The 71,510-nt window shown below is 40.7% G+C and overlaps 5 protein-coding genes and 1 long non-coding RNA gene across 6 annotated transcripts; 1 reads left to right on the forward strand and 5 right to left on the reverse strand.

Annotated features, from left to right (window-relative positions):
* Nucleotides 1–11,962: 11,962 nt before the first annotated feature.
* On the reverse strand, nucleotides 11,963–13,399 carry LOC143859518 (uncharacterized). Its single transcript, XM_077370198.1, has one exon. It carries the CDS (start codon nucleotides 13,397–13,399, stop codon nucleotides 11,963–11,965), a length of 1,437 nt encoding a protein of 478 aa, XP_077226313.1.
* A 28,089-nt stretch (nucleotides 13,400–41,488) lies between these two features.
* LOC143859519 (uncharacterized) lies at nucleotides 41,489–42,651 on the reverse strand. Its single transcript, XM_077370199.1, has 2 exons — nucleotides 42,131–42,651; nucleotides 41,489–41,888 (listed from the first exon to the last, which is right to left on the reverse strand). Exons 1-2 carry the CDS (start codon nucleotides 42,649–42,651, stop codon nucleotides 41,489–41,491), a joined length of 921 nt encoding a protein of 306 aa, XP_077226314.1.
* Nucleotides 42,652–53,908: 11,257 nt separating this feature from the next.
* Nucleotides 53,909–54,364, reverse strand: LOC143859520 (uncharacterized). The gene is made up of 2 exons (XM_077370201.1): nucleotides 54,159–54,364; nucleotides 53,909–54,080 (listed from the first exon to the last, which is right to left on the reverse strand). Exons 1-2 carry the CDS (start codon nucleotides 54,362–54,364, stop codon nucleotides 53,909–53,911), a joined length of 378 nt encoding a protein of 125 aa, XP_077226316.1.
* A 71-nt stretch (nucleotides 54,365–54,435) lies between these two features.
* LOC143859521 (uncharacterized) lies at nucleotides 54,436–55,005 on the reverse strand. The gene has a single exon (XM_077370202.1). The coding sequence runs from the start codon at nucleotides 55,003–55,005 to the stop codon at nucleotides 54,436–54,438; it is 570 nt and encodes a 189-aa protein (XP_077226317.1).
* A 549-nt stretch (nucleotides 55,006–55,554) lies between these two features.
* Nucleotides 55,555–56,800, forward strand: LOC143859522 (uncharacterized). The gene is made up of 4 exons (XM_077370203.1): nucleotides 55,555–55,897; nucleotides 55,976–56,169; nucleotides 56,325–56,393; nucleotides 56,513–56,800. Exons 1-4 carry the CDS (start codon nucleotides 55,555–55,557, stop codon nucleotides 56,798–56,800), a joined length of 894 nt encoding a protein of 297 aa, XP_077226318.1.
* A 10,764-nt stretch (nucleotides 56,801–67,564) lies between these two features.
* Nucleotides 67,565–68,454, reverse strand: LOC143859531 (uncharacterized). The gene is made up of 3 exons (XR_013239276.1): nucleotides 68,251–68,454; nucleotides 68,078–68,172; nucleotides 67,565–67,989 (listed from the first exon to the last, which is right to left on the reverse strand). It is a non-coding gene; the product is annotated as an uncharacterized LOC143859531 (long non-coding RNA).
* Nucleotides 68,455–71,510: the final 3,056 nt, after the last annotated feature.

The following is a 71,510-nucleotide window of genomic DNA, read 5'->3' on the forward strand; positions in this document are numbered from 1 at the left end:
CTATGGAAATGATTTTTGGGGCACAACCTATTTATGTTGTGTTCCATCACATGGACGGTTTAGATCAACCTATGATGTGGTCTATACAATTCTTTGTCGGCCCGTGCATCGCACGGGGTTTTTTGCTAGTATAACTAGTATATATATATATATATATATATATATATATATATATATATATATATTGGAGCTGGCTGTCCCAAATAAAAAAGGGGCAGATATATCACTTCCCTATGATAATATTATCTCAACCAATTGGAGCTGGCTGTCCCAAATAAAAAAGGGGCAAATATATCACTTCCCTATGATAATATTATCTCAACCAAAATTCTGAAAAGAAAAAGAATTTTTTCTTCCACCATGAATTTTTTTTCTCGCATCCAAACAGGCCATAAAGAGTTCAGAATCAGCATCCAAAAGCTCTACTCAGAACCATCAATTTTCTAACCATTCATTTAAGAACCAAAAAATTAACTCTCAAACTTGTGCCAAAATATAAAAGCACAGATGTATGATTTTGGTCAAGATAAAACCAAAAAACCAGTGAATTTTATCCAGATGACAACCCAAATATCTGAGTAAAAAAATACCCAATAAATCACATAACTTTAAACAACCCATAAATACAAAACTTTTAGAAAATCTATTTCCCTAAACCCAATAATTATTCAGAGAAGTCCATTAAGATCATGCACAACCCCTTATTATGTATTATGCAAAATCTGAAACACCAACCAATAAACAAATGAATAAGATGACCATTAATAATGAAACCAAATTCTCCCTACAACCTGGAGATCTAATAAATAAAACCCATTATACAAAATCAGAAGCACCAATCAGTATACAAAACATCTATAATGAACATTAATAATTACATTAGTTTGTTCTTTGAAGAGATAGTATTGCAGAGATAGCTGAATCCAATTGTTGACAGATAGTATGCTTGAATTTCATCCAAAGCTGCTATCTCCTCTCATTATCCAAATCCCAGAACAATTAAAAGACAAAGAATTCAGCCAAGAAAAGGGAAAATTCGTGAAAAAAACAGTTTTTTTCTAATATTTCCGAAATCACGAAAACTTTGAATTTTACTTTAACCCAGTAAAGAATCATAAATCCTAGTGTTTCCAAACACTTGAAATCACATAGTAAAGAGGGAGATATTGTCAAAAAATTGTACTGCAGAAAAATATATCAAATATATGTACAAAAAGAAAATCTCATAAGAAAGTGGAGGATTTTCAGCTCCCTGGTAAGGTTCTAGTTCACATCTCTATCAGATCATGGCTATAGTTTTATCAAAGAATTCATATAAAATATCTAAATTCTTACCTTGGAGGAGAATCACAATCACAACTGTATGTAAATAAGGAAAAGAGAGAGAGAGATGGTGATATGAAAGATCTGGGTGCTTTTTATGGACGTGAGGAAGGTTAGAAAAGCATCCCTTATTTGTTTGGAAACTAATAAGGGCATTAGGGTTGGGTTTCTTTATTTTGTTGAAAATATAGGCTACAATCCACGGGAAGGAAGGAAATTTCTAATCCGAAAATATAGGATTAGAAATTAGAGAGGAATTTGTTTTTGCATAGGATAGGATTAGAAATTAGAAGCGTTTAAGATGGGTATAGAGAGTGATTGTGTCGAGAAATTCTAATTTTCTTATAAGTTATAGGAGTAAATTTTTAAAAATTTTAATCCGTAAATATAGGATTAGAAAATGGAGAGGGGTTTGTTTTTGCATAGGAAACGATTAGAAATTAGAAACGTTTAAGATGGGTAGAGAGAGAGAGAGAGAGAGAGATTGTGTCGATTGAATGAGAAATAGGATTCTGATAAGTTATGGGTGTCTCACACATGATAGGAAAGAATCCTAAATTTTAGTTTTTTTCCTAAAATTTTAGTTTTTTCGCGGTTTAGGGTGCCACTTCCTAAAATTTCAGTTACTTCGTAAAATTTCAGTTTTTTTTGGTTTAGGGTGCCACGTAGATCTCACGCTGGATGGAGGGGCTGTCTACGTACGCATGAACAGTGAAACCCCCATCCTACTATATTATATAAGATTAGATTCAAAGAACTATTCATTACACTCGAGCCACCAATGCAATAGTGTCACGGACGAATCCAACCTGTTTATTTTCCAATATATTGATACAATTGTTTTCGTTGATGTGTGATGTCTAGTGAAATATAGTGTCCTTAAATTTATACACTTGATGATATAAATTTAGAGATTTTTGGTGTGAAGATTTGTCTTTTTTCTACAATCTTTAAAATTAGTCAACATCCAACCCTAAAAGATGAAAACACGACCCAACCCGACCCAACCGGATAAACTATCTTGGGCAGCATCGGGTTTATGAATCTTGGGTTTTTCTATAAAAAAGACCCAACCTGAGATTATTCTCGGGTAGGGTAGGGTAGGGTTTTGGAAAACCTGACCTGCCCGACCCGAGTTGCACACCTACCTTTACTGCCCCAAAAGGAGTTGAACTTTACTACACAACCTGTTCCCAAACTTCAATCAATCCAGCCAAAAAGTTAACAGTAAACCGTGAAAAATAAAAGATAATTTAACACACTTTTAAGACACTTTCTGGGTGGAACATTTAGAGACGGGTTGGGTTAGGGTCGACCCTCTCCTCAGGTTGGGTTGGGCTGGGGTTGGCCTCAACCCGATCCAATCTAACCTAGCCCGAGCTGCACCCCTAAAATTTGGGTTCATGCTCATGGAATATTGATCCAGTTTCATCTTTTACCTCTGTTATTGCAGTTCCCCTAACAGGATTTTGACAAAAAAAGATTTACAAGCATATCTAGTTAAATCATTCACAAAACCAATATCTCATTATCATGCTCAAGACAATCTAGCATCACATATTTTCAATATCCAAAACCCACCCTTTCGAATCCACATTGGGTACAAGCTAATGAAATGGTACAGGTGAAACGCTGATTAATAGGAGATACATTTTGCACATCACCAAAACATACCATGACACTGGGTCTGTTTCTCAGTTACAGCAATTTCAATGAAGTAACAATTACAAGATGCTTGCAGTTATCATAATATATCTGTGTGCGTGTGTGTGTTGTGGGGGGGTGGTGGGGAGAGATCAGTAAGAGAAGACTATAGCTAAATGTTTAGGGGGAAGAAAATGCAACAACCATATGTATCAGTCTGTTACTATGGACTGATAAGAAGTGTTCAGATGGTAGAATTTTACTGACAGAGAAATCGAGATGAACCAGTTCCTTTGTTCGTAGGAAGCATGACTTCCTTTAATAATATTGAGCTATAACATGAAATCTTAGATTCTTATTTCAGTAAAAGCATGTAATGACCGAGTAAAAGGCAAGACCATGTTGTGATACATAGTAGAAGATGGTAGGCAAGACCATGTTGTAATACATAGTAGAAGATGCTAGGCAAGACCAATTTGTAATACATAGTACAAGCTGCTATCATTTTGGTTTAACTGGGAATTCGGCCATTGTAAAAGGGCATGGATATGATTTACTTGATGATAAGTGAGAGACATTGATGGAGTCGTTCTAAAACTGGGAATTCTTGACAAACATGAGAAGAGGAATGATAGCAGAGTTCCAACATAACATAATCCTCTGCAAATAGGGGTGTAAACGAGCCGAGCTTGGCCAGGCTCAGCTCGGCTCGGGCTCGAACCAGGCTCGGGCTCGGGCTCGAACCAGGCTCGGGCTCGGCTCGGCTCGGTCAGGCTCGGCCAGGCTCGCGAGCCTTACCGAGCTCGGGTTATATTATGTCCACACCCCCTCATCTTCCCTGGACAGCCCTACTAGTGTAATTTGACTACTTTTTTTACACTATGGGGGGTGGTCTAGTAACAAATGGGATTCCAAAAATGAAGTGACATATTTTGCCCCCCGCTTTCACTCCCTGGACAACCCTTTTAATGTATAAATTAATATATAATATATATATTTAAATATATTAAATTCTTAACGAGCCTTAACGAGCCGAGCCGAGCCTGGCCTAAATTAGGCTCGGCTCATTAAGCTTAACGAGCCTGGTGAGCCGGCTCGGCTTGGCTCGTTAAGGATTCGAGCCGAGCTCGAGCGAGCCTCCGAGATAGAGGGAAAAAGAAGAAAAGAAATCCCATGGGTAGAGATAATGAACCAATAGAAATGTAGGCAAGCAATCCAGCAAAAACATGAAGTCAGTCTCAATAAATTTGGAAGGCAAAAGCGATTTATAAAAACAGAACAGTGATGACAAATTCACACCCCCTATAGGATGATTCACACCCCTTTGAAAGTGAAGTGCGGCAGACTTCAACGCTTTTTGATGTGTAAAAGGGGTGCGAATCACTGACAGGGGGTGCGAATTTATCATCTCCGAAACAAAAATACAGAAGATATTTTTGAAATAAAAATAGAAATACAGAAGTCCTAAAGTGCGAAACAGTTAGAAGTATCAATAGATTAGTGAAAGAAGCACTCTCATTCAACACTCTTGCACTTGCAGTGACTCATGAAAATTAAAAATAATGTTACATTTTGCAGATTTTTTTTAATGGTAATTTGCAGATTCATGCATCCGATTTATGGTGTTTCAGCATTATATTTTGAATTCAAATTGAGTTGCTTATCCAATTCCCAACATGCATGAAAGTAGCATATCCTATCGAGAATAAGCAGAAATAGGATGGGTTCATTTTTCTATCGTTGTCATCTTTTATCCGAAATCCTGATACTGGAAGTTTTCTTTTACGGTTGACCTGATAATGGGTGTGGCAATTACATCCCCAAGGACGTAAACACATGAAATTCAGTAGGATTACTTGAACCCCTGCTGGTGTAATGTTTGAAGATGGCTTATTTTTGCTGCAATTTAAATCCAAGTTTAGAATCTTATCCAATTTGTTCTCCTTACTAATGACTAAGTTGTTCCTGACAAAATTAAATAGACAATACCAATGAAATGGGGAAAAAAACTGAAGGAAAAAATAGTGGACACTTGAGAGATTCCAGCTCCTATCTGCATAATGGAAAATGGCTATTTTCTATCATCAAAGAGGGATACATGTATGGGATTTTATTCAGAAAATATGAAAAACCTCAGCATAATACAACAAATAAAATGGAACAAATTAAAATATAACAAAAAATCATAATAAAAACAAATAGAAACTTTAGAAGCAGTTATTCGCAAGCATTCAGACCTGAAACTTTTAGACAAAATTGTTGCGGGTCGCCCATGTGCCTGAGAAATATAACAGCACCTGTGAGCGCCTATGCAAATTGAGTGATAGGATCACCAGAGGAGTACATGTCAGTAAATAAAATACAAAAGTGACAATCATTTCTTCAACCAAGCGAATTTGGAGAACCCAAAACGCACCAATAGAAGGAGGTCAACCACAAAAATGGTTAAACACTTGAATTGCGAATCACCAATTCAAGAGCAAAAGAGAAGAAACCATCAACAATAGAATGCAAACAGAGACAACTCACAATTCAAGGTTTTTTGGTGTCTCAGCATATCCTAATCTTCTTGCTGAAATAAAAACTTAAATATTTTATATGTTGTAGAGTACTTCGATAATCAGATCCTTCACAAATCTCTGCTGTGTTGACCGTTTGAAGGGTTAGGATGATCCCATGGAGCTGATTTTTTGGGCACACCCTATCTATATGAGGGCCTATCAAATGAATGCTTTGGATCATCCAAATAATGTGGCACCCCTATGTTTGTGAGCTCTGCTCAGATAAGCTTATCTGAGAAGCTGCTCACAAACCATTTCCTCTAATTCAAAAGAATATTGAGAAACATCATAAAATTAAGCACGCAAAAATGGTAGAAAAAATTATTTCGGAAGCCCAAAGTGGTTGGGGCACTGCTGCACTGGGTAAGGTAAAAGCTACATTGTACCTATACTCACTAATGTTTATGGCAATAAAATCAAGCTCCTCCCTTTAGCAACTCCAAGTATCCCAAGACTTGTAACTTCTTTGTGACTCTCATAGAAAAACACATAAACATGAAGGGACCAAGTTAAATTCATTAGAAAATTACCTAAATTTTGTGGTATTAGAAGAACATCTTAATTGAACCAATTATACATGAAGTATGTTTCAATAAATCAAATCTTTTGAGAGTTTAATAGAAAAACCATACAGGAACGTATGTAAACATTTTGTGAAATGGCATGAGTCTGAAACACCAAAATATATACAAATCACTACCATGCGAGTTTTTTTACCTATTGGAAACTTGTAAAAAAAAAACAGAAATCAATTTAGAAAATGTGAAAAAAAAATCTGGAAAAACTGTAAAAACATACACAAAATGAAAAAAGTTGCTTATAACAACCACCAAATAGATTTAAATGAAAATAAAATGCGTGCAAATATTTATAAATACAGAATCCAATTGAACTAACCAATCTCCATTTAGTGGGAAACGAATGGTTAGTAAAAATGTGAGGAATAGGCCCACCCATAGGGCATTAGCATCGTGCTGACCCTGTTAGGATAGCATCTGTATTTAAAAGAAATGTATCCCAAAGCTTCCCAAGGAGGACTATCCAATCACATTAGCATTGTGCTGACCCTGTTAGGATAGCATCTGTATTTAAAAGAAATGTATACCAAAGCTTCCCAAGGAGGACTATCCAATCAAAATTCTGTCAGGATACATGTTGCTAAATTCTTCCAAAAGGATTTGATAATCATAAAAAGGATTTAGCAACATGTTTCCTATCCGGAAGAAGTAACAGCTACACAAAATAAAATACACCAATCAGAAATCCACATTCTTAGTTTATCAAAATATAAAACCCAAAAAGTTTAGCTAGACAAGTATTACAAAAAATCTTTCATTACCACATCAAAAATCAACCCTTTACTGAATGGATTGTTGGGCTTGCAAAATGTCATTTTCATTTTTTTTTTTCAAAAAAGTTTACTAAGTGGAGGTTTTACTTTTAGTGCTTCACATATGAGATTGGCCTGATCACTGACCAATTTGAGCTGCTTTGTATACACTTGCATATTCATCATATCAAATTCCTTCCACTGATCCTCCCACTCTTTGAGCTTTGAATCCTCGATCAAATTCAACCCTTGTTTAATCTGACTCTCATCCAAACGTGACATATCCATAATCTTAGTGAGACGTAAGTAGAGATATTCACGAGGCATGATGGCTATGGAAGGACTGCTCTTGCTCGGCATAGACACATCCTTTTTTGGCCTTAGAAGAGGAGCAATATTCTCTCCAGAAACATTACCTTGCCCATTATCATCTTTCTCGGCCCCCCATATAATTTTCCATAGCTTATAAACCTTTTGATCATGGGCTGTTGCAAAGAATGGGTCTTCCCCCTTATTTGCATCTCTCAACGTCTCATACTTGGTGTTGGTCTTGCGAATCTTATCACATAACTTCCTCTGGGTAAATTCAAATGGAATAGATTTCTTCATGAATTGATAAAAAGCCTCGATGTTACCTGACAATGGATGTTTTGAGCCATTCTCAGTGAATTTGATAATGCCTTCCAAGATGGCAATCTCATCTTCATAGCTCCAAAAACGTTTAGACTTCACAGTTTTGGACTTCTTCATCTTTTCTACCTTGTCAGCATTTTCCTTTGAAGCTTTGGTATCCTCCTTGTCATCCTCTTGGTCTGAAGCTTTGGTATCTTCCTTGTTTGGTTGGGACTGCTTATGCTTGGGTGTGGAATGCAACTTTTTTTTCTCCCCCTTGGAATGCTTTTGGGGGTCAGCAGGACGTTTTAATGGAGTTAATTTTGGATTTGGTGAGTTGGAATCAAGCTTCTGTGTTTGTTGTTTGTTGGGTTCCATTGGGAGTTCAGTTTCAAAAGGAGAGGTAGTGGTAGGTGGGGGCGACTTTTCAGAGGAAGATGAAGACTTAGAGGTAGACATGTTGCTTGGTCTGGTTCAGGAAAGGAAAAGGCAATGGAGAATTTGTTGAAAATGAAAGGGAGATATAAGAACCTATTCTCTGTTTTTTAACCCCAATAGAACCTCTTCCATGAAACCCCAAACTAAAGGTTGAAAGAACCCCAGAGTCTTCTTCTTCCTTGAGCTCTTCCTTACCAAAACCCTAAAGTTTCCAAACCCTTATCTCTTTGCTTCTCTCTCCTTTTTTATGCAAACCCTAATCTAGAGTGAGGAATAGGAGAAATCCAGTGCTGGTGGTAGAGCTAGGAGGTGGCTATTGGTGGTTGGGGTGAATTTGGAAAGAAGGCTGATGGAGCTAGGGCATAATGTCTGAGATGGTAGTGTTGATGAAGCTCGGATTTAATGGAGTTGAAGGGGAGTCGAGGATCGGATTCGGCGGGTGGCCCGAGGGTGGAACCCCACACCCTCTCTGCAATTTCGCTTCCTCTCTTCCTATTCCTGTTGGGGAAAAATTTAAGAAGAACCATTTTTTCCATTCGATCCCTTTTATGGAGGAGAGCTGGGTCAATTTTTTTTTTGATCGACTTTCTACTTCTTCTTTTTTTGGTTCGGTAATTTCGGGTTAGGCATACCCCCACCCGCTATTAGGGGTGGCCAGAACCGAACCGGAACCGAAGAACCGAACCGGAACCGAACTGTAAAAAAATATTTTTGGTCCGGTTCGGTTCCACTGATGAAGAACCGAACTTATTCGGTTTGGTTCCGGGTCTAATGTTCTCGGTTCGGTTCCGGAACCGAAGAACCGAACTTTGAATATATATAATATTTGAGGAAAGTGTTTCTAGTCTGGCCGACTAGAGATCATTCTCTAGTCCGCCACCCAAAAACACATGGGTCCCACATATTTGGGTGATACAAAGCATTCATTTGATGGGGCCTGACATAGAGACGGTATCCACAAGAAATTAGCTTCATAGGATCATCCCAACCCTATGATTTGTGGAGCTTAAAATGGACGGCTATAAACTGCCACAAATCTGTCCATTTTTTAACTCCACAAATCGAAGGGTTAAGAAGATCCTATGAAGCTGAATTTTTGTGGACATCCTATCTATGATGAGGCCTATCAAATGAATGCTTTAGATCACCACAAAATATGTGGGACCCATGTGTTTTTGGGTGGCGGACTAGAGAATGATCTCTAGTCGGCCGGACTAGAAACACTTTCCTCATAATATTTTTATATTTCTATTATACATATACTTAATAATATAAATTACTTATAATATTAATAAGTAATAGTTAATACTATTCTTATAATAAGAAAGTAACTTATATTATAACTTTAATTAAAAGTTTTTATAAATTATAATTAATAATTAATAATTAGCCATTAGAACCGAAGAACCGGACCGGACCGAACCGATTATGTTCGGTCCGGTTCGGTTCGGTCCTACTGTGTACTATGGTTCGGTTCGGTTCTTACAGTTCATGGAACCGAGAACCGAGAACCGAAAAAAAGGAACCGAGAACCGAGAACCGAACCAGTTGGCCACCCCTACCAGCTATATTAAAAAGGAAAAAAGATAATTTACAATCTAGGATAAATCATTCCCGATACATCATCAGAAACAATTTTTGCAAGTTCCTCTGGAACCAATTCAAGAGTAATTGAGTCTCCTTTACAGATACAGGTGGGTTTGGATAAGAAGTCAGCTGCTCTATTGCCTTCATGCCAAATGTGGGTCAGCTTCCAGCTCTCAAAAGAGTTGAGCATGGATCTAATTGATTCGAGCGTTGAGATTTTCCGCCATGGGCACTGCCAAAGCAGGTTTATGGCCATAACAGCAATGAGCGAATCAAATTCTATCCACAGCCTCTTAACTTGGTGCTTCGCGGCTAATTTGATTCCATGATGGATGGCTTCAATTTCTAATTCTTGGATAGGGTGAGGATTGCAGTTCAGAGAAGAGAGAAAGGATTGTACCCTTGTGGTCTCAGAGAAGGCCTCCAATCGAGGTGGTATCACTAGCCAGGGAGGCGTCCGGATTCAACTTGATCTCATAGGCAGCAGGAGGTTCCCAATGATAGAATTTTGGTTCGGTGGCTTTGCTGAACAGGGGAAGATTAAAGGAGTTGGAAATTCTTTGGTTTTCTTTAGAGTCTTCATCTTCCAGCTTGAGGGCCAAATACGAGATCTCGTTGCACTGATAATTCTACTTAGAAGGAACCTTTTATGGGTTTTTTTTTTTGAAATAGTCTCGAGTTCCTTTCCTGCCAGATCAAGTAGATTGAAGCAGTGAGAAGAGTTCGGACAAAGGTGTAGGTCTGCTCTTTTTTCTTGAATTTGCTCCTAATCCAGTTTTCCTCATCAGATAGGGATTTTTTTTGCTTTCTTCTATCTGAGATGCGACGGAGAATCAATCGCCATATCCATGCCGAGTAAGAGCAGTTGAAGAAGATGTGGTTGACACTTTCGGAGGCAGAATTGCAGAGAAGGCATGAGCGATCATGGTTGGGGCCGAGGAAGTGAAGGTTATCTCTGGTACTCATTTTGTCCTGAAGAGCTTGCCAAGCTGTGATACTGAACTTCGGAGTGTGACCGGCGAACCAAACTGATGATACCCAAGGAGGTTTAGGATTAGGAGATCTAACGGCGTTCCAAGCACTACATAGCCTGAAATTGCCATCAGATTCCGGCTTCCAAATCGGGTTAGAAATAGCAGCTTTTGTGTAAAGACCTGTATTGATGATCTGCTTAAGCTCTTGAAGATGAGGAAGCACTTGAATCAAATCCCACCCACCCTAAAATTTAGCCTCATCAATAGAAGCTTTCTGGGGAATGAAGGATGTCGTAATGGAAGACTGGGCAGAGAGGGGACCATTTGGATGCCAAGGATCTGTCCAAAAATGCAGAGGGGTCTGAGTTCCGACAATAAAGCAGACATGCTTGCTGGCCATGTCACGAGATTTTATAATGCTTCTAGCTACCCAGGATGGGGATGCAGGCATGGGGAGAGTCCATAAACTTCTTCCTCTGATGTATTTTCGATCAAAACAGGTAACCCAAGGAGAGTTTCTCTTGGTAAGGATGTGCCAAAGTTGTTTGATCTGGGCGGCCAGATTCAAATCTGATACCTTTCTGATCCCGAGGCCTCATCAGATTTGGGGCTACAGATTGTGTTCCAAGATACTGGGTGATGAGATTTCTCAAGATTTGAGCCTGCCCAGATAAAGTTTCGAAGGATTTTCTCAATATTATTGAGAGATGCTTTGGGGATATGAAACGCTGCAGACCAATAAATTTGATAAGTGCTGAGAACGGATTTAACCAAATCCACTCTACCAGCTCTAAAAAGGTGATGGTTTGATCACGAAGAGATCCTTTGTTTGATCTTGTCCATGATAGGTTGGCAATCTCTAGAGGTGAGCCTTGAAGTGATCAGGGGAAGACCCAAGTATTTTATTGGGAGCTTTCCTTCTTCGATCTTAAGAATGTTGCAAATAGCTCTCTTGCTGCTGCTTTGGATGCCTGCAAAGAAGACCTCACTTTTGGCAGGATTAAATTCAAGGCCCGAGCAAATCTTGAATGACTCTAAGCATTTTAGGATCCCTGTAGCTGAAGTGATGTTAGGCTCGGCATAGATCATAAGGGATAAGGGATAAGGGATCACCCTGCCTGAAGGGGGATAAGGGATCACCCTGCAGGGGGGATAAGGGATCACCCTGCCTGAGGCCATTTGAAGACCAAAAGAATCCACGGGGAGACCCATTGACTAGGACAGAAAAAGAGGGAGTAGAAATGCATTCAAGCACTCACCGGCACCAAATTTCTGGGAAGCCTATTTTTTGCATGAAGAAAATCAGGGTGGATCTGTTGACACTATCAAAAGCTTTTTTGAGGTCTAATTTAATACACATTGCTTTTTTTGGGTTTTTTCTGTGGAAATTATGACATAAATCATGAGCTAGGAGAATGTTATCATGGATACTCCTACCTTTAATGAATGCTAACTCGAAAGGGCTGATGAGGCTATGCATAATGGGTTTAAGTCTATTTGCAGAGAGATATGGGCCTGTATTTCTCTGGGGAGCTAGCATCAGAGGTTTTGGGCAAGAGAGCTAGAAAGGTGGCATTTAGTTGAGGTAAGATTTTACCTCTTTGGAAGAAGAATTGGATTGCTTTAACAATGTCAGGCCCAATTAAGTACCAGAATGCTTGGAAGAAGCACCCATTGAATCCACCAGGGCCTGGAGACTTGTTCCCATCGGAGCTTTTGATGACATCCCAGATTTCGTCAGCAGAAAATTTCCTGGTAAGCCACTGAGAGTCAGCTTCCGAAAGAGATCTGGTAGGTTCGGGAATGCTGTTGGGATGGACTGGCTGGGATGATTCCTCCTTGTTGAGAAGAGAAGAGAAGAACTCAACCATAGTTTCTGTTATCTCGTCGGGATTAGTTGAAATGGACCCTTCAGTAGTAACAGTGCCTTGTATGCAGTTTTGGTTTTTTCGGGCTTTCATGGCCGCATGGAAGAAAGCAGTGTTCGAGTCCCCAAGGTTAAGCCACTGGGATCGAGATTTCTGCCTGTAGAAAGCCTCCTCCTTTCTAGCCGTCCTAATGTATTCATCTTTGATCCAGACTTCTTCATCTCTCAACGCCTGATCCGTAAGGGAAGTTGCAATCTTTTCTTGAGTAGATTCAAGGAGCAGTCTCAACCGAGGAGCTTCAATGTCTATTCTGCCAAAAACCTCACGATTCCAGATTTTTAGACTACCTTTCACTTCTTTGAGCTTTTTGACTACAATGAATAGAGGCGATCCATCGATCTCTATGTTCCATGCTCTCTCCACGACTTCAAACACAGAGAGGTCTTCAAGCCACATGGAGAAGAATTTGAAAGGAGGTTTAGGGATTTGAGGGGATTGGTTTAACTGGATTGTAATAGGGGTGTGATCGGATAGCCCAGGGTGAAGGTAAGAGGCGAAGGAGGAGGGGTATTGGTAAAGCCATTCTTCGCTAACAAGGACTCTATCTAGCCTTCTAAACTTCCAATTATTCTCATTCGATTGGTTATTCCAAGAAAGAGTTTGCCCAAAGGATCGAAGATCAGAGACGGAGCATTCATCAATCCAGGAGTTGAAGTCTTCCATATCACGAGCCGAGGGACCAGTTCCCCCCAAGAATTCAGAGGCGAATCTTATGATATTGAAGTCTCCCATAATGATCCATGGGAGGGAGACACTTCTAGCAATGAGAGATAGATGATTCCACAGAACTCTCCTTTCGGTTCCTCTGTTTAGAGCATAGACAGAGGTAACTAGGAGGGTGATATTGGTTTGAAGAAATTTGACCTCACAGTGCATAAACTGATTTGCTTCCTGGAGGATTCTTACCTGCACCAAATTTGGGTTCCAAATGATCCATATTCTGCCTCTATCAAAGCTGTTATAATTAGTTGAAATATTCCAACCACTGCACATTTTTTTCATGTATTCTGGGATTTTGTGGATAGGAGCATGAGTTTCAAGGATGCTGAGAAATGGGAGATTTTCTTTACGGATAATATCTCTTATGTCCTTTCTCTTATTTTTGGTACCAAGCCCTCTTATGTTCCAGGTCCCAAGCTTAATCATGAGGATTTTGTAGAGGGGAGTTTTGGGTTGATCTTGTGTGATCAGCACGGGGGGAGGAAGGGAGATCAGAGGATTCAGGGAGGGTGTCCTTCAGATCAGAGTCAGAAGGTGGGAGGGAATTTTCGATTGGTTCAGTTAAGGGGCAGGGGAAGAAAGAAGGTCAGAGGAGTTGGGAATACTGGGACCATCTAGACCCAAGGACCTGTTATTCCCGAGGATTGCACAGGGGCCAGAGGTGGCACTAACATCTTCATCCTCTGAAATGAAATCAAAATTTTTTTCTTCAGTGTCAACTGAATTGAGGATGTCGAATGGGTTCTGGGTTGTTACAATGGAGAGATTAGACTCATTTCTTGGTTGGGATTGGAGTTTAGGGGAAGAGGCAGGGGTAGAAGAATCCTGGATAAGATCAGGATCAGAGGAAGGGGCAGAGGGAGCTTTAGGAGGCTCTTTTCGAGAAATGGGTCTCCATTCCTGGGCAGGTTTGGGACTGGACTTTGCTGAAGCAGGGCATTTATCGGTTGAGTGGTTGAAAATCTTGCAAAGATTGCAAGACTGAGGTTTCCATTCGTATTCAAATAACTGGGTTGCGACCCCAAAGGGAGAATGAATTTCTATAGAATCTGGTAGAGGGTCCCCAGCTTCGATTTCTACTCAAATCCTTGCAAAATTTAACCTGGTTTCATCCGCTGTTTTGGAATCCATGTAGAGGGGATTTCCTATCACGCTGCCAATTTTACTAATATCTTTATTGTTCCAGTACTGTAAGGGGAGGCCAGGCAGTTTTACCCAAATAGGAATGGTAGATAGCTCAGGTTGTTCGAGAGGTAGTCCTGGAGACCATCGACGGAGGATGAGGGGTCTACTGGCATAAGTGTGTCCTCCCATTTCGAGAATTTGATCGCAATCTTTCCATGACTGCCCCAACTAATGTATAGTGAATTAGTGATTAGTGACTATAGCGGGGGTCTGTGCAATAGCAAGGGTAAAATGATATCATTAAATATATGAGCTAGCTCATTAACCATTGAAGGTAATCAATCATGTTAAAATCCCAGGTCAAGGTTAAGGAAAATATATATATTTTTAGAATCTAAATCACCGTCGCATAATGTAGAAAAACTAAACAAGATGGTGAATAAGACAGGGCGTCACCCTTAGCTCATAAAATAAAAGTGCAAAATTTTACTCAATGAAATTTTATGATTCAAATTATTCAAAACAGACTTTAAGATAAAAAATTCCCATATAGTTCCTATTCGGGAGTCATACTATGAAAGTACCAAATATTTCTAGAAGATAGATATACAAAACAGTAAAAAATTAACTAGATTTGAAGTACCAACTTGTCATAATTTAAAACTAGGGTTATTGAGCTCCAATTGTCTTGAAACTGGATTCATTTGTAAGATAATGAAGTCTGCTTTCTAGAGATATAAATATATTCTCTATACAAAACAACGTGAGGGCCAATCAGAATCCAATTGTCAGAATGATCCTATGGAGTTGATTTTTTGGGCACACTCAATCTATGTGAGGGCACACTCAATCTATGTGAGGGCCAATCAAATGAATGGTTTGGATCAAACAAAACAATGTGATCCCCATTGTATTTTAAGGTAATGTGTAGATAACTTATCTACACTAGTGTGTAGAAAATGTTCTCTCTCTCTATATATATTTATATATATGTGTGTGTATATTATAATATAGCAGGATGGGGGTTTCACTGTTCACGCCCACGTGGACAGTCCCCCATCTGGCTTTCGATCTACGTGGTACCCTCATTCCTAGGACGAAAAAAAATTTGTAAAACACAAAAGGATCCCTTAAATCTCTCTCTCTCTCTCTCTCTCTCTCTCTCTCTCTCTCTCTCTCATTTCCGCAGAGTTTTTATTAACTGGGCAACTTCCTCTAGCAATCTCCATATCTTTAGAAACACATAATTACAATTTCCTAATGCTACGATTGGTTGCTTGGAGTTGCTCGGAGAGTAGTGGAATAGGAAGTCAAAGGGAGGAGACAAGCATTTTGATTTTCCTAGAATTACCTCGGAAAATTGTGTGGTAGTGTTTGGTTGCACGGCAAATACTCAGAGAGTAGGAGAAAAAGTAGGGGGTGTCATTACCAATATAGGGAGAGAGGAGAGAGAGGGAAGAGAGAGAGAGAGAGCATCATTCCCTAAAAAATTCAACCATAGTTCTTTGCTTTTGGAAGAAGGGGATAAGAAAGAGACAAGCAATTATTACATGAGAGAAATCCAAGGGAATCAATGGGAGTCCAACGCATTTTGGCAACCAAACGTGGAATGGCATGCCAGATCCAAATCAAATGCAGATGGCTGCCTAGCTTTTGTGCAACCAAACAAAGCTGGGAATCATATCCCCCCCTCTGACGGATAAAATCCCCCCCTTTAACATTATTCGTTAAGTTTTAAAGGCAAGGAAAGACATTAAAGGGGGTGAATTTATCCTCAATCAATGAACTATTCTCACAGAAACCGTTAAAGGGGGGGATTTTATCCGTTTAGGGGGGGGATATCATTTCCCTTTCCTAAACTCATGTAAATAACGCAATTCTAGGATTTTTTGAAAATTTTGGCATGCACGTATATGAGGCTAAAACATTAAGGGGCCATTTGGATACGAGGATTTTAGAATCTGAGATGTCTTTAAAATTGTAGCTAAGAGACAAGAGAAGAAGAGGACCAGCCGTCGTTTTTAACTTCTCGCCCTTCTTTCCGTCAGCCAGAGAGTAGCAGATCCTCCCATATTTCCAAGGTTTAGAAATCTTAGGATGCGGGAGCGATTTTTAAAACCTGAATTTTTCACTTAAAATTAAAGAAACGTTGTCAGGACAGCATACAATAGCTTGATCATGCACCCTCTTTTACACTGTTTTCAAACTAAAAACCTAGATTTTAAAATCCGCGTATCCAAATGGCCCCTAAATATTCCATGATTTTCGCTCAGTTCCTTAAAAAACTACTTCTGGCTTTTCGGGAAAGGGTTTCCTATTCCTTCCACCAAAATCGCCAATAGATTTCCTATTGCATGTCTATCGTCTAAATTTAAAGTTATTCACCGAATTGTAAGCCAAAATTAGAAGGATTGATGGAGTTTTGTTTCAGGTTTACTTGTTGGTGGGAATGTCGAGAAGATAGAATTCTGTAGAGTTGCTTCAAGGCGCGTAATTGCTTTCCTTAAGACAAATTTCGCTCCCATCAGTTGTTTGCAACGGGAATCCGTGAATTGCCTCCAAGATACAATGAAGCCTTGTAGGAAGATGCTACAAATGTTTGATGATGCTTTGCACAAGCGTAATCAAACCCAAAACGCCTTTTTTAAGAACTTCAAGCCTTAGAGAAATCACTAAAACTGTTTCTGCAGAAAACAGTATTTAGTGCACTGTTTTTATGAAAACTAAACTTTGAAAAACAAGACAGTAGGAGATTGCAAGAGAGGAAGAAAAATGCAGCATTAACTCTCTTTGAAAAGACAGATTTATGCTCTTTTTATAGAGCAATTAATGTCTTTTTATTGAGAGAAACATCCCTTCAAGACATCCCTTGGATTGGTTTGAATAATGACCGTTTGATAGGGAAGAAAAATACACCACTAACTCTCTTCGAAAAGCAAGATGTCCTCTTTTTATAGAGCAATTGATGTCTTTTCATTGAGAGAAACATCCCTTCAAGGCATCCCTCGGATTGGTTTGAATAATGACCGTTTGATCGCAACTCTTTGTGATTCAACCGTTTTGGATCATCCACAAAGTGTCCATTGTGTTTAAAAATCATCCATGACTATTGGGAAGCAAAAGGGCACGAAAAGGTTTGAAAACGGAAGTGAAAAGCCATGTCTATTTTGAATAGCCACAGTCGACAGGGCTACCCCGGTCGCCCACTGATAGGCTTCTGGACTTTTTTTTCGATCCAAAGAACCGCGGTCGACCGAGCTACACCTTTCTGGAAATTGTTTACATTTTCAGTAACCAATCTGCGGTCGACTGAGAACCCGTGGTCGACCGGCTCTGTTTGGAATTTGTTTTTCTATTTGTGGACCCCGATCCTAAGAACGAAGAGGAAACGAGTCCCTACATCCTCTGGATCATCCACATGAAAGAGAGCTCTACCAAGGAACTCTCGAAACGGTGCCACCCTCATAGCATAGCACGAGTGGCGATACAAACTAGATACCTCTTGATCGAAGGATAAATCCCCAAACCACGACATACCTAAAATAATTCAGAGTCGCCATCCATGGATAGGCCATGGAACCCCAAAATCAAATCCTCTGTGCAACGGATAACCAGAAATATATATGGGTCCATGCCTGGTTACGAATTTGGAAGGTCCGAAGAGCACCTCATCCGCTCAAGTGCAAACACCTGGTCTCTTATGCCATTTACTTAATGATTTTGAAGAGTTTTGGGCGAAAGTCATATAAAATGGGAACGAATATCTCAGAGAAGACGTCTATCTAATCATGCATGTCTCGGAGATGATTAATAAGCACACATAAAAGAAATGAAATAAGTGTCACCTGAGAATAACTAGGTTATGAATGTCATACCTAATTGGTGTCTAAGTTCTGGTGTGCAAACACATGCATGCTACAGCTAAAAGTATAGGATCTGTACATGAAAGTAAGAAAACACAGCAAAACATACAACACAATTCGATTATATACATGACTCGACAAGACAAATCCTAAAACTCCAAAGCAATACTTGACTCGGACCAGAATGGCCATCCACCCTGGCTGCTCTACGTATCCCGGCCTCGGGAAGAATCAGAATCAACGTAGTTCGATGACATATTCTAAACTACGATGCCTAACCATTTAGAACCGCTATCCTAGGCTCGATCCACTAGACTCAACTGCTTTTTAAAGCTTTTTGTATAATTGCTTAAGTTCATGTGAATTGTAATTTTTAGAACTCTCTATATGCCCTAACTAATGCAAGTTGATTAGCCTTAAGCTAATGCAGGTGGGCCCTATATCCTATGTGTATCTAGGCTGTGCAACCTAATGAAAACCATGGGCTGACTATATGCTTCCTAGTCTAGCCATCAGTTCGACTAAATGTCTAACCGATCAACTTGAGGCCTCCTAACTCTAGGGACTCACGTGACAGGACACACCATATCAATACAAATCAGGACAGCCTCCTAACTCTAAAACACCCAAAATATCTAGGACAAACTCTTAACTCTAGGGGAAGATCTCTTTGAAAAAGGTTTTGAAATATTTTTGCATTTTTTGAAGGTTTGAAATGTTTATTTTTAAAGGTTTGGGTGGACCTGGGATGTGGATTCCAAGCTGCACTACGTACCCTGTGGAAAGGAATCAAGCCAACGTAGTTCGGAACGAACTTCCTAACTACGCTCCTAAAAACACTCAACACTTGGATTTTTTAAGGTTTTTTATGTTTTCAAATGTTTTTGATATTTTTAAAGTTTTTCAAATATTTTTGAGTTTCAAATTTCTAATGTTTTTGGATTTTAAAGCTTTTCCAATGCTCTAGACTTTTAAATGCTTTCAATCTTAAAAGGAACACACAAGCACAACCACAAACTAGGGCAAAGCCCTAAATCCAAAGGGGAAACCCCGAATAAGCAACTAATGCCTCAAAGAGACGATCCACAACAAGTAACTAGCGTCCCAAGAACAATGAAAACAATCTAAGATCCCTAGCACTGAAGGCTTTATATGGCTAAGATAGTCTCTATCAACGGAAAGCAAGAATTAGGGGTTGCTATAAGGACTGAGCAAGTCCCCTAAAGACGGGCTTTGGATGACTCCTTCATTGCCCCAACAATGAACGGGGCTACTAATATCTAAAAGGCGTCTAAAAGACTAGGCAAGTCTATTATACAAAGGAGGGGAACACTACTTGGACTGAGCAAGTCCCCCAATGATGGGCTTTTTCTATAGAGACACAACTTGTCTCTCTAAAGGGGAGGCTCCGACTATCGCCATCATTGCCTTAAACATTTCCTAATCATCTTGATCAAGAAAATAATACCAAGACCTAAATGATACATTGCATTCTCTTGATAAACATATGCGAAACCCGAAACCAATAAATTTTGAGCTGAAGAAGACAAGAACCAACAAATATAATCTCGGTTTATGACTCAAATTCCTACCCCCAAACAACGCAGAGTATGATCCGAATGAGTAATACTGCATTAAAGCCTAAGGACTCAGGTGAGTTAACAAAGCAGAACCCAAGAATCCCTACATTTTAGCAATTTGATCAACGTAAAGCACAGATTGAGCGAGGGTTATAAGACTAAAATTCACGAGCTGCAAAATCTACGAGAATTTGGAGCATAACATACACAGAGCTAACGGTCATTCAAGATTTATTAGATATAAAGATTATCAATGGAGTGCTAAAACTAGTATCGATGCTCTAACTTTGAGATACAAATCCCAAGGAATTCCAAGATCTAAATGAGATTCTTAACAGCCTAGAATTCACAGATGACAGATCATCATACATAAGTACCAAAAAGAGTTGGAAAGGGAACCTACTCAAGAAATACCATTACTAAAGTATGGCTGAATTGGCATTATATGCCATACAATCTGATGACAAGGGAAAAGGTAGCTCACAGGGGTTACTAGAATCAACAATAATTAGGATCAACACATGTTATTGCTTCTAAAACCTTTACCATAACAATCATTTGATTTTCTGTACACTTTAAACCATGTGAAATTTCCAATGTTCTTCACCTTATAAATCCAAGGAAAATCTATTTCTAATTGAAAGGTAAAATCCTAGCAATTAACCTAGATCAAAATCACAATATTAAATGACTACAATTCTCAGAAATTAACATCAGAAATCCAAATTGTAAAGCCAAATAATTTCCAAATGTGAAAAATCAATGCCAAGCTCTTGATCCATATCGAAATCATAACACCAAATAGGCTATAAATTTCAGAGATTAGACCCAAGAATCCAATCTAAATTCAAACCAGCATGTCAATAAGAGATGCCACTAATTGAAGAGCCTGATTTGAATCTAAATCACATTCATATTGGATAGAGATTTCAAGATTGAAAGCAGAATCAGGTATATGAAACAAGAAAAGCGATCATAAAAATTCAATGATTATTACTTGATCCGGTAGTTGAAGAGACCGCTGATTCTAGCAAATATGAAGCTACTAGGGTTGATGGTTGTCGACCGGTGATGATAGAATTTGCCGGAGATCCGCCGAGGAAAATGGAAATAGCTAAAGATCTGAGAAGGAAGGAATTCGCGGAGACAACGAAATTTGTAGATCCGACCGAAGAAGGACGGAATTCGCCAGAGATCCCTCAGATCTATACAAGATCAACGGACCTGAAATGGTGTAGATGATGATAGAATCTAAGATAGGGCCGCCGGATTCCGACAAGATTTACTGGAGAAGACGACTATTTCTCTCTCTATTTTCATATCTGAGCTTCCCTCTGCTTAAAACTTGAGTTTTCAAGCGAAAATGAAAGAGATAATGGTGATGGATGATGCAAAAAGGTGGAGAATGATGAAGGTTAGGGTTTTAAAACAAAATGAAGGTGGATATGGCTTTACAAGGCTCAAATCAGTAACAAAGCTGAGACAATTGAAGTAGGAAAGTGAAGAAGAAAGATCCGACCCAAAATTGGCCGGAATCCGGCAAGGGCGTGATCGGAGAAGGAGATTTTGCCGGAAATTGGTCGGACATTCGGCAAGGTGATCGGAGAAAAAGAAGATGAGCTGATAGCGAGAGATGATGAAGAGGCCGCGAATCGGAGGTGGAGATCAAGCTCTCCTCTGCAATTTCTCTTCCTCTCCCTTCATTCTCCCTCTCTCAGTCTCTGAAATGAGATATCTAGTCCCCCCCTCTTCAGAACCCTAATTTGATAGCTTTTACTAAGGAAGTGATAAATTCACACCCCCTCATTTCAGTGAACAACCCACCCCAACGCATTTTGGCTACAATTTCTTAAACTATAGGGGCTGAAGCAATAACAAGGATAAATGAAAAATACTAGTATATTTGACCCCTTTTCCCTTTTATAGAAAATGATATATAAAGCCCTCCTCCCTTTGTCCTTATTCAGCCCCATCTAGGTTATTATTCGACTATTCTTCCTACAACAAAAGAGGGGTGGCTAAGATGATTTCTCTTTACATTCTTATGAAATGAATGGCCCTAATTCTTCTCAAGTTCATCCCCTTTGATTGTTGTTCTACTCAAAAGAATGAGTATCCGCTCATTTTATCTATTACTCTTATATGAAAGCGCGTCCACAAAAATTGATTCTAGACATCCATTTGATCTCTCTTCTTTTGATGGCTAGGATAAAATCATTGACTATTTTCCATGGAATGAGAACCAAACACTAGTTTTTGGAAAATTTTGAGAACTAACACATGATCAGTACAACCATATCCTATGTTGTATTTATACAAACCCGGCTATTTTTCTTCATGAATTGGCTCACTAGTGGGTTCAATTTTAGTACACCTTTGTTTTGATAAGTGCACTCTCTTAACTTGGTAAACCACCCACCTTTTGTAAAATTTAGCCCTCTTTTGCTTCAAGGGACAGCCCCCAACCTAATGTACTTAAGAACCTTTTAAATCTATAAGGGGTGACTCAGGTAAGCAATGGGCCTAATTTTTGCTCTTGATGTTGTTGGCCATAGGTTAGTATTGGCACACCCTCTATTGGATATCTCACTCCCCTTCTGCTACACTATGACGCTCACTCGTTTACTAAGCAAACTGCGACAGACTTGGACGAAATTTTGTAGGGACCTCGGTGAGACCCTAACCTAGCTTATGATGAAATTTGGGTCCTAATTCACTGATTTGATGAGGATTTTTAACCACATAACACTATTAAGGGTATGGTCAAAATGGGGTGTCTACAGATGCCCCTCTTTGGCAGAGCGTGCTTGTCACGCGAATGACAAAGCTGAACAGACGACACATTTTGACCGACCCAAATATGAAGCAAAGCAATTTCTTTGGGTTTTCAATTTTATGAAGGGTATTTTCCAAAGGAGCATAACCAAATAACCCCGCAACAAGACTCTAAGGCTGCGAGCAATAAGGAAATAGCCTCTCACCGACTCTTAACTCGGCAATATGTTACAGATATTACAGATATTCATTTTGCTACGATTTTAGACAGCTTATTGGTAGAATTATATCAATATGTGGTTTACGTTGATCAGATGTTGTAGACATCCCATTTTGACCGAACCCCAAATGGCATGGTTCGAGTGAAACGCTACTAGACTAGTGTTTTAGAGTCCCGATTTTCTTCTTAAAGTAGGTTGGAATCCCAAGTGGGTCCTCGCAAAATTTTGTTAAAATCCGTCATGGTTTGCCTGGCAAATAGGAGGGGTAGATTGGGTAGTGTAATATAAGCAATAAGGGGGTTGATTTAGTCAAGATGAGGGCTGTCCATGGGAAGAAAAAGAGGTAAATCTATTATTTTTACAAAAAGGGGGTGAATTAGCCCGTCTAAAATCGATCCAACCTTGCGCGCCCATCACTTTTTGGCGCGCTCATCAGTTGGTGGAGTGCCAATAGTGGTGATCTCATTTTGGGTATATAAAAAATCACAGTGAAAAATCAAGGGAGGAGGTTTTCTCATTTTCGCTAACAAATTTCGAGAGAGGATTTGAGAGAGAGAGAGAGAGAGAGAGAGAGAGAGAAATTGATTGCCCAAACCCTAACCCTTATTTTCCCATTTCCGATCTCTTCTCTGAGCAAAATTCCGGCGAGAATACAAGTTCCGGCCGGTCAATGATTTCCTGTAAATCTTGCTTTCTCTTTTGATTAACCATTGGATCTGTGATTCTTTTGTTTTTCTCATTTTTCAAAACTAGCTTATCAAACCCTAACCTCTTAACTTCATCTTCTCCGACCGAGCTCCGGCCGGTCATTGCTACCTTCGATCCAATTACCCTATTTTCAGCCTTGAGATCTTTGATTCAATCTCAGCAACTTTGGACTCACCTTCCTTTTGTTAAATCCGGCATTGAACCTCATTCTTTCCGGCAAAATATTTGCCAGAATCTGATCTGGTTTTGATCTTCAGATATGTGTGTTATTAGCTTAGATCTGAAGGTTTTGAAGCTGATATAAAAAAAATCAAAGAAAAAAAAAAGAAGATATGCGCTACTGTTGTTTGTAATTTGTGATTGGAGAAGCATTAGATTGAAGAGGAGGATAATAAGGAAGAAGGTAATAGTCCCTGAAATTACCTTATGTCTCATTATTTCTCCAGATTAATGTTATTGTGTTCACTATTTTGCTTGATGCCATGTGATTGTGATTAATGTTCGGATCTATGCAAATTTTCCATGAGTTGGAGTTATCTTTGTTTCATGATGCATGATAATCAGTTTTGTTAAATTAAGCATAGTGTCTTTATGATTTGAATTTGTTTCTTGTGGAACTTTATTTGATTGTATCTGGTTATCCTCCTATAGAAAGTCTGAAATAATTCATTCATCACTTGTGAATATTTCCCTCAAATAATTACAAGTTAATAGGGGGTCTTATGATTTGTAATCATTTTATTTTTAGCAATTATCTGATGGAATGTGATTGAGTAATATGATGTGTGTGTATGTGTATAAACATGTCCCTGTTATAGTGATATTTGGTTTAAATGCAAGCATACCAAGAGAAACAGTTTTCCGCCTGTTGGGTTGCAGGTGACATGTTTGTTTTAAAGCTTCAATGAAAATTGGTCTTTTGCCTCAAATTCAATTAATATATTAGTGTTACATCAATTCATTGAGAACCTTGAGACCCTTCTAATTACCGTGAGGCCAAAGGAAGGTCACTTTGGATTTGTACTCATGACCTGCTCTTAGTAAAAAGGGTGTTTTCACTTGTTCCTCTAGTGATGCTTCCAGGGTTGGACGGTTGGGATTACTGAGTAGAAAAAGTTGTTTTCATTTGATAAAGGTGGTGTTATTTGATTCTGTAATGTATACCTTTAAAATTTAAGTATTGGAGGTCAGGCCTTGTATTGGAGTTTAGACTTTAGCCCATGTTTTGAATTGGAAATGTGATGGCATACCTTGAACAAGAGCTGCCAGTTCTCAAGACTTATATTCCAAACTTGAGCAAGGAGTTCCAACACTTGTAGCTAGCTAAATGAAAGATCCTTGGAATGCCATTTGTCTATGTTGAAATTTAAGATTTTAATAAGCTATTGTGCATATTTGAGCCAAGCAAGCTTATACCTCGTAGTTGCGTTTTGATTTTTTTATTTATCACTATGTCTGTACAAAGCTTTAATCATAAAATTTATCCATCTATGTCTTTTGAGTTAAATGAGTGTATATGCCTAAATGCTGATCATCATGTGGTTGAAATCTTTTTCTCTTTCTTAATCTAATGACTATGATAGTCATTTGGGAACCATGATAGTTTAATTTTTCTTACAACTAAAGAAGAACATAGATTATGCCACGGTTGAGGTGTAGAAGGTGTGAGTATATGTGCATCTATATGTGTATGATTTGTACATGTTAGTGTGTATATGTGCATGTGAATGCTCAATTTCAGTTCAATCGTGTCTTTATCATCTTGTGCATGCCTATAGATAGTTCTGTTCTAATATGGCTAAAAGGAATTTCTTTTAAGCTTCATGTTATATGCTTAGGGATCATTTTGGAAACCTATTAGAATTCAAAGTCATGTCTCTTGCTGTTGGTGATTGGAATTTTTTTATTTTTATTTTTGAAAAGCATAAGAGCATAGTTTAAGTTGGGGTTATTGTTTCAATGCCATTGCTTGCTACACACAGGGGGTATCCTCAATACAGTTGCTCCATGGTGTACGAGAAGCCAATCCCTATTTTACTGTGTAACATGATTTCCTATAATTTATTATCAGTCGGTTCAATAATGAAAAATGAGAAAAGGAACTCTCTATAAGGTTATGTAACTAAGCATGAGGTAGATATATGTGCAAAGTCCTGTTATCAGCAGTTTTCCCTTGTTATATATGTTTAGGAGCTTCTTTAGTGATAGTAATGGGGCACTGAATATTGTTGTTGTGTTATACATTGAGGATGTTGGATGAGTCCCATAATGCTAAAAATCCAACTTGGAAACTGAAGGACAATAGAGACAATTACCCTACTTGTTCGCATAACAGAGTGCTAAGATAATTTTTGAGAATTTAATGTCTGGATATTTCATATTTTCATAATTGTGCCCTTGTTTCATGAAAAGTTTAGATTGTAACATTTATTGCATATTCCAGAATAGTAGCATTACCTGTTCAATTTTAGCATGATTAAAGATTTTCCATACTTGTGTTAATTGTTAACTGGTCCATTATATTTCAAAATTTTCAAGGAATTTTTCATGTCTTTGTTTCGAGTGTTGTTATTGAGTGTTCATTATTCACACCGCTCCTTCAGGGAATTCTTTTAGATATTATGACTGTCATTATAACTTCAATGTTTTGGTTCCAAGGTGAAAAATATCTTGTTTGTTATTTCAAATAGTTGGCTAGAATTATTCTATATCAATGACACTAGGTTTGTTGGTTTAGTTCTTGATTTTCTTTCATGACATTTAATCATTCATCAGAATTTACTTGCTTGTATAGTTGAATCACATGTTTATAGGGTAACCTAAATTTGCTATATTCATTGGAGTAGTTGTGATTGCCATTGTATAGCAGGGCCTATGTCAAAGGTCCGAAAGAAATTATGGTTTGCATAGATGTCTTAGTTGCGGGGTGTAGACACCCCATTTTGACCGAACCCTAATAAGCGTCGGTAGGATGAAAACCCTACCAAACTAGTGTTTTAGTGTCCCAAATTTGTTCCCAAGCTAGGTTAGGGTCCCACTAGAATCCCCATAAAATGTCATCAAAATCCGTCGTGGTCTACTTAGCAAACGGACGGCATTGGTAGAGTAGTGTAATGTTGGAATAAGGGTGGTGATTCAGCCAGAAGCGGGGGTGCGCAGGAACCTAGAAAACCAGTTCAAATTTTCCGTGGTGGGCTGTCCAGGAAGATATAGGGGTATACGGATTAATACCCCCCCACCACCTTCTTCTTCTACCCTTCCTCCACCTCCATACCCATTTCCCCTAATATCCAAACCCACCTCTACCAACCACCACAATCCGACCACCCCCTACCGGAATCCGACAACCCCCATCCCTCTACCTCCGATCATCTTCTCCGACCCCACCCTTTTCTCTATCTTCATCTTCATCTCCCATCATCCATACCCCCATCTCCATCAATTCCGGCCGGCCGCCATTAAATCCGGCAAGCCCCATCCAACCTCTCCTTTCTCCCACCATCTCAGCCATTTTCTCCAAACCCCATCCCCATCAAATCCACTCCAATAACCACCTCCATCACCCCAAACCCATTTCACCATCAACACCTCCATCTCCCAAAACCCATTCCCAACTACCATTCGCCGGCCACTCCCACCTTCTCCAACCATCAATCACCTTCCCATAGCAGCCACCTCATTTTCGCACCTAAACCCTCCCACCATTTTCATTTCTAAACCTTCCCACCATTTTCATTTCTAAACCCTCTTCTCATCTCCGACCACCTCCTCCCTATCTGCAACCCATTTCCATCCATAAAAAAAAAATCTCATTCGAAGGGAGAAAACAGAGAGAGAGAGAGAGATAGAGAGAGAGAGAGATTTTGGCAGGCCTTCTTCTCCGACGTCAACTCCGGCCAACCACTGCACCTCCATCAAAGCTACCCCAAACCCACTTCCATCTTCCACCACCACCACCACCTTCACAACCTCCGATCGGACTTTCACATAAACCCACTACCATCAGCCACCTTAAAACCCACCTCTACCCAATACCCAAACCCATTTCACTTCTTTTCCCAATTACCATTTAACCCCCATCGGCCACCTCCTCTGCAAATCACCATCACAGCCCATCTCCACCCAAACCCACTTCACCTTCTCCGTTTACTTCCGCCGGAATCCGTCAAACCCCAACTCCCGTTTACCAGCAAAATCCATAGATTCCGGCCCGGAATCCGATCATCTCCTTCCCCTCTCAGCCACACTCCCAACCCCATTCCATCTTCTTCCCCTAAACCCATTTCTTCTTCCCTCATCAAACCCCACCCAAACACCTCCACCACCACCATCTTTTCCCTTTCTTTTCCTTCTTATTTTTCTGTTTCTCCACCAACCACCGGACACCATCAAATCCGGCCATCCACCAATCCCACCCTCATTTCCACTTCTCAAACTCCCCGAAACCCATTTCATTTTCTTCTCTACAAACCCGCATCAACCTCACTCTCCACCTCCCAAGACCCAAATCCACCATTTTCACCTTTTCCATAAACCCAAACCCACTTCTGTTTCCTTTTTCACAAACCCCATTTCTCAGCCACCATTCCACTCCCACCATCAGCCCTCTCTACTCTCCATTTCAAATACCATCTCTATCAACCCCGTCTGGATTCTCTTCCATTTGCGGATTTGATATATTTTTGCAAATCAGCGGAATTTCAATCATATTACTCGAAGCCTTTGTGGATTTGGAGTCTCTTTGTGCAGCAATGGCAGTCAAATGAAATTTTAAGAAAAGGAAGCAAGGAGGACCTAAATCAATTCAGCACGCAGGTAATATTCGATTCTTCTTTGAAGGTTTTCTTTTTCTCATGATCTTTTGGATAAAAGTGGTGTTTAGAGCATAATTAGACTTCGGATGTTTTAGTTGTTGCTAAATAATTTTCGGTATGAGCTTAGGGTATAATGAAACTGATTTTAATCTTTGCCTCCCTGTTACTAAGGTTACCCTCTAAACTGTGTGGGTATGATTTCATAAGGTTTGAGCTCATAATTTTCTTAAACTTTGTTCATTTCTATACATTTAGCATGTAGTTGTTGACATTCAGACAGCTACCCTGCCTAATATTCTGGAATTATTTGAACCAATTGATGTTCATGGAATTATTTGTGAATCTTTGAATCTTATGTGTATTGAAGTCTTTTCATGGGTTCTCCTTAATAGACAGCAAGCGAAATTTGAATTTTGTCTGGAAACTGTTTGATCCGAAAATAGTAGACTAGCTATATACCTCCTTTCATATTACTATCTGGTTTGTCCTATTCTCAAAGCATAGTACTACAAAGTGTTATTGGTTTTTTTTGCTGTGGGCATCATGCTTTGAATGTTTCATTGGTATGAATATGAGAATGCTTTATCATAGACATTGTGTTAATATGTTTTGTTCACTCATGAGGAGATAATACTGGTTCAGTCATGCTTTGGTCTCTTTCCTTTTATATACTGGTGGCGAAATATGGGAATGCGGATGTTGAGACATGAGAATGATATTACTACTCTGTAGTCCAACTTCAGTTATAAATAGCATGGGGGGAGAGCAAACCATTTTAAAAAGTTGTACTAATCCGAGAAGTGGGGTATTCTTATAAGCTCGCTTAGGATTAAAGGGCAAGTTGGGTTGGGAATAATCATTATAGTGTTACAAATGCTGATACCTTTTGAAATTATATATATATATATATATATATATATATATATATATATATATATATTTTACATGCTTGGTCTGTTCCTTTTTAGGATTTGTTCTTTCTTTAGCAAATGGATCTCCCTGTTCTAGAAATGGAACCGTTTCGCGACCGTTTTCCTTCTTATCTAAGGATTCTATAGGGGTTTCTCTTTCTTTAGAGGTTATTCTTTTTATCTTTTAGAATTATTGGCCTAGGAGGTTGTTCATTTGTAGCCCTTCTTCATTGCAAGAGCTTTGGTGCCGCTAGCTGGGGCCTCTCTTTTAAGAGGCGTGTTGTGTATCATTAGATAGTCTCCCATTTTGGAGATCACCTTGGTCTCATTAGAAGAGCACCCATAGGACGCTTACCTAGCCTTAAGTAGAACCCCCCTTGAGTAGAGGATTTAATCCTTTTAGACACCCTTAAGTTTTATCCCCCTTATCATTGCAAGGGCAACGAAAGAGTTATCTAGAGCCCTCCATTTTAGGAGACATGATTTGTCTCGCTGGGCAGCTCTCCTCTGGAGACAAGCCTCGTCGCTTAGAACCTCCCCTGCGTGTACCCCTGCTAGTTAAAGACCAACTCGGTCTATTAGTTGCCCTGCCTATTCATTGCAAGGGCGATGAAGGCGCTAGCCCAAGCCCATCTTTAGGGGACTTGCTCAGTTTGAGTAGAGCTCTCCTCCTTTGTATATAGGAGACTTGCCCGGTCTCATCAAAACCCTTGTCTACATCATTTGTGTCTCAGAGACAAGCCTTGTCTCATATAGAGAGTTTCCCCTTTAAGAGGCTTACCTAGCCTCATGTTAGAGCCTTCCCTGCTTGAGATCTTAGATTGTTTTCTCTGTTCTTGGGGCACTATCTTTCTTGTTGTGGTTTGTCTCTTTGAGACGCTAGTTGCTTATTTGGGGTTTCCCCCTTTAGATTTAGGGCTTTGCCCTAGTTTGTAGTGTTACTTGCGTGTTCACTTTAAGATTGAAAACATTTAAAGGTTCAGAGCATTGGAAAAAGCTTTAAAATCCAAAAAACATTAGAAATTTGAAATTAAAAAAATATTTCAAAACTTTAAAAATATCAAAAACATTTGAAAAACATTAAAACCCTTAAATCATTTGGAGTGTTAGGTTTTAGTTAGGAGAGTTCGATTTTCGAACTACGTTGGCTTGATCCTCTTCCACGAGGTACGTAGTGCAGCTTGGGATTCTTATCCCAGGTCCAGCCAAACCTTTGTAAATAAATCATTTAACCCTTTTAAAAATACCAAAAATCTTCCAAAACATTGTTTTTGAAAAAATTCTTCCTCTAAAGTTAGGACTTTGTCTTAGATAGAGAGTTTTAGAGTTATGGTCTTATCTTTAATTTGTTGTCTGTTTGTTGTGTGCTTGTTTTAGAGTTAGGGGTTTGTCCTAGAGTTATAGGAGCGCCTCCGTCCGGTCAGTTGGTGATTCACATCGCCGACTGATGACTAGGTCTAGAATGCGCTAGTGATCCCATTGTTTTCCTTAGGAAATACAGCCTAGTTACACATAGGTTGTAGGAACCACCTGCATTTAGTTAGGGCATATAGGGTGTCCTAAAATCTATAATTCACTGGAATTTAAATAATCGTTCAAGAAACTTTAATAACTGGTCCGATCTTTTAGATCGAGTCTAGGATAGAGGTCTAGGTGTCTTAGGCATCATAGCTTAGAATAGGCGCGAAGAACCACGTTGCCTTGATTCTCGTGGAGGCGGGGATACGTAGGCTTCTTTGGATGAACATCAGACCATCCAAGGACTCGGGCTAAATCGTTTAGAGTCTTAGGATTTGTTGTGTTGTTATATTGTGTATTTTGTTGTGTTTTCTTACTTTCTTGTGCAGACCCTATACCTGTAGCTGTAGCATGCATGTGTTTGTCCATCAGAACTTAGACACCAGTTAGGTATGTCACTCATAACCTAGTTGTGATTAGGCGACACATCTTTTATTTTATTTTATGTGTGCTTATTATTTCTATTCTTAGGAAATGCATGCTTAGATAGACGACTCCTGATGATTGTTCCCATTTCACATGATTTTTGCCCAAAACTCTTCGAGGTTAATAATAAATGGCATAAGAGACCACGTGTTCGCACTCGGGCGAATTGGGGGCGCTCTTCAGACCTTCTCCATTCCTCACCAGGCACGGACCTTTTGTATCTCTGGTTATCAATTGCAAACAGAGCATTTGTTTTTGGTTCCATGGCGTGTCCATGGATGGCGACTCTGAGTTATTTTCAGATATATCTTGGTTTCGAGCCCTGGCTCCGGATCAGGATGTATCTCTTTCTTTTTATATCGCCACTCATGCTATGCTGTGAGGGTGGCAACAGTTTCAAGAGTTCCTTGGTAGAGCTCTCCTTCACGTTGTGGAGATCCTGAGGGTGTTAGGGACTCGTTCCCTCACCGTCCTCGGATCGGGGTCCACACGGGGTGCTGACTCTGGTAAAGTCTTTGATTGTGGCTGTCTAGCGGCTCCTAAATACCTCCCTTATTTATTGCAAGGGCGATGAAGGCGTTAGCCCAAGCCCAACCTTAGGGGATTTGCTCAGTTCAAGTAGTGTCCCCCTCCTTCATTTAGTAGACTTACTTAGTTTTTTAGACACCATTAGATGGTAGTTCATCTCTTCCTCATTGCAAGGGCAATGAGAGAGTTATCTGGAGCCCCATTAGGAGACACACTCGGTCTCATTAAGGTGATTCTCCTTTGGAGATATGCCTTGTCATTTTAGAATCTATCCCTTAGGGAGCCCATTTTTAGTTTTGTAGAAAATTAACCCATGGGAGGCACACACTGCCTCATTAGAGTTTAATTATACCCTTGAGGAGACAAGCTCTGTCTCGCTATAAAGTCATACCTTCTTAAGGAGACAGGCTTTGTCTCATTAGTGAGTTTCTCTTTTAGGATGCTTATCCAGCCTCATGTTAAAGTTCCCCCTTCTTTTGGAGCGAGTCTTTGACTCATTTGACCTTTTAGTGGTATTATCGGAGAGTCTTTGACTCACTCGTCATTTAGGTGGTATTATTAGAGAGTCTTTGACTCATGTATATCATTTCTTTAGTATTATCAGTTAGGAGTTTCTCCTTAGTGTTGTTATCACTCTTCTTTATTAGAGACTAGCATAGTCTCATTAGAGTTTTGCCTTTTGGGATCTTAAATCATTTCCTTGTCTTTGACTTTGGTTTACCTGGTTTAGGGGTTTCCCATATTGACCCTAGGTTTTGGCCCTAGGGTGTTGCTTTGTGTATTCCCTTAGATCTTTGACCAAAAGGATGAAAACAGTTAAAAAATCAGAAAACATCTAAAATATTTGAAAAATCCAAAACAAATATTGGAATATCTTAAAACATAAAAAACATTTGAAAACATCAAAAACTTTAAATCATTTGGAGTGTTAAAGGTTTTAGTGGTAGCTAGAAGAGTTCGCTTTCGAACTACGTTGGCTTGATCCTCATCCACGAGGTACGTAGTGCAGCTTGAGATCTGCATCCCAACTCCAGCCAAACTTTATAAATAAAATTTCTAAATTCTTTCTTTAAACAAATCTTTTATACCTATTTTTAAAAAGATTTTCCTCTAGAGTTAGGACTTTGTCCTAGATAGAGAGTTTTTTAGAGTTAGGGGTTTGTCCTAGAGTTATAGGAGCGCCTCCGTTCGGTCAGTTGGTGATTCATATCACCGACTGATGACTAGAATAGGATGTGTTAGTCCGCCCTTTGTTTTTCCTAGGAAACACAGCCTAGTTACACATAGGTTGTAGGAACCACCTGCATTAGCCTAGGGCTAACCTGCATTTAGTTAGGGCATATAGGATGTCCTAAAATTCACAATCCATTGGAATTTAAATAATCGCTCAAGAAGCTTTAATAACTAGTTCGGTTTTTTAGATCGAGTCTAGGATAGAGGTCTAGGTGTCTTAGGCACCATAGTTTAGAATAGGTGCGAAGAACTACGTTGCCTTGATTCTTGTGGAGGCGGGCATACGTAGGCTTCTTTGGATGAACATCAGACAATCCAAGGACTCGGGCTAAATCGTTTAGAGTCTTAGAATTTGTTGTGTTGTCATGTTGTATGTTTTGTTGTGTATTCTTACTTTCATGTTCTGATTTTATACCTTTAGCTGTAGTATGCATGTGTTTGTTCACCAGAACTTAGACACTAATTAGACAGGACACTCATAACCTAGCTATGCTTAGGTGACACTTTTTTCATTATTTTGTGTGCGCTTATTAATCCATCCCCGAGCCATGCATGTTTAGGTAGACGTCCGCTCATGGATATTTGTTCCCATTTTACATGATTTTTGCCCAAAATTCTTCAAGGTTAATAATAAAGGCATAAGAGACCAAGTGCTTGCACTCGGACGAATTGGGGGTGCTCTTCAGACCTTCGCCATTTGTAATCAGGCACGAGCCCATGCATATTTCTGGTTATCCATTGCACATAGCATATTTGTTGTTGGGGTTCCATGGCCTATCCATGGATGGCGACTCTGAGTTTATTCTAGGTACGTCTTGGTTTCGAGCCTTGGCTCCGGATCAAGACGTATCTCATTCATTTATTGCCAGTCGTGCTATGCTATGAGGGTGGCATCCGTTTCGAGAGTTCCTTGGTAGAGCTCTCCTTCACACGTGGATGATCCAAGAGGCCGTTGGGGGCTCCTCCCTCGCCTCTCTCTCGGATCGGGGTCCACAGATGTTGGTAATCTTACAGATGAAACTTGGAAGAAAAAAGCATGAAGAACAGATTTGTCCTCTATATGCCTTTTAAATTCGAGGTAAACATTCTTTCTTTTTCTCTGCTCTTAACTTTGGCATTTTCCATCACCTTTTTGATTAATTCTCTAATCTAATGGCTAGAAATGTTCAATTGGGGAGATTTTCAAACTATAATGTCTTAGATGGTCTTAGAATTTAGATTATTCTGCACCACATGGTATGTGGGCTAGATAAGATCTTCTCATTGTATCATCTCTCTGTTGTTTGAGAAATTAAAAAAGGTTGCAAATGGAGAGTTTCCTTTCTGTGTGAAACTATATGCGACCCTATATGTTGTATCGATGAACCTAAATGTGCAAATATAGAGAGAGTTTCATTTTAGATTCCACAGTTTCAATGCTTTAATTTTGCATCATTGCATTAATTTTGAAACAATATCTTTTTTTATTTCATTTCCTTTCACATTTTATTTGAAACTACAATTTGATCTTATTGTTGATTTCCAATTGCAGGATTTGACTTGCATGTACTAGGGGTGCAAGTTTGGCCCTGTCAGCCCTGACCCGCCCTGAGCCCGAATAGGGTCAGGGCTGGATTTTCTATCCCTGAGGGCGGGTTAGGGTTCATTTTTTTAGACCCTGACTCAGGTCGGGCGGGTTTTGGGTTAATGCCTCTGGTACCCTGACCCGGCCCGACCTTGAGTTTTCTATTATAGAATTGAACCATATGTGCATGTTTCTTTTGCTAATGTTTTCTATTATCTTGGATTGATGTTTCTTTAGATTATTATTATTAATTGTCTCTATTGCCCGTCATGTTGTTGAATTCATATTGTCTTATTTTGTTCCCTTTCTCTGTTTATTGATCATTTTGTTCCATATGATAAGTGGTTACTTTATTTTTGGTACTCTTAACAGGTATTTGCACTAGGGTCAATTAGGGATGCCCTGTAGGGCGGGTAATGGATTGAGGTTTTCCGGCCCTGACTCAGGGTCAGGGCGGGTCAGGGTCGAGATAATGGGATTCAGGGTTGGGCTAGGATTTTGAAAAACCCGACCTAACCCGACCCTGTTGCAGCCCTAGCATGTACTATGTTATAAAGCTAGCATTGCATGAATGACACAATTTAGCAATAAAGGATGTTAGGATGGAGGATTGGGTGTATATTTAGAACATGTGAGCAAAGCCTTTAAATTAGACAATTTTGATCAGTCAAAGGTAGGCCTTAGTAAAAAGATAATCACTGTCACTAGATGTGGATGATTCTAATTTCTTCTCAATTTAGTCATGCCATTATGGCTTTTTTTGGAGGCAACATGAGTCATGTCCCCAAGACTACCGGTAATATGTGCTACCCCGTGGACAATTCATTTACTCAAATTACCTCACATGCCTCTCTTTCCTAGGGTTGTTTGCTCCCCTTTGGACAATTCATACCCCTCGATTATCTCACATGGCTCTCTTTCTTAGACCTGTCAATGAATCCCATTCGGATCGGATCGGATCAAACGGTGCGATGTTGTCCCACTAGTATTACAATAAAGCAGGATGGGGGTTTCACAATTCACGTTGTCCCATCCACCATTCGATCTACGAGACATCCTACTTCACAAAATACATAAAAACTAGGGAAAACTACTAAAAATCCCCAAAGATCAAAACATATCTACATCAAAATTTTCATAATTACCAATGATACAATTTTGTGCCTAAAATAGCTTTTTATTTTTTATTTTACCCTTATTTGTAGATAACTTAGAAATCCCTAAAATCTCTCTATCACTAACGAGATTTAAATCCTCTTAAGTATTTATTTGGATGGCTGGGAGCATGTTCCACTCATAGGCCATTGACGATCCAACGATTCAGATTGGTTGAATGGTTCAATTTTGTACCACAACTGTGGGGTCCACCAAATGGGACCATCCAACTTAAAAAACATATGGAGAGAGAAAGTAACCCAACAAGTTAATGCTTATCAATCAATTGGTAAAAGGGGGTGGACAACCTGCTACACAGGTGAATTACTTACTCAGCATGTTAAAAAGGAAGATCACCTGTTGCATAGGAGAATGACTTGCTCATTCAATCTTTTCATATCGTGTTTTTTTTAATTAAAATAATAACACTCTTAGTCTCTTGCCACAGCCGAGCAGCTGAAGAGACTAGTTTTGTCATCCCCAATTTTCGTATTAAATGCTGTTGCAGATAATTTAATTCTTGTCATCATTTCAAATTCCCACATTCCTTTATTCAGCTTATTTTTCGAGGGATGATTTTCTCGCCCCCTAAGGACTGCAGGATTTTTCAAAAATAGGGAGCTGATAATACACCCTACCTTTCAACGTGAATCGTGGGCAAGTTAAAAGTATCCTATTGGGGGGCCAAAAAATCAGCTCCCTATTTTTTCAGTGCAGAATCCTTACACCAGCAGAGCCAATCTTTCTCCCTCCCTCCCTCCCGGTGGGGTCAGCAATTAAATGGTCTAGACCTATGAACAAAGTGGGCCTCACTGTTTCTCTAAAAACACCGTGCATCAACAAAAGACACCAGCAAAAAGACACCACTAGAGGCTAAAACCTTGTGTGAAGAAAAGCATAAGCTGGTTAGTACAGATATTGCACAGCTAGTTCTGCCTTTTACTGGTAATGACAGCTTTGACACGGTCCCCAGTGTACTAGTTGAGAAAGAAACTTAGACCCCTCATTCAGCCTCTCTTCTCAAAGTACCCAAAGAGGGTGAAAAATCCTTATGTCTTCTTGATCCCAAGGACAGTACTTGTGCTGCTATTGCTGAAAAATCCTGCTGTCCTCATGACTCAAAGGAGAGTACCAGTGCTACCCTCACCCTCTCTAGTAGCTACCCGGAGACATCCCCATCGCAAGCTGGGCAAAAGTCAAAATTGCTTGTCTCCTCTGCATCACGCTCAGCAAGGGCTAGTGGAAAAAGACCAAGAACCCCTTGAAGCTTCTGACCTCCTTCCCTTGGCTCTTACCTCCTCTAGGACTCAAAATTGCAGTTCTATTGTGCTGGAATGCCCCCAAAAGGACAATTCTCAAAGGACCATTTCCCATCCATCAGATTTCCCATCCATCAGATGAGTTTTCTAATCTGCTTGGGGGGAAATCCATTACCTTGAAGGAAACCCTATCTGGTTCTTCCCCTCCTGTTAGGCCTGAAATCGATAACAGATACGGCAGTGACGAAAGAGCTGATCTGGCGGGCCCAAGGGACTGAGCTGAAGGAATGAAGCCCTGCACAAGAATGCACGAGGTCATAAGACTAATCCAGAGTCGTACTCCGGACGGGCCCTTCGACACTCAAGTCAGTATGAGCAGAAGTGCAGAGCCAAAACTTTAAGAGTGGTGGTTCAGAAGGTTTTACCCCCTTTGCTTTGAGCCTTTAGAGGCCTTTTATAGAAGGAGACCTGGGGTGGTTGGATTACCTATCCCAGGACAGGTGTCTGCCCTTTTGTGGGTTTAGGTTCACCCACTCATAGGCAATTACTGAATTACCCCTGGGCAGGTGTTGGATTTGTGCTGGGCCTTTTAAGGGCCACTTGTCGATAGCTAATTGGTCGTTGCTTTTCATACCTCATCAGTTGCCATCCAGTTCTCCAAGTCATTGTGATGATTTGGGGAAGTATGAGACTGTGCTCTGGAGCGGCTGGAAAAATGAAGCGAAAGGATCTGTCCGGGCAAGCCATCTGGGTGGCCTGGGACGGCAGAAACTTGGAGTGAAATCTGTCCGGCCTGGGACGGGTAGATTTTTGTCTTTTAGCGGACGCGTCATATTCTGTCCGGCTTGGGTCGGGCAGATTTTTGTCTTTTAGCGGACGCGTCATATTCTGTCTAGCTTGGGCCGGGCATATTTTTGTCTTCTAGCGGACGCGTCATATTCTGTCCGGCTTGGACCAGGCAGAGTTTTGTCTTTTAGCAGACGCGTCATATTCTGTCCGGCTTGGACCGGGCAGATTTTTGTCGTTTTGTGAAACGCGTGATTTTCTGTCTGGCTTGGGCCGGGCATATTTTTGTCTTTTAACGGACGTGTCATATTCTGTCTTGCTTGGGCCGGGCAGATTTTAAGACGGGCACAGTCACTTAGAAGGAAGGTGTCCAGTGCTCAAGCGCTTCATAGACAACCCTTAACCACTTGAGGATTTTTCCGCATCCACATCGTACGCGCGTAGCCTATACACGCGCGCATTTACTCGCACCCTTGCCTCGAAGTGTGTGCCCTTCATTAATGAGGAACACGTGGCGCTTCCTGGATCGTGAATGCGAACCACCTCAAGCTTCAAGCTTATAAAAGGAGGTTTTCACCTTTCACATTTCATTTTCACTTTTTACTTCTGCCTGTTTTGCTCATTTTGCTCTGCTTGTTCGGCTCGTCAGGTTGTGGTCCTCTGCGGGTTAGGAGCCTCTCTCTTCAGACCAGTAATATTCTTGAGCGCGTCCTTTATTCGTTTCTTTTTCTGCATCCTTCATGTCCCGTAGTGAATCTGGTTCTGAGTCCAGTTCTGGGTCGTCCTCAGGGGAGTCTGCATCCTCTGGTAGTTCGGGGTCTAGCTCATCAGAGAGGACCCAAACGAATCTGCCCAGGGTTCCTGGCCCGTACATGGCAAGTCTTAGCGTTAGTGTAGAGGTCGTAGATAGTGGGGACAAGGTGATTTTGGATTTGAATACCACCCCGGCCCCGACGGATAGTTACTTCCGAGCAGAGGTGAGTGGGGTTAGTGATGTTGCACAGGCGTCCACCACTTTTGTTCCGGGGTGGGCTGTTGAGGTTATAGCTGCGGCTCGGATGGACGCCAATCCCTAGTATAACATTCAGGCTCTATAGGAGGAGAATATCCTTGACGAGTCCAGGCTAGGGGAGGTTAGGGATAGATATTGCATCCCTGAGCGATTTAGACTGAGGGCGGCCATAGAGGGAGATAGGGCCAGCAATGAGAGTGCCGACATCTGTATATATGATGAGTCCTTGAGAGCCGGGCTTAGGCTCCCTTTGCACCCCTTCTTTGCCGAGGTCCTCCGATATTACGGCCTGGCGCCGGCCCAGGTCGCACCGGACTCATGGAGGACGCTGGTCGGGTTCATATATCTAGTACAAGGTCGTCTCGAAAGGAACCTGTCCATACCTCTATTCTGTATGCGTGCACATCTGAAGAGGCACACGGACGGGGGTTGGATCTACATCAGCCAGCGTCCCGAGGTGAAGATGATCACGGGCATCCCGTCCTCCATTCATAAGTGGAAGAACCGGTTCTTCTATGTTGAGGACAGTGAGTTCTCCGAGCCATGGCCGGTTCCATTAAAATGGGATACACCAGACACGCTTGCGCTGAGTCGCAAGCTGAGCCTGGAAGGCGAGGACGGGCTCACGTTTGCTCGAGTCTGTGACGAGCTACAACGAACGGGCATGATTCATTGTGAGGAGTTCTCTAAGGAAAAGATTCTGGTCGGGCTCGGCATTAGTACTGCGACCTCGGCACATATGTGGCTAGTTTTGCTTTTTAGCTCCTCTTTTCTTTCCTTTATTCCTAACCGATTCTTGTTTGTCCTGTCGAATTTTAGAAATGCAAAAGCAGTCCCAGCTGGAGAAGGTGAGGCAAGGGGACAGGGCCAACAGGGCTAAAAAAGGAAAGCTTCCGAGGTGTCGAGCCCTGCATAGACTCAGGACGCACCGCCCCCCAAGGGCAAGCCCACTGTGAAGCTGGTCGGCGCATACGGCTGGGGAGCGGGGTCCTCTAAGTCAGGGGCGCAGCTAAAGGAGTCCAACCCGCCCCCGCGAGGTTCGGGGACAATGTTTTCCGATCCAACTGGGCTGTTCAGAAGAGCGACACCAGCTTGGGTGAGAGCTGGGTAGCCATGGAGATCATCATCAAAGGCCTACTGAACCAGCACAAGCTCAAGGTTCTAAATGAGCCTCCAGCCGCGGCCGACGAGGCCATTTTCTCCTCGCTTTATCAGATCGGATTGTATTATCATGACTTCCGCGAGAAGAGTCGGAAGTTGTCTACCGCGATCACTCAATCCGAGGAGGAGAACGACAAGTTGATGCGGGAGCCTGCCGAGTTCCATAGGTCCATTAAGGAGAGGGACCAGGAGATAAGCAGGCTCAAGGCCGAGATGGCCGCCCATAAGCAGAAGGCCACCGAAGCTCTCAATGCACAGAGGGAGAGAGCTTGGGAGAGGCAGATAGGGGCCGTGGCAGAGGCCGTATAGAAGAAGAAGGATGAACTCATCAGTTTGTCCACTGAATCTTACAAACTGGGATTCATGGATTGCCTTGAGCAGGTCAAGGGATTCAACCAGAACGTCATTCTGACGAGCATCATCCTGCCTGATCCGCTGGTGGCTAGGGATGATGACGAGCAGGACGCCCCTGCAGCAGCTGACGCCCCGGGAGATGGGGGTCAGGGGTGTCTTCAGCTTACCACTTTTCCTTTTGGGCACCGTTTCAAAATTCTTTATAATTGCCCTTGGAGGCCCCACTTTTTGTAATGTCCCTAGAGGCCCAACTTTTTGTAATGGCCCTTAGAGGCCCAACTTTTTATGAATAGAAGTTACATTTTGCTGTCTACTGTTTCCGCTTGTGTACCTTTGAATAGTATCGATTAACTCAAAGCTGTGTGCCTTTGTTCGGGCCCGTTCCTGACCAGGAGTGCGCTCCCGGTCTTTGTGGAGACGAGCCGGGGCGAACCAAGCAACGAGTACCTAAGTTTTAGTGAATTGGGTTTCTGAGACGGTTTGGTTTTTCAGCCCGGGCCCGTTCCTGACAAGGAGTGCGCTCCCGGTCTTTGTGGAGACGAGCCGGGGCGAACCAAGCAGCGAGAACCAAAGTTTTAGTGAACTGGGTTTCTGAGACGGTTTGGTTTTTCTGCCCGGCCCCGTTCCTGACCAAGAGTGCGCTCCCGGTCTTTGTGGAGACGAGCCGGGGCGAACCAAGCAGCGAGTACCCAAGTTTTAGTGAACTGGGTCTCTGAGACGGTTTGGTTTTTCTGCCAGGGCCCGTTCCTGACCAGGAGTGAGCTCCCGATCTTTGTGGAGACGAGCAGGGGCGAACCAAGCAGCGAGTACCCAAGTTTTAGTGAACTAGGTTTATGAGACGGTTTGGTTTTTCTGCCCGGGCCCGTTCCTGACCAGGAGTGCGCTCCCGATCTTTGTGGAGACGAGCAGGGGCGAACCAAGCAGCGATTACCCAAGTTTTAGTGAACTGGGTTTCTGAGACGGTTTGGTTTTTCTGCCCGGGCCCGTTCTTGACCAGGAGTTCGCTCCTGGTCTTTGTGGAGACAGTATCCTCTTTATCATTCAGATTCAAGCGTACTTACAACGGCATTGGCTTTCGCGCCAAGTGGCCATCTATTGATAGTATTTTCAGAGGTTCTTTGAATTCCAGGCGTGGGGTAGTAGGTGCTCCCCAATATCTACAGCTTGTAACTCCCCTAGCGAATTATCTCTTTCACTCGGTAGGGCCCCTCCCAGGTCAGGGAGAGTTTGCCTACCTTCTTCGGTTGGGAGATAGCAGCCTTTCTCTGGACTAGGTCTCCTGCTCGGAATTCAATTGGGCGTATCTTCAGGTCGTGATAGTTGGACGCTTTCTGTTTGTAAGCCGCGACCCTGATTCGGGATTCTTCCCAGGCTTCCTCTAGCAAGTCGAGGTTTGCGCGGAGCCCACTCCATTGATTTGCTCATTGAAGTTGATGATTCTGGGAGACGGGACGCCAACATCGACGGGTATTACGGCTTCAGTTTCGAAGGACAAGTTGAATGGCGATTCCCCCATCGCGGTGCGCGGGGTTGTACGATACGCCCATAGGACATGATAAAGTTCGTTTGCCCATCGGCCTGCCTTCTCGTCCAGCCTCTTTTTGATCCCCTGGAGTAAGATTCTGTTCGTTACTTCAGTTTGCCCATTCGTCTGAGGGTGCGCCACAGAAGTAAACCTTTGTTCGATCTTTAGGTCAGAGCAGAATCTACGAAAGTTCCGGCAGTCGAACTGTCTGCCGTTGTTCGTTATCAAGACGCGGGTATCCCGAATCTGCAAACTACCGACTTCCAGAAGAAGGTCTGCACATTCTGCTCAGTGATCTGGGCTAGGGGTTCGGCCTCCACCCACTTGGTAAAATAGTCAATGGCCACCACGACGAACTCACGTCTTCCGGAGGCTGGGGGAAAAGGGCCCAAGATGTCCATTCCCCATACTGCGAAAGGAAGTGGACTGATGATCGGGGCCATGGATACAGCCGGTTGATGAATAGTGGGAGAGAACTTTTGGCATCTCTCGTACCTTTTGACCAGGTCTAGAGCGTCTTGCCTCAAGGTTGGCCAGTACAGGCCTCTCAGCAGCACTTTGATAGCCAAGGTCTTGCCTCCCAGGTGTTCTCCGCAAATCCCTTCGTACGTCTCTTGCATGGTGTATGCGGCGTTGCTTGGCTGGAGGCATTTGAGGTACGGAAGGGTGTACGACCTTTTGTACAGGCTCTCACCATCTAGGGAAAACCTGGCTGCTCTCTGTATCACTTTGCGGGCTTCCTTCTTTGCTTCGGGAAGCTTCCCGCTACACAGGTAATCAATGATTTCGTCCATCCAGCACGGCTCGTGTTTGACCTGCATCACTTCCACAACCTCACTTTCGATAATGGATTTCTTCAGAAATTCCATACATATACTCCCAAGAGTGGTGTAACCGGATGCTGCCAGCTTAGACAGCACATCCGCTTTTGCATTTTCAGTTCTAGGGATTCTGATGACCTCGAAGCTTTTGAACTTACTGGACAGCTGGCAAACCTTAGAGAGATACTTGATCATGCACTCGTCGCGGGCTCATAGATTCCTTGGATTTGGTTTGCGACCAGCTGGGAGTCGCAATACGCCTTCAGCCTTCGGGCGCTGGTCTGGGCTGCTAGGTTCATTCCGGCGATGAGAGCCTCATATTCTGCCTCATTATTGGATGCGCGGAATCCGAATCTTAGCGTGTAATCCAGAACAAAGTTGTCGGGCTCAGTGAGAATCAAACCCGCTCCACAACCAGCCTTGTTTGAAGATCCGTCCACATACACTTCCCAGAGCGGTTGGTTGGACGACGGATTCTGTTCTGCCGGTATGGGGATGGTTTCTGTTCTCACTAGTTCAGTCTCTGCTTCTATTCGTTCCCCAGCTGTAGTTACCTTCTCTACAGTTGGGTTCTGGGCAGCCTCGGATTCAATGCTTTGCTGGTGAATGGTGCACTCGGCCACGAAGTCTGCCAGCACTTGAGTTTTTATCGCCGGCCTGGGCAGGTACTGTATGTCAAATTCACTCAGCTTCACGGCCCATTTCACAAGTCGCCCTGAGGTGTCTGGTTTGTCGAGAATCTGTCTAAACGGCTGATCGGTCAGGACCTTTATTGCGTGGGCTTGAAAATATGGCCTCAATTTTCTGGCCGCCATGACCAGGGCATATGCAAATTTCTCAACCCGCTGGTACATGATCTCAGCGTCGTGTAGGACCTTGCTGACATAGTAGATCCGTTTTTGCTGGTTGTGCTTTTCTCGGATTAGCACAGCTGCCAGTGCCTGGGGGCTTACGGATAAGTACAAAAGCAGCTCCTCCCCCGGCTCTGGCTTTGTCAACAGCGGTGGAGAGGACAAATGCTGTTTTAACTCTTCGAATGCAACTTGGCACTTCTGTGTCCATGGTGCCATTTGAGGAAGTTTTTCCCTCCATAATGATGAAAAGGGCCGCACACCTCCCTTTAAAAGGGGAGGGAAAGGAAGAAGCAAATGACCCCTTTTTCTTTTGGCCCCCGAAAGCAGGGAATTCACTCATCCTCCACCCCGTAATACCGGAAAAAGAGGCGAGGCAACAACAGAGGAGGCCAGGAATCCCATCCTGCCCTCCCTGCTAGTCCCCTCCGACTCACTCATTTATGCACCCAGAAATGTCCCCGCGCACCGGCCCTGGTAACCCTGATCAAAACCCCCTCCCTTTCTAGCTGCTCTTTATATTGACTGGTCGAAGGATCTGACTTGGGTGTCGAAGTGGTCGTCCGGGACCCACCCCGGACCCCCTGACCCCCTTTTGTTTGTGATTGCAGACCCTGCGGAGGCCCTCTACCGACCGCGCGATCGCAGACCCGGATCCGGACGCCATCAGTATCCAATCTGAGTTAAACCGTTACGGCGCATTAACGCTCTAGGGTAAGACCATCTGCACACGGTAACCCTTTTCAAACCACCCAACGTAAACTCGTTTCCACGCGGTATTCAATCTGAGTAAACCCATTATGACACATTAACCTCCCAATTTGAACCCGTTATCACACAGTAGCCAATTTTGAGCAAACCCGTTATAACGCGGTAGCTCTCTAGGACGCTTTTGTTGTTTTACACAAAGCACTTTCCAAACCAAAATTGTTTCGCTCCTGCAATAATCCTGCAAATCACATCAAAGCCCGAGTAAGTCTGTTTATACACGGTAGCTCATCAAAATCAGACGCTATTTAAAACACATTATCATATCGAAATCTTATGTACGATCCGTCGTATCAATCAACAGACGTCGCTTTGGCATTTTTGTTATCAGTGTCCGCACTGGATGTCAAAATGACATCCCTGAGGTCCCTCCCCAAATCAGGTGTCCTTAACCTGACTCGGAGGTCCTTCCCCGAATCAGGTATCCTTAACCTGATTCCCGATGTCCCTCCCTGCTGTTAGCAATGATGTCCATCCCATGACTCGTTTTGACGGTCGTATCTTCAAAACCCCAAAAACTGTCGACGAGAAGTTTCCAGTCGATGACCTGACAACAAGACTCCTTGGTGAAGGTTGTACACCTGAGGATCTGATATGAATCTTGCAAGCTTATCATTAGTCTCCATTGATAAAATTTTGCTGTCTCCTTTGGCATTCAGGTGCCTTGCACCCTCTACCAAAGAGGGGCATCTGTAGACACCGAATTTTGTCAAGGATGTATTAGTGATAGGTGACGCAAGGAAGAACCTTATGACGAGTTCTGGAGCACCAGTCGTGTTTCTCTCAATCTCTCTGTAGGGTACCTAACGATGTTTTCAACCAGCGAAAACCTGTTTTAACACAGCACCCGCCATTTTTCGTAAACCAAAAGCCTGTCTACACAGCACCTGTCTTTTACGGCATAAACCAGTAAGTTCGTCTGCACACGGCACCCCCATTCGGTAGGTTAACCTAGGGTCCAAAACTCTCTTTTTAGCACCCAAGGGACACCCTCTCTCTCAAAAGCACTCGATTTCTTATTTATTGGAAAGCCCTAAACACAAGGAATCTAACGGACCTGACTGCGTGCAAATCGGAGTACAATCGAAAGAGATATGGACAACCGAATGCCTTGATAAGAAACGAAACTATCGCCACCCGAAAGCCCGTTTTAACATGGCAAACGCCTTTTTCGTCGAACCAGAAGCCTGTCTACACAGCGCCTATCATTTACGACATAAACCGGTAAGCCCGTGTGCACACGGCATTCCCAATCGACAGGTTAAATTTGGGTCTTAAACCTTCTTTTGGCATCCAAAGGACACTTAGTCTCCTAAAAGCACCCGATTTCTTTGTCATTGGAAAGCCCTGAACATAAGGAATCCAACGAACCTAACCACGTACGAATCGGAGTCCAATCGGAAGAGATATGGACGATCGAACATATCGATAAGAGACGAAAAACACTACAAAACAAAACGGAGAAGAGACGAACTGTAGCGGCGACCGAGGACGACATCACCCAGATATTTATGGGTGATGTCATCACCAAATTCGTCCCAGACGAATTCTGGTTTGAACCAGATATTTTTTACCCCTCCCCTATAAATAGAGGAGGGGGCATAAAGGTTTTAAAAAAAAAAACTTTTCCCTTTTCTCTCTCTCTCTCCCCTCAGGTGTATACACCTTCTTTCGGTGTATTTCTCCCTTTTTCAAGCCCCAAACCCCTCCAGAAAATTAGACAAAAACCCTAGTTAGCTTGCTTTAAAAGAGAGAAAGTAGAGAAACACTAGGTAGCTCCTTCCGAACGTCGGCACCCCGCCGAATTTTCGAAGGTTTAGAGCGTCTTTTTTTCTTATTTACACCATTGTTCTTCCAAATTTTGCAGAACTACGAGCTACTTTTCCATAGTAGCGCCGTTGTTCTGCTGAAATCTCGGCAAATTCGGAGGCAAATCGGCTATACAGTGTCGTTGCGCCGTCGATTTCTCCGCAACCTTGAAGGACCCCTTCTCAATATAAGCACGGTAGGTCTGCCGAATTTCAGAGAACCCAGCGCCCTATTTTCAATATAGCGTCGTGGTTCTGCCGAAGTTTCGGCAATCTCTGAAGCTTCCTTCTTCAAACAATTGCGGTTACACCGCCCAACTCTCAAGTGGTAAGAATGTAATCCATTTACTTTTCTATCGTAAAGTAAGTTGCGAAATCAGGCTCTGTCGAAAGCAACTTACAATACCAAACATGTAAAAAATGTAATCCATTTACTTTTCTGTTGTAAAGTAAGTTACGAAATCAGGCTCTGCCGAAAGCAACTTACGATACAAAAAACCTAAAAAATGTAATCCATTTACTTTTCTGTCGTAAAGTAAGTTGCAAAATCAGGCTCTGCCGAAAGCAACTTACGATACAAAAAACCTAAAAAATGTAATCTATTTACTTTTCTATCGTAAAGTAAGTAGCGAAATCAGGCTCTGCCGAAAGCAACTTACGATACAAACCTAAAAAGAATGTAATCCATTTACTTTTCTGTTGAGTATTTAGAAAATGAGTAGGGTGGGTTTCATCACCTTGATGTCAAGCCCGTCTACCTGCCTTTCACTAATTCCAGCACTTTACAGCTTTCTGCACAAGTAAGGTACGAGGTTGAGATGTCACAAGAGTCATTCCGATACGGCCGATACCATGTGGCATAAATCCCTCCGACTTGCTCTTTACTTTCTGCAATTTACAGCTTTCTGCATAGTAAAGTACGAGGTGGTGACATCATAGGATCTCGAGCGCACAAATGTTAGCTCTACCTATGCTTATCTTGTACTCATTGTCATTTGTTCTAAATGATTGCATAAATATCTTAATAATCATATTTATGATAAGCATATATTGAGGGGGAGGCAAAATTTGCATAAATATTTTATTAAAGGGAGCCTCCAACCCCATAATCAATTTAGGTTCATCATCATTAAAAAGGGGGAGCATGTAAGCCTAAGGGTACATCCCTCTCTTATTTTGATGATCAACAAACCCAAATTGATGGTAGTTTGCTAATGGCTTCTCTAGTGTTGTGATTTAGACATGTTTCATTCATGTCAACACTTGAAGCTAGAAGAACAAGGGCTAGTCTTGGAGAAAGTCAAGTCTTTGTGGTCATCCTTCAAGCCGTATGGTGTATCGAAGAATCAAGGGAACCACAAGCGCACAAACGTATTTAAAGACTATCTCAAGACAAGGAGAAGCTCATGCAAGCACCAAAGAAGATTGAAGATCAAGAAGACTCAAGGTTCATACTTTTAGAATGCATAGGAGTCCTCTTGGCATTTAGTGTTTGCATGTTTAGATGTTTTCAAATCATCTTTAAAACTATTTTTCTAAGTGCATTAATGTATTTGAAAACACATGTTTAAAGCCCAAAGTTCCTTGCACAAAATATTTTAAAATAGTTTTTTAAAGCAGGGCTAGTCGACCAGGCTATGCCGGGCGACCGCGTGATGGTACCTGGAAATCTAGGACATCTCGAATTTTAGCGGGCCGGTTGACCGGGCCAATCCGGTCAACCTCTGATCGGTTCTCTGGAAATATAGAAAACATCCAGGTTGGTCTCGATGGATGACCGCAACCCCCCGATCGACCACGGAATGTTTCAAATGCAAAATAATTTTTTTAAATAGATTGCCCTTGGCGGGCCACCGCGATGAGCCAGTCGACCTTGCCTTATTTTTTTAGCCAAAATTGTTCAAACAGATTGCCCTTGACAGGCGACCGCGGCAGTTTGAATTTTGAAAATAAAAAAAAGGGCGCCCGATAAGGGCGGGCGACCACCGTGGCCTGGTCGACCACGCCGGTTCGGCGAAAGAGCTGTTGGAGCCTGCAGTGGGTAGGTGCACCTACCCAGTCTTATTATGGATTTGCCCTTGAAGGGTCCCAAATGAACTTGGGTTATTTAAACACTATCAAAAACTTCATTTTACACCTTTTGAGCATTTATCTTTGAAACCCTAGAGCTTCAATCTTTGAAATAAAAATGATCCTTCTTCAAATCTCTTGTGCATTTAAACTTGCATTCATTTCTTTTTAAGAGGATTTCCCCAAGCATTTAGTTTCAATTATTGGGAGAATATTGTAAGTTTGAGAGTTGTATATGCCTTAAAGAGGCTTGAGAGATTTTCATTCCATATTTTCTTTTCTTTATTGTATTTGGAGTTGCAAGAGGAGTTTCTTTCTTCAAGGCGGTGGTGCAATGAAAAAGAATGTCCTCAGAGGCTGATTGTAAACATGGGGGTGTGTCCCCTTGTAGAGGAGGTGATCGTTTGTAATCGCTTTGTGAGGCGGCATTGAGGAGTCTCACCGTAGTGGAGAAAATCCTAAGGAAAGACCAAGTACTTGGGTAGTGGAGTAGGTCAAGTTGTGACCGAACCACTATAAAATCGTCGTGTAGTCTCCTTGCTTTCTCTGCTCTCTCTTTTGGTGTGATTGGTAATCTCCTTCCATTTTCTATTTGAATATAATCTTCAACGAGGGTTAGAACTAACTGGGTTAATTTCATAAGCCCTAGCTTTGTAAGTAAAATAATTTTAAAACACCCAATTCACCCCCTCTTGTGTGTTGCCCATTGGGATTTCATTTTATCCTAGGCCAATGACAAATCCTTAGGGGGAGAGCTTTAGAGTCTCATTTCTCATGCTCATATGGACCATCATAATGTATTCACATTGCTGATTATCCCTCTAGTTGTGCTCAATAAGTCAATCACTTTATCAAGCAAACAAAAAACAAATGGAGAGAAAACTACTTAAATGGTTATATTCTTTCTCCACCTTTTTGATGTGACAAAAGGGGGAGAAGTAAGGGTAAATTGATTATCTTTAACATAGTGCTCATGATATTTGGACTAACTTTGTTCATATTTATAATATCATGCTCATATGTCCCTTTATGATCACATAGCATGCATATTCTATGCTTATTGTGCTTCCATGTTAAAAACTTGCTAAACATGCTAAACATCATCATTTGAAATGTTTATAATAAGCATAGATTGAGGGGGAGGAAGATTTACATTTTTCAATCCCTAAGGGGGAGCTTCCACCTTAAAATCAATTTGATTTGTTAGCATAAAAAAAGGGGAGATTGTAAGCCCAAGGGTTCAACCCTATCTATGTTTTGGTGATCTACAAACTCAAATTGATTATATGATGCTAATGCTTTTGCTAGTGTTGTGATTTAGACAGGTTTCATTCATATCAACAATTGAAGCAAGAAGATCAAGGGCTAGTCTTGGAGAAAGTCAAGTCTTGGTGGTCATCCTTGGAGCCGTGTAGTCTATCGAAGAATCAAGGGAACCACAGGCATAAGATCAAGTTTGAAGACTATCTCGAGACAAATAAAAGCTCATGCAAGCAATCAAGAAGAGTGAAGATTAAGAAGACTCAAAGGTTTATACAGTTTAGAATGCTTTGGAGTCCTCTAGACATGTTGTGTTTGCATGATTCAGTGTTTTTAAATCACTTTAAAAATCATTTTTACCACTCTTAAATGATATTTGGAAACACATGTTTAAATCCCAAAGACATTGGCCCCAAGTTCCTTTAATCGAAGTTTTAAAATCAAGTTTTCACTACAAGGCCGGTCGACCGGGCCATCCCGGGTGATCGCAGAAGGTTGGCTGGATTTCCTTCAACCTCCAAACAAAAGCGGGCCATTCGACCGAGGCAAGCCAGTCGACCGCGGATAGGTTTTCTAAAATTCAAGAAACCGTCCAGTAAGGTCTTGGTGGACGACCGAGATGACCCGGTCGACCGCGGAATGTTTTTGGTGAAAATTAATTTTCAAACAGATAACCCTTGGCAGGCGACCGCGTAAATTCGGTTGACCGTGCCATGTTTTTTAGCTTAAGTTTTTATCGAACAGGTAGCCCTCGGCGAGCAACCGTGGCCACCATGGTCTACCGCGGCTGTTCGAAATTCAAAAATTAAAAAGAGCGCCCGATAAGGGCGGGCGACCTTCGTAGCTCGGTCGACCACCCCTGTCTAGCAAAAGATTCGTTGGAGCCGGCGCAGGATAGGTTTACCTAACCCATAAATTATAGTATTGCCCCCAAACGGTCTTAAATCTTTTAGGGCTATATATACACCATTAAAAAACCTTCAAACCAACCTTTTGAAACATCATTTATCAAATCTTAGAGCCTTTAACTTTCAAATTCAAAAGGATTCTTCCTCAACCTTTTGTGCATTTAAACTTGCATCCATTACTTGTCAAGGGGATCTCCATAAGCATTTAGTTTCAATCATTTGGAGACTTTGTGGCTTGAGAGTTGTATTTGCCTTTACGAGGCTTGAGAGCTTTTATTCCTTTCTTCCGTCCATTCATTGTAAAGAGGGTTTTACGCTTCAACCCTATAGAAGAAGAAGCTTGCTTGTAGAGAGGGTTTTACGCTTCGGCCCTTGAAGCTTGAGTGTAAGGGGTTTTACGCTTCAGCCCTTGAGAAAGGAGAAGTTTGATTGTAAGGGTTTTACGCTTCGGTCATAGAAAGGAGAAGCTAGGTGATTGTAATTAGCTCATTGATCCGGCCATTTGAAGGAGGATCAAGATAGTGAAACTCGCGTGCGAACGTGGAGTGTGGACGTAGGACTTGCTCCGAACCATGTTAAATCTCGTGTTCATTATCTCTCTCTCTCTCTCTCTCTCTCTCTCTCTCTCTCTTCTCTCCTTTCTGTAATATTTGTCGTTACATTTTCTACTTGTTTATTTATCAATCAACAAGGGCTAGTTGCACTTTCAATTTTTAGGGTTTAACTCACATTGCAAATTATAGAGATTTTTTAATTAGACCCAATTCACCCTTGTCTTGGTTTGCATATTTGGATTTCAACATAGAAGATTGCCAAGGTGGGGACCGTTGGGCTTACAATCTCCCCCTTTTTTATGATAACAACACACAAGGTGATTGCCACATTTAAGCATAATTAACCCAAAACTTGTCCCCCTTTGTCATCACAAAAAGAAAGGGTGATAGTTAAACATAAGGGAATAAATAATATGCAATGTACAACTTCCCCTTAGTCAAGGCATAAAACAGTTCAAGACTCCTTCCTTTTTAAACCAAAATGTAAAACAAGGAGGGTAATAAACAAAAATGGGGTTTTGTAAGTAAAGCACTTATAAGCTCCCCCTAAATCATATCTCTCCCTATTTGAAAATAAAAAAGAATGTATTGGGGATCAGCAAAGCAAATTGCAAAGGTAACGACAAATTAAATCAATCAAGAACCTTGGGAAACAAAATAAAATAATTTTTCAATTTAGCACAAGCCCCTAATCTAATGCAAAGCATAGAAATGATTTAGTTTTACCTAAAATGCTCTTTTCAACCCATACGATTTTATTTTTAGGTAAAATCCTAAACATACAATCATTTTTAAAATGTCCTAATCTACCACAAAAATGAAATTTTGTACAACAAGTAGAGGGACATGCTATGTTACAAGAAGATTTAGGATTTTCAAAACTTTTATTCCCTTCTTGTAAATTTTGGTTTTCAAAAACAAATTTTTCATTTTCTTTTTCAAATGATTTACATATTTGAATCAAGCCTTTGTTTATACTAATCAAACCATTGTTTATTTGATTCAAAGAATCATTTGAGGACAAGATACTCTCAATTTCATTTTTCAAAGATTCAACTTGACTTTTCATTTTTGAAATTGAGCTTTTGTGTTTCTTATTTTTTCTCAGAAGGCTTTGTACAAGTACTTTTAGTTCATTATAAGAAAACTCATCATCAACATGTGAATTAGATAAATCTTACTCTTTAATAATGCAAAGTTAAAAACTTGATTTTCAAAAATACTATCAACTTTAAGCCAAATCTCATTTGTACTTTTGCACTTGGAAACTTTCTCAAACACATGTGGAGGCAAAGCACAACAAATTGCAATCAAAGCTCTAACATTTAACTCACGCAATTTGAGATCATATTTCCCCTTATAAGATATGGAAAGCCATTTTGAATAGCACTCCACATCTACTTATCCAAAGATCCTAAAAAGAGTCTCATATGGGATTTCCATTCACCATACTTGATCCCATCAAAGGATGGTGGAGACGAAGATGAAACATTAAAATCCATGGGATGCCAAAAAACAAAATTTTCTCTTTTAAATTTTTGTAAATTCAAAAATCCCTAAATAAGAGCCTTGTGCTCTAATACCAATTGAAAACCTAGGGGGCATGGCAACCCAAGAGGGGGATGACTTGGGTTTCAAGAACTTTTGCGAAAAATGAATGCGGAAGCTAAAAGACAATGGCAAATATAAACATTCAAGCACATGGAAGATAAAAATACAATGCACAAAGGATAGAGAAGACATAGAAACAGTGCACCGGATTTTTAAGTGGTTCCGTCCAAGGATCCACACCAAGGCCTAATTCCACTCCACTAAGAATCTTGATGGCTTCACTAATCTGATTCCCTTAACATAAGGAATCAACCCAATTACAATCTGGAGAAAGGTCCACGTCTCCAACACTTGCTCTGCGTCTCCTACACTCGCCTCTGTGGAGATGGCTCTGGGACTCCACACACACTCGCCATTTACAAGTATAATCAAAAGAAAATAAAAATACAAATGCCTCTTTAAAGGCAAGATCAATCTCTCAAGTACTCACAAAACAACTCTCAGAGATATACAATTAAGTCCTATGCTCAATCCTTAAGAAATAGCTCACAAGAGGCTCAACGAGGTTTCCTCACACTTAGATACCTTCCAATGAAGTTTTGGTGTGTGAAAATCTAGTTTGGAGGGTTAGGAAAGTCATATATATAGCTTAGGGTCAAAACTAGCCGTTACAGGGGCAAAATTGTAATTCTGCCCAACTTTTAGAACTAGCCGTTGTGCCCCAACGCTATTTCCATCGCACAAGCGAGGGTAGACCGCGGAGGGTCGGTAGCCCGCCATAGGCCTGTTGGAATTTCAGCAAAATACAGTTTTTCAGCCCGTTTTGTAAAATTTTTATCGGATTTTGACGTTCTTATACTCAATGTAAATGGGAATGATGAGATATTTCTATTAAAAATATTTTCAAAAATATTAGAAAATGTTTATGACCAATTATTATCAAATTAAGGTCTGTGGTCACTAAATGAACTACTAATCAAGTGCCAATGATGTCTATCTTTTGGGTGTGTTCTCTAAGGCTTATCCCAAGATATTTATCATATTTTAGGACCCTAATAGAGTATGTTTAAATCTTGTTAAGTGCTCCTTAGTCCTCTCATAGGCCCTAAGCTAAGGATTGGAGTTTTACATTCTAAGACTTGACAAACACTTGATTTCATTGATGTCTTCATCTCTTCAAGTCTTCATTGTCACCATGGATCATCTCTTCTATTCTTTTGGCTTCACAAGGTCTTCATGAAATGCTCCAAGCCTTCATCTTCCTTAGGGTTCAAATGATCTTCTTCATTTGATCCATGCCATTTTCCTTGAGTTTGGTGTTTGATTCCTTGATTTCTAATACATGCACTTAAACATCAAACACATTAGAAATACAATACAAATCAACTTGTGTTTGGAATCTTCAAAACATAGAAGATTGCCAAGGTGGGGACCGTTGGGCTTACACTCTTCTCATCTACCAATTGTAACTCCTGATCTCTGGCTTTTGCCCATTCAGACTCTGGCAAGTTTGCCTCCATCATTACCCTCAAAGATGAGATTCTCAGCTCAAAAGGGAGGACTACTTCCATTCCGTATACTAAAGAATACAGAGTTACACCTGTAGAGGATCTGATCGATGTCCTATAAGCCCACAAGGCTTATGAAAGTTTGTTCGACCAATCTTTATAAGTCTCAGTCATCTAGCTGATGATAACCTTGATATTCTTATTTGCAGCCTCGACAGCTACATTTGTCTGAGGTCTGTATGGCGATGACTTGTGATGCTTGATTTTGTACTCTTCACACAGGTGTACCACCTCCTTCTTGAAGTGTGCCCCATTATTAGAAATTAACTCGTGTGGTACTCCATATCTACAAATGATATTTGAATGGATGAACTTTACAGCTGATGCAGAAGTTAAGGAAGCAAATGAAGTAGCTTCGATTCACTTTGTGAAGTAATCAATAGCTACTAAGATGTACTCATGTCCACTTGATGACCTTGGATAGATCTTTGTAATAATACTAATCCCCCATACTGAGAAGGGCAATGGCAAAGTCAAAGAATGCAACTCTGAAGGAGGCACATGGATGAGATTTGTATAGACTTGGCATTTATGGCATTTCTTCACAAAAGCAAAGCAATCGGCTTCCATTGTTGGCAAATAAAATTCGAGCCTCAGAATCTTTCTAGATAGCATCTTACCATTCATGTGAGGTCCGCAAACTACTTGATGAGTTTGCTCAATAATCTCTGCTGCTTGCTATTCATCGACACACAAGAGTTGTATTCCATCAAAAGATCGTTTGTACAAGTCTTGCCCCAAATGACGAAATTGGAGGCTAATCTCTGAAGGGTTTTCTGCTCTTTTCCTAAAGCCTCAAGCAGATGCTCCTTATCAAAAATGAGGTTCTTGATATCCGTGTACCACGGTTTTCCATCTAGACGCCTAGCTGATATCTCAATGGCATTCGCATGAGCCGGAGCCCATTGTAACCTCACAGCTAAAGGTTGAACTTCCATAGTAGCGAAAATGTCTAACATTGAGGCTAGAGTAGCTAAAGCATCAACAAAATGGTTCCTAGTCCTCGACAGATGAGTAAAAGTGATATTCCTGAACTTCTTGACCAGAGATTCGAGATAGGTGTTATCTGGGATCAATCTAGTTTCTCTTGCCCTCCAATGACCATTGATTTGACAGAGGATCAAGATTGAATCCCCAAACACATCTAAGTCTTGAACCCATAGAGCTAAATATGCCTCTAATCCTGCGATGCATGCCTCATACTCTGCCATGTTAATCTCATGCTATATTTAATAGATTTTTAAATTCATTAAGCTTTGTGTTTTGACCCTTCTTTGTTTATTTAGATTTTCTTATTTTAACTTCATAATCATTTTGTTCTTTAAGGATTGTGAAGGTGACTTTTGACTTGAACCAAATTAAACCTATGGGTCAATGAGGGTACTAAGTGCATGAATACGTTTCAAATGGAATACCAAGCACTTAGACCAAAATACAAGTTCATACCATTATAAGAGAGTGTAATCAACTAGGCACAATGACATGAGATAACGAGATTAGTAAAACCTAGTGTATCATGTCACAACTGGTATAAATAACACATTATAGATACATAAAGATCAAGCAATATGAGCAGATTTCTATCTATGCTATAGTTTTAAATGATATGATCGTTTAAGCATTTAAATGTATAAATACATAAGGATAAGCACCTGTATCAACACATACTAACTAAATAGTAGATATGTAATCAACCTTGAGTATAAAATGTCTAGTATCTAATTTTCATAAGATATGATATTAAAGCTCAACCAACCATCATGAAAACTTTCCTGGTTGTTAAGGTTCCCTCCACCTATAATGCCATCATAGGACGTCCAGCTCTGAACAAGCTTGAAGCAGTCGTCTCAAAACCTCATCTCAAAATCAAATTCCCGACAAAAATAGTTGGAGAGGTAAGAGGAGATCAGGAAAGAGCTAGAAACTGTTATGCTAATTACACCAGAGTGGTGAAAAAAGCAAAGGAATCTCTCCAAATAGCCGGTACAGACCCACATTCGGATAATTACAAGATGAGCAGAGAACCGGTAGAAGAACTGACTCAAGTACCACTTTTTGGAGAGGATGATGATCGGACAATCCAAATTGGATCACTTCTCACAGGTAAGACCAGAACCAACCTGGTCAATTTTTTGAAAACTAACGCAGATGTTTTTGCATAGTCTGCTTTAGATATGCTAGGTATCCCGACGAACGTTGCTGTCCAACGGCTCAGCGTCGACCCCTCTCATAGACCCGTTAAACAAAAGAAACAGAACTTCGCTCCTGAACGACAGAAAGCTATAAAAGAGGAGGTCGATAAACTCCTACAAGCCGGGTTTATCCAAGAAATACATTATCCAGAGTGGCTCGCCAATGTAGTAATGGTAAAAAAGGTGAGAGGGAAGTGGCAGATATGCGTGGATTTTACCGACCTAAACAAAGCTTGTCCAAAAGACCATTACCCCTCCCTCGGATCGATATGCTGATAGACGCTACATCTGGCCACGAGATGCTCAGCTTTATGGGTGCTTTCTCTGGATATAACCAGATACGTATGTACTCCCCCGATATCCCCAAAACATCCTTTGTCACAGAACAAGGACTATTTTGTTATAAGGTCATACCTTTCGGCCTTAAGAACACGGGAGCCACGTATCAGCGGTTGGTGGATAAAATTTTCACCCCACAAATCGGTCGAAACATGGAAGTATATGTTGACTATATACTTGTTAAAAGCTTGAAAACTACGACCATATTATCGACCTTCAGGAAGCTTTCGCGGTATTACAAAAATATCAGATGAAGCTCAACCCCTCTAAGTGCGCCTTTGGGGTAACTTCCAGAAAGTTCCTTGGATTCATGGTCACTCAACGAGGTATAGAGGCTAATCCTGAGAAAATCCAAGTCATCCTCGATATGACATCACCAAAAACCGTGAATGAAGTACAGCAACTCGCGAGAAGGATAGCGGCTTTGAGCCGATTCATGTCCAAATCCGCCGAGAGGTGCCTTCCATTCTTCTAGATACTGAGAAAAATGAAAGATTTTCAATGGACGAATTAATGCTAGGAAGCATTCAACAAACTCAAACATTACCTCCAGTCTCCTCCGGTGTTGATGAAACCACTACCTAATGAAGAGTTATGCCTCTATCTAGCGGTAGGCTCTCTAGCTGTTAGCGCCGTACTTGTCAGACAAGAGCAAAGAACAGAGCACCCTATATATTATGTCAGCCGAGTACTACACGATGCTGAAACCAGGTATCAGAACATCGAAATGTTTGCATTTGCGGTAGTCGTTGCCGCCAGAAAATTACGTCCATACTTTCAAGCCCACACCGTCGTTGTTCTTACCAACCAACCATTGCGCAAAATCCTTCAAAAACCTAACACTTCGGGACGATTAATCAATTGGGTGGTAGAACTTGGCGAATTTGACATACAAGTGCGACCTCGCCCCGCAATTAAGTTGCAAGTACTTGCTGACTTTGTGGTAGAATGCACGACTCCGATCGAAGACTTGCGGGGGGGCAGGAGGAGATAAAAGATGAACAAGAAAAACAATATCCATGGATGTTGTTTGTCAATGGATCAGGTAATGGAAGCGGAAGAGGAGTAGGATTAGTGTTGGCCGGACCTGATAAATTTCTAGTGGAATATGCTCTGAAACTCGACTTTGATGCTTCCAAGCCACAAGGAAAACCAAGCCATACATGTTCTTATCTAGAACACTTTACATGTTTGTTTCTTTTCCTGATTTCTAATCAAGGAATAAGTAGTTATAAAATTGAACTATATCATACATGGATAACATTTTCACTTTTATCAATTATGTCCTAAATGACATGTCAAATTTGAAAGTGAACATTCTCATATGCATTACATATATCTTCACATCAATTTCCCTTTTACAAGAATCTTATTCTAAATAAGAAAGTGATAGTTATGCCCTTTTTTACTTCTTCACCAATTGACCGTGTATCCGATGATAAGAGTTTATACTTTACTTTCTCTAATTATTGACATTCAAGTCAATTTTCTTAAGAGACTGAACCACCTTAGAATTAAGAGTTTTAAACTCTACTTTTCTCTAAATATTGACATAAAGTAAAATTTTCAAGAGAATTAAACCTCCTTGAAACACAAACAATTGTGAAAGTGATTCCAATATGGTGGATTCCATTCTTTTAAGGTAAATATGAAGATATCACAAAGCATATAGAATTAAACATAATTCCCTATGCTTAATTTGATCAAATCAACATGATTTATAATCTGAAAATAAAGGCGTACCTTATGTAATCAAATCCAACGAAAATGATTCATACCATTGTATCCAATTCATCATCTTGTCTTCTTGAAAACATGCCTTGAAGATCTCCATGGAATATTGTCTTAAGATTGTTGGTGGGATTTATTGCTGATGGAGATTTAAGATCAAAAGATGTGATGCTTCAAGGTGCGTAATCGCTTTCCTTAAGATAATATTCGCCACCACCAGTAGTGTGCAACAGGGATCCGTGAATTGCCTCCAAGATACAATGAAGCCTTGTAGGACAATCCTACAAATGTTTGACGACGCTTGGCACTACTTTTGATCTTAAATCTCCATAAGCCAACGAATTCCACCAACATAGCACACACAGATCGAGTAGAAACTAATGAAAATTCAGTCGAAACTTACAACTCTTTGATTACATGGTTTTAAATTTCAATAGAAATCCGTCGGATTTCAGTGAAGACCGAGACAAAAATTTTCAAATTTTACCAAATTTTGTTCGAAATTTCAAAAATTTCAAGCATTCCATCGAAATTTATAATAAAATAATAATTTTTTATAACATCAAAGAATTTCGATCGAAATTACTGAAATTTTGGGCGAAATTTCAGCCCAAAAATTTAGGGATTTCATGCGTTAATACCAAATTTTGCTCGAAATTTCAGAATTTCTGCTGAAATTTTGGTTTTGGATAAGTCCGAAATTTTACCCGAAACCCAAATTTAAAACCATGCAAACTAGATCGGGACGTTTTCACAATTAGTTGTAGCAGAAATTTTCAAGACAGTTCTACGAATCCTATGTTGTTCTTCGTGAAATTGCTTTAGATCTTTGTAGATTTTGGCACTAGGAAGGTAGAAATTAAGAAATTTCTACGATCTAGCTCTGGTACCACTTTGATGCAGCGAATTCACTTGAATTATGGCCGATCTTGCTTCTTTTTGAATTTTTTTGAAAAAACTTGATGTAGATTTAGCGATGGGACGCCGAATTGATGAATCTTGATAGAAATCCTTGAAAACAAGGAAGAAAATGCTAGGATTTGAGAAGAAAATTGAAAATTCAGCCTGTAATCTCTCAAAATCCAAAGATAGATGTGGCAAAATCCTTCTTCTAACAAGGAAGAGGAAATTCCCTCCAAAACTCACTAAATCCAAGATCTAGAGAAAATTTTCTTTTTTCCAATTCTAATTCAAATGAAGGTCTAGCTACAAATGGTGGGAAATGGCCTTTTATAGGCAAGTACGTAAAAAGACTAATACAACCCTCTGTAATGCAAAATGCCTAAAATGTCACAAGTACTAGAAAAATAACCAAAATACCCATCCTAAGGAGCAAAGACACAAACGGACATGTAAAATGCAACCTAACACAAGTAACACAAAGGACAACAACAACTACACTAGTAGAGCAATGTCAAGGCTGATGAGCAAATGGATGCTCCTGCATCACAATGAAACCCTTTTTATAAGAGAAGTCTGTCCGCACGGGGGAGCGGTCTCGTTGCTTCGGGAGATGGGACCCCCTCCACATGGTGGTTTATGGTTTGCCCCATAAATGGCACATATAATCAAGCCGTTACAGGTGGCATTAATGGTGTTGGGAAAGTTGCCTTATTTCCCACCCACCGTGGGTTACTTGGGTGGGAAGGCAAAGGCAATTTGGAAAGTGTCTTTGTTAGATTTTTTAGAAAACCTATGTATAAAAAGTAAAGAGGGTGATTTCTCTTTGTGCGGTAAAAACAAGAGAGAGAAAAGAGAGAAGAGAGAGAAAGAGAGAGAGAAGGAGAAGAAGAAAGTGGGTTTTTCTTGGGTTCCTTTGGAGCTTTGTCTTGGGGTTTTCTCTTGTGGGTTTCTCTCGGGTTACTCTTGGGTTTGAGAGAGCAAGGAAAGGGTTGCGGGTCTATGGGTTTGAAATTAATCCATTGTAATCCTTGTATATTGTTTTTCTCATAGTGGAAGATCGTGTTTCTCGCCCGTGGAGTAGGCTTGGCCGAACCACGTAAAATCTTTGTGTTCATCTCTTGGCTTGTTTGATTTATTTTTCTTTTCCATTTAATTTGTGCACGATTGGATTGATTTGCCCGACAGATTTTCTCAACAAGTGGTACCAGAGCTTAGGTGGAGCGATCGTCAAGGCCGGGTGGAGTGATCGTGGGTGTTGTGGTTGGATCGTAGTTAGAGTGATCTTTGGGACTAGAAAGATTCTCGTTCGAGGTGGAGCGCTACGCTTGAAGAGCGGAGTAATTTAAGATGGCGGTAAAATCAAGTTTTACTCAGTTCAACATCGACAGATTTGACAGAAAGGGCAGTTTCGCCCTATGACAGATGAGGGTGAAGGACATCCTAGTTCAACAGGGCTTAGCTAAGGCTTTAAAGGGAAAGGATGGGAAGCCACAGAAGATGATGGGTGCCGAATGGGAAGACATAGAGTCGAACGCGGTTAGCATGATTCGACTATGTCTGGCAGATAGTGTTATGTATAACGTTATGGAAGAAGAAGATGTGCCTAAATTATGGGAGAAGTTGGAAAAGCTTTACATGTCAAAAAGCATGGCCAACCGGTTGTATCTGAAGTGCCAATTGTATGGGTTGAAGATGCACGAAGGCGGAGATCTTCTGGAACACATTATGGTGTTCAACGTGCTTGTGGATTAGCTCGACAAGGTTGACAAAAAATTGAAGGAAGAAGACAAGGCCCTTTTGCTTCTTACTTCTCTTCCTCATTCGTATCACAACCTGGTGACAACTTTTTTGTATGGTAAGGATACAATAAAGTTAGAGGAAGTCACAGCGTCGCTCTTATCGAATGAGATGCGGGAGAAACCTGTTCTTGGTGAAAATGAAGAGCATGGGTTAGTTGTTCATGGTGGGAATCAAAGATGAAGGTCGTCTGACAGGGGATCTGGAAAAGGTAGGTCAAGATCCAGGGTCGGTGGAAAGGGCGTGCAATGTTACTGCTGCAAGGAATATGGCCGCATTAAGCGGAATTGTCCAAAGCGAGCTGACCGGGCTGACAATGGTGCTACGAATACTGTGGTGGCGGTAACGGATGAATAGAGCAAAGAATTTAGAGACGTTCTCACAGTCTCTACAGATAATCACACTTCTTCTCATGATGAGTGGATTTTAGATTCATGATGCTCTGTTCATGTATGCTTCAGGAGGGAATATTTTGATACGTTCCAAGAGACAAGGGCAGGTGTAGTGTCCTTGGGTGACGGGTCTACTTGTGATGTCACAGGAGTTGGGACGGTGAAGATCAAAATATTTGATGGAGTGGTTCGTACTTTGGGTAGTGTGGCGTATGTCCCAAAGATGCGAAGGAATCTAGTGTCTCTTGGCCGGTTGGACTCCAGGAGTTGCAGGTTTTCAGCTGCAGATGGAGCCATGAAAATAACACGCGGCTGTATGGTTCTATTGAAAGGAGAGAAGTGTGGCGGATTATATTGTCTGCTCGGGGACATGATGACTAGTGTTCCTAAGATCTCGATGGCTAGTTGGAAACAGAGTGGTAGCGCGTGCACGCGTAGGGTCTCTTTCGCAGTTGGTGCAGAGATGGGTTTCCAAGTTGCAGACAAGGGTGAGAGGATGACAATACCTGCGTTGGGGAGGATGGATCGAGATCCCTCTCCAAGGTTGACTGGGTGAGTCAACAAGTTGGCAGCTACACATGTGCATTGGCCGTGTTGATCGAATTAGGAGAAGTCAGAACCAATGTGATTCAAGGGTGTGTAGCCGGTACTTTGGAAGGCCAATGGTGGTTTGCAGTAATAGCAGACCGGTGGCGACCTCAACGAAAAATCACCAGGTGGCTAGGAAATAAGGTAACGTGGAGATTGTTGGGAAAGTTGCCTTATTTCCCATCCACTGTGGGTTACTTGGGTGGGAAGGCAAAGGCAATTTGGAAAGTGTCTATTTTAGGTTTTCTATAAAACCTATGTATAAAAAGTAAAGAGGGTGATTTCTCTTTGTGCGGTAAAAACAAGAGAGAGAGAGAGAAAGAAAGAGAGAGAAAGAGGGAGAGAAGGAGAAGAAGAAAGTGGGTTTTTCTTGGGTTCCTTTGGAGCTTTCTCTTGGGGTTTTTTCTTGGGTTTTCTCTCGTGGATTTCTCTCGGGTTATCTTGGGTACGGTCTTGGGTTTGAGAGAGCAAGAAAAGGGTTGCGGGTTTGTGGGTTTGAGATTAATCCATTGTAATCCTTGTATTTTGTTTTTCTCATAGTAGAAGATCGTGTTTCTCGCCCGTGGAGTAGGCTTGGCCGAACCATGTAAAATCTCGGTGTTCATCTTGTGGTTTGTTTGTTTTATTTTTCTTTTCCGTTTAATTTGTGCATGATCAGATTGATTTGCCCGACGGATTTTCTCAACAAATGGCATGAAGTTGTTCCATCCGAAGTAATGTTGTTAACATTTCCCAAAAAGGCGCGTCTTTCTTTTAATAACGGGAGGTGACGGCTCAAATTCCCGCCAAAAAGACTTCAAGAATTCACTAAGTGTTAAACCTTGCCCAAATCACTCCGAGAACCCCAAGAAGCTCGGATAGGCCAAGGACGAACTCTGTGTTTTTTATCCTCAACTCACCGAAGTTCACGAAGTTCGGGTTGAGCATCTAAAGGTCCTCTCATTAAAGGTTGTCACCGAGGTGGTCAAAATACCATTGAAGCCTGAGACTACTTCCTCGACTTGAAAACATCTCAAGGAAGTTGGGGGAGGGGGGCAATATGTTGGAGGTAAAATCAGCACCTCGCCAAGACAAAGAAAAAAAAGAAACAAAGAAAGAAGTAAATACCTCAAAAACAAAGGAGGTTATGAGTACTACCACTAATCTGATCAAGATTGGCAAGAAGAAGGAGAAAGTTGAACCTGCTCCGACTTAAGACAAGGGAAAGGCCAAGATGAGCCTTATGGAGCTGGGGCAAAACCAGTACCCTTTCCTAGATTCTGAAGTCTCGGGAATGCTCGATGAACTCCTCCAACACAAATTGATAGAGCTAAATTTGTATCAGAGATAAGTGGTCTTTTCATAAATCTGTATCAGAGATAAGGTACCTCATAAATTTGGACATCAAAAAATTTGTCCGTGCAAAATTGCCTTATTTTCATAAATGGGCCCTACACCCCTAAACAGGGGTCAAAATGTAAATGGTCCCGCTTAGGCCCAAACGGGAGGCCCACTAAGAGGCAGCCCAAGGGGCCACCAATTCAAGTACAATTCACCACCACTAAACCAAAAAGGAGGTAGTGGGACCCACAACCACTTACACCACTATGCAAAGTGGTTAGGAGTGGTTATTGCTTGAGGAATGAGTAGATAAAGGATTTTTCCTCTCATTTCTAAGAGATAGCAAAAAAGGTAATCAAAGAGAGAAAACAAAGAAAAAAGCAAAGCAAGAAGAAAAAGGAGAAGGATCCAAAGAGAAAGCTAATTTAAGAGGAGAAAAGCTCTCCCTCAACAAAGACAATCAAGTACTTGAAGAACATTTCCAAGAAGATCAAGCCACCAAACAAGGCCCTTCGTTGGAGTAAATCCGCACCCCTTCACAACCGATAAAGTGCGAAGTTCGGAGTGAAGCCCACACACCTTCAAATACCGAAGAACGAGAATTACGCTGCAAAAGCCCTCGTCTTCACCAAATTCAACTTTGTATTCAACACTTTGATTGTTAATTAGAGGACTTAAGAAAGTTGTACCACATTTTTTTATTAATTACAAATTTCTTTTGTAATTTGTCTTGAATTTTTGTTTTAGTTAATTTATGTGAAATTTGCTGTTGACAAATTTCTAATTTTGCATGGACAAATTTTTTGATGTCCACAGTGTAGGAATAGGATCCGATCACGAGCCACATTTAGAATAGTCATTAGGATATCACACTTGTGCCTTTTCCTACCTTCATGGATTCTTGTGTTTCTTCCAATCCAAAGGAAGTATATAGAAGCAGTGAAGAGTATACGTGCGAGAGACCCTGCTTGACCTTTAAACTTGAATTTTCCTCGAAGCCATTCTTCTTCCTCTTTGAGATTTTTCTTTTGCCTTTTCCTTTTCGAAATTCGCCATAGAATTGATCGCCAGATCTAAGCAGAGTAGCCACAAGAGAAGAAGAGGTGGTTGACAGTCTCTGGTTCAGAGTTACACAAAGGACAAGTGGTATCCCTTGTGGGTCCAAGGTAATGGAGTTTATCCCGGGTGCTTAGTTTGTCCTGGACGGCCTGCCAAGTGGTTAAACTGAATTTCGGAATGTGTCCAGGGAACTATGGAGTGCAAAGGAGCAGGAGGGGTTGTGCTTCTATTGCAATTCCAAGCACTTTTTGAGGAGAATGAACCATTAGGTGTTGGCTTCCAAACGATTCTAGAGGCCGAGGAGGAGTAAATACCTGCATCAATGAAGGTCTTGAGTTCCCATACGGAAGGTTGGTTCAGGATCATGTCCCACCAGCCCTGCTCCCTAACATCGTTTATAGAAGCAATTTTAGGAGTAAGATTGGCGAAGGAGTCAGGGGATATCTGCTCAGAAATGGGACCAGATGGAAGCCATGGATCATACCAAGACTGCATATTTACTTGAGGACCAACGATTTAGCAAATGTTGTCCTTTGCTAATTCTTTGGCTTTTATAATACTTCCCGCAGCCCAAGATGGTTTTGTAGGCATTGGAAGGCTCCAAATACTTCGACCTCTGATGTGACCTCTGATGTATTTGAGCCTAAACCATTTCGCCCAAGGGCTGTTATTACTAGATAGGATGGGGACAAACTAGGATCCAATTGAAATGATAACATGACTCCTTTTTTTTAAATAAGGAAATTTGGTCAAACGGTACCTCAATATATCTAAAATAGTGAGATGGACCCCTTGAATTTCAAACTTGTCAAAGGGTTCCATTTTGCTTTTCCTGACAAGGTTTTTGACCGAAATACCCTTCCACCCTCAAAAAACATGTCAAACCATAAAAAAGGGATAAAAAAGTGTTCCCTTCTTTTTCTACCAACCCTTCACCTTCCCCATTCCCATTAACGCCTGGAACAAAAACAAAGGTGAAAAAGGTGAGTTTTATTTTTGTCCAAGATGCTCTGTTTGGTTGCCCGGTTTTTTTTTTCCTGGGATTTATGTGGGAGAAAAAAAATCCAAGGAGATTGGTGGGAAAAAAAAGTCCTAGAAGTACCCTGGTAAAATCAAAATCCCATGTTTGGTTGACCAGACTATGGTGGGAAAAAAATGCTTTGTTTGGTTGCTTGAACTGTTGGGAAAAAAAAATCTTCTGAAGCTTATTTTTGGTTCCTGGGATTATTTTGGTTCCTTCCTGGGGTTTCGTGCGGGGTTATTTTGGTTCCTGGGATTATTTTGGGCCCACCAACCAAACGTGGGTTTCCTGAGTAAGTCCCACAAAAGTCCCAAGAATCAAAAAAATTCCGGCAACCAAATGGAGCCTTAGGGTTTGTGCTTGAAACTAGGGGTTATCACACTTGGAAAAATTTTGATTCTTATTTGTTGGGCCTGGAAGGGGTTACCAGCTCAAGGAAAATGGGGGTATCACATATGAAAATGGGGTGACCAAGATATGAAATGGGGTTATCACACCTGGAAGATTTTGGTTCATGTCTGTTGGACCTGGAAGGGGTTACCAGGTCAAGGAAAATGGGGGTATCACATATGAAATTGGAGGTATCACATATGAAAATGGGGTGACCAAGAGATGAAATGGGGTTATGACACCTGAAAATTTTTCGTTCATGTCAGTTGGGCCTAGAAGGGGTTACCAGGTCAAGGAAAATGGGGGTATCACATATGAAAATGGGTGACCAAGAGATGAATTGGGGTTATGACACCTGGAAAATTTGTGTTCATGTCTATTGGGCCTGGAAGGGGTTACCAGGTCAAGGAAAATGGGGGTATCACATATGAAAATGGGGTGCCAAGAGATGAAACTGGGGTTATAACACCTGGAAAAATTTCTTTCCCTTAGGACTCCCTGTTTACCCAGTTTTCATCACTTTAGCCTCTGCCTTTTCGATAATAGTTCTGCGTGTTCTAAAATATCAGAGATCTGTGATTTATTTTTGTAGACCATGTTTTTAGAGGAAACTCTTCATTCTACACCTATATCAATAGATTGTGTGCTGAAATTGTTGAATCAGAATCTATCGGAAATCCTAAATTACCGAATCTGATATTTATAGACTTTTAGGGACAAATCTTGATCTGACATAAATTAAACTCTGAAATTTCTAGAAAATTAACTTAATTAATCACGGGATTAATTATGAGGTTATGTATGTAGCATAACTACCAACCCCTTACACCGGATTGATATCAGAGCAAGTTTTCTTGTGAAAATCATTAACCTGACGTCTCTCAGGAAGGATACTCCCGAACAACAGGTTTAATGTATTGAAGAGATATTTCAAATGGTGATACAACAAATGGATCAGCTAGGCATAAGTACGAACCCCTGACACCATATTGATATATCTCATTATCTTTCACAGCATCCAATATCCATATGCTCTGGATTCAGTTTCTCCATGAGCTACAGACCTGGAAGGTTAAGATACAAGCCTCAACCATTGAGCTACAGACCAACCCCAAAACCTCCTCCTCCTCTTGAACATGTTGATGAAGAAGAGTCACTTCTGGAAATAGAGATATTTGAGTGTTATGGAGGCCAGCAGCAAATCTCTTCTACTTGCACAAAACTAGAAAAAAACTACCATTACAAGAGAGTGTGGATGACATCGATGAGAAGCTGACTGATTCAGCAAACTAATTCAGCAAACTGTTGAACTAGAAAAACACTACCAACTAATTCAGCAAACTGCTGAACTTCTGCACCGTGCAAATAGCCACACAAGGTAGTCATCCTTCACTTCAAAACTAGTTCAAATTACTGAAACATGGTTCTCTTTGAATGCAGGAAAGCCACATATCCACGGCAAAGCTGAATTCAGGAGATTACATGACTGCAATCCAGTTGCATTGAGGCCTCTACAAACAACAAACAAAATCTTGGTTTGACATGAAATGGTGTTCAGAAGTCTATGAACACCATTTACAATGAAGGGACAATATGTTACCATGCAGTAAAGTGGATAATTCGCACCCCTTTGACATGAATTATATGGCAGACTTGAATGGTTTTTTTTCATGTTAAAGAGGTGCAAATTATCCTACAGGGGGAGTGAATTTGTCATCGTCCTTTTCTAAAATTTGGGGGCCTACCATAAACCTGGTACATCAAAACCATACACTTGTTACTCAAACCATGTTACTCATCCAGTAACATGGTTACTCAAACCATGACCTGTTACATAAACATGACATGTTAATAAAGCATCCAGTAACATGGTTACTCAAACCATCCCCATAAGCATCCAGTTACATAAACATGTTACTCAAACCATGACCTGTTAATAAAGCATCCAACAAATTGGGTTACATAAGCATCCAGTTACATAAACATGTTACTCAAACCATGACCTGTTAATAAAGCATCCGATAATCATCCCCTAGGATCCAACAAATTGGGTTACATAAGCATCCAATTACATAAACCTGTTACTCAAACCATAAACCTGTTTTCCAACCACGAACCTGTTAATAAAGCATCCAATAAGCATCCCTAACCATCCAATTACATCAACCTATTACATCAACCTCTTACATCCAATTACTTAACCTGTAATATAAACCTGTTAAATTCTCCATAGCATTAAAAATAAACATAAAGTTTTGTCAAACATGAACCTGTTACTAAAATTCATTTCACAACCCAATCATTGCACAACCCTATTCAAGATCATATCTCCCAAACTCCCCCCTTAAAAATCTTTCGCAAAGTTCAAGCTTAAACTTGGGAATGTCTACTGGGCCGAAATTCAATGGAGATCCACTGTAGAAATGCTCAATACCCATTATGACAAATGCGCCGCAATCAAAGCTGTCAAATAAAATGCAGTGATTCGAATGAGTTCAAAATTAATAAACTAACATATAAAACTAGTTTCAAACAAATAGGTTGTACCCACCAATTGTTCTGCTGTGGGCAGAAATCCATCTATTCATATGGGTAATCATTAATGTTGGCACCCCGTCCTTTGAAATACTCTTTGATGCATTCTACCTGGCAATTAAAAATGGGGTTATCTAAAGTCATTGAAGTTGATGATTCTAATGTCGTTGAAGTTGGTAATCTACTTACAGTGGGTAATGCCCTTTCCTTGAACTCGTCTCCCTTGGCTGACTTGCATTCTACGAATGATTTCTTCACCATGTCCACCGCTAGGAGAACCCAATGGAAGTCTTGATATAACGGGAGTAAGAGTATATGCATCTCCTCCAACGGGATATCGTCAAGAGTAGACCGCAATTTCCCTAGGGCGATACCGTGCTTCTCCTGCTTCCTTTTCTAATTATGATGATATGACATTGAAAAAAGGATTCCTTTTAAGCTATTTGACTAAAAAAAATTATTCCTATTAAGTCTTCAAGAGAAGGAAACTTAATAAAACCATGATGTACTATCCATAGGATCCACATCAACACTTCTTAGTTTTCCAAAACTGGACATTGAATCACCTCAACCTTTTCCAAATGAAAATAAAGTCATAAAAAAATCAAAGAGAACTTAACTGCTATCAAATATTTGAGTCAAGCTAAAAGAAAATGATTCCAAAATTTTGAAGTATAACCATCTACACTGTCCCTTTCTACAAAGCTAATTTTGTTGTTAATAACATTTTATTGTCGAAGACAAACAAGTTAGTTTTACACCTCAAGGCCCAACGAATTCTATAGCTGATATCAATGATATTAGCATCATAAATGTCAAGTCTTATAGCAGCCCTCCCATCCACTTTTTGAATAATATCACCACAAACATTGCTCATACAAAAAGAGAACAGTTACATCTATTTAAAGCCTGAACAAGGACACTAACATGAAAGCCAACCTATTTTAATAGTCTCATCCTATTTTTGAACATTACAAAACAATTCAAATGAATATAAAGTTTACTCCTTTCTCTTTCAATGCATTAGTAGAATTAAAATGTTTTTCATTTTCTCATAGTTTCCCCTAACAGACGTATCATTTCTAAATTTTACACACTCGCAATAAGCAAAGCATTCAAACCCAATACTAGATTTTATATTGCCCCATGCTAAAAGAAATTTTATAAACAGTATTACACCTATCAAAAACTAGATTTCAACAGGAATCAAACTATAACATTAGCTAACATTAGCTAACCCATGTAATATTACCAACATGCATATCAATCTCTTTTCTAAATTGATGTGCAGAAGAAAAAATCCCAAAACCTAACAAGTTATCAAATGGGGAAAAAATCAACACCACAAAGGGTTGAGAAGCAAAACAAACATATCAACAAAAATTCCACAATCATCATAAATAAAAAACCCAAAAATTCAAAGATGGGCCACACATAGAAACTCCTAATTTAATTAACCAAACAAAGGTTCTCACCACTTTTATGGTTTTATCAGCCCATTTACAGTTATGATAACCCATTTTACAGTTTTATCAGCCCATTGAGGGTTACAAATGGTGTATACTTGGGCTTTAACACTGTAAAAGGGCTTTAAAACAGTGCATGGTTGGGTTTTCAACAAGCCCGACGCCGATTCTCAACATTCTTCAGAAAACCCTATATCTAAAAGGGGTTTATTAAAAAATAGTCAAAACCCTAGCATATTTAGGTCAAAAAATGATGAAGGAGAGAGTGAAACTCATACCTATGTTTTTGGCCGAAGATGGAAGCGAAGAAGGCAATGACGAAATAGCCGATCCACGGGAAGAAGACGACTTGCGTCTCTCTCTCTCTCTCCGCTGTAAAAAATGCAGGTAAACGAGGGTTGTAAGCCTGTAAATAAACAAAACAGCCTGAGTGGTATTTAGGTAAAAAAAACATGTCAATAAAGTAAAATGGACCCATTTCACAAATTTGAAATGTGGGGGTACCGTTTCACTATTTCTGCTATTTTTTTTTTACCCTTTTGACCAAACTTGCTTTAAATAATTCTAGCTTTGTTAAACACTTTCCTGATTGGCTGGTTATAACTTCTTGGGAAATGTAATAGCCTCTAGCTGCTAATTAGGAAATGGTAGAATGAAGAAGAGTGCTGTATCACCTCTTTTTATTTCAGATGGGCGCTGATAAATTCGCCCCCTTATCAATGCGCAATTAACGTCCGTTTAATGTAAAATGTTTAATCCATCCCCTAGTTACCCCTTCTTTATTACCGGCCCAATCTTTATTACCAGCTTTAGAAAGCATCCGGTTACCCATACACTTTGGACGCGTTCTGTTCGCTGGAATAAGGAATAAGAATCAGTATCTTATTCCCTTTCCACAGATTCGGCCGTTTGAATCTCCTCTTTTCAATGTAATGGAATATGCAAGTGAGAAAAAAATGTGTGGAATAGAAAGAGGGCCCTCTTTTCATTCAAAGGAAAAGGGGCACTGCAGCTGTTGACGGTGTTAAGTAAATGTGAGGAAAGATTATTCAAGGCATTTTAGGAGAGAATTATGTGAGAGAGATGTGAAATATTTAGAAAAGTGTGGGAAATGTGTGCGTACGAGAGAGAGATGTGCAATACTAAGAAAAGTAATGGCCGTTTGGATAAGCAGATTTTAGAATACAGGTTTTAGTTTGAAAACAGTGTAAAATAGGGTTCATTGGGATGGCCAAACCAACCAAGAACCCATTTATTTATTCTGGAAGGTCATAGTTTGACCCTACGAATGAAGCAGATTTTAAGCGAACCTTTCCTTATTGGCTTGCAAAATTTTGGGCAATTCCATTCAGGTCATGACAACGTTTCTTGGATTTTAGATAAGAAATCCAGGTTTTAAAAATCTTTCCCTCATCCTGAGATTTCTAAAACCCAGAAACAATGGATGATCTGCTACTCTTGCTGACGGAAAGAAGGGCGAGAAATCAGAAAAAGATGGCTGATCCACTCCTTCTCGTCTCTCATCTAGAATCTTGAAGAAATCCCAGATTCTAAAATCTACGAATCCAAACAGCCCCTAAAAAGGAAATGCGTGAGAAAAAAAAGATTTTTCAAATTTAACAGATATTTACTTATTTAGGGCATTTGGCAGCCATGAAAAAATATTCCATGAAATAATAGAGGGGCCAATTGTAAGAGAAGGAGGGTGAGGGGAGCATGCTGTTTTTATTAAGGATTTCTCTCCATGCTTTCTTGAATTCAGCCTTCTCAATTCTCTCCCCCCTCCCTCCTCTGCAGCTCCTCTCTTACAATCCCGAAGAGAAATATTCCACGAAACAATTTTTCATGATTGTCAAACAGTCCTCAAAGAACAGCGAGGAATGAAATTTCAAACAATGTGTTGACGAAAAAGAAATTAGCCTACTTTAACCAATCAAAAAATCTGGAAAATCTTAAAAAAAAAGATAAAAATTTGAAGAAAAT

This window comes from Tasmannia lanceolata, unplaced genomic scaffold (assembly GCF_043159265.1).
Source record: "Tasmannia lanceolata isolate RefF3 unplaced genomic scaffold, GAP_Taslan_0.1 ptg000031l, whole genome shotgun sequence".
Taxonomy (NCBI): Eukaryota; Viridiplantae; Streptophyta; class Magnoliopsida; order Canellales; family Winteraceae; genus Tasmannia; species Tasmannia lanceolata.

Coding starts and splice junctions, on each gene's coding strand:
- LOC143859518 (XM_077370198.1), bottom strand. CDS start 13,399: ATGAAAAAAATGTGCAGTGGTTGGAATATTTCAACTAATTATAACAGC.
- LOC143859519 (XM_077370199.1), bottom strand. CDS start 42,651: ATGATCAAGTATCTCTCTAAGGTTTGCCAGCTGTCCAGTAAGTTCAAA. Junction 41,889..42,130: donor GCTCTAGACCTGGTCAAAAG/GTACGAGAGATG, acceptor GGAAGTCGGTAG/TTTGCAGATTCGGGATACCC.
- LOC143859520 (XM_077370201.1), bottom strand. CDS start 54,364: ATGGAAGCCGATTGCTTTGCTTTTGTGAAGAAATGCCATAAATGCCAA. Junction 54,081..54,158: donor GCTATTGATTACTTCACAAA/GTGAATCGAAGC, acceptor TATCATTTGTAG/ATATGGAGTACCACACGAGT.
- LOC143859521 (XM_077370202.1), bottom strand. CDS start 55,005: ATGGCAGAGTATGAGGCATGCATCGCAGGATTAGAGGCATATTTAGCT.
- LOC143859522 (XM_077370203.1), top strand. CDS start 55,555: ATGAAAACTTTCCTGGTTGTTAAGGTTCCCTCCACCTATAATGCCATC. Junction 55,898..55,975: donor AATTGGATCACTTCTCACAG/GTAAGACCAGAA, acceptor TAGATATGCTAG/GTATCCCGACGAACGTTGCT. Junction 56,170..56,324: donor ATGTAGTAATGGTAAAAAAG/GTGAGAGGGAAG, acceptor GGATATAACCAG/ATACGTATGTACTCCCCCGA.